We start from the raw sequence: 60,586 nt of genomic DNA on the forward strand, positions 1-60,586 counted from the left end.
TCCTATGTTACATTTCCGTCCCCCTTTCCCTAATCGGCCTCTGTTGGTTTATTTGACTTTATTTCACTTTTCTTTACTTTAAATAGCTTCCTTTTAACTCATAAAAAAACAAAAAACAAAAAAAAATTTCATAAAAGACACAAAAATTCAGAAAAATTTTCAAAGAAAATTCAAAAATTTTTAAAGCTTTGAAACTTATTTACCTTTGAAAATTTTTGAAGAAAATCCAAGAAAGTTTCTAACATGTTTGGCAAAGGTTAGATTTGTTTCCCTACATTCAAGATTTTCAAAAATACATTCTAAACGCATATCTTTAAAACCATGACTTTCGTGATTGTTGTCTAAAATTCTGTTGTATTCGGAAGGACATTGGAAAATTCCGGAAAATCATTGGTCTCGACCAAGACCTTAAACTGGTTTTTCCCCCCATACTGGTCAACGTTTGACCAGCTCACCATTCCCAAACTGGTTCACCCCAGTCTTCTCCATTTCGCTTGTATATTATTGTTGTATCCATAAAATTCACAAAAATCATGAAATTTTCAAAAATTCCAAAAGTATTTTCACATTTTGGTTTCAATTGATTTCATTTGTGTTATTTTGAAAGTTCGGGAAAAATCACAAAAATCATTTTCACACTTAGGAAAAATCACAAAATATCTTTTTAGGCACAAGAAAATTCATTCCAATCTCGAACCAATCTCAAAAACCTCCCGAAATAGTATTTTTGATACTTAAAAAAAACCTATAGATTTCAAAATCCCCGGGAGCGTATTTTGTATCCTATTTTCGATTTTCCTTCCCGATGATTGCAAACGAGAACATTGACTCTTCGGAGTACTAGATTGCCCCGGTTCTGATGGAAATACCTATATAGTATTTTCATTTTTTTTCTTTTTTTCTTTTTTTTTTTTTTGACTTTTGAAAAGGAGTAATCTTTAAAGGCTTATTACATTTATTTCGGGGAAAACTCTTTATTAATCTGGTACCGTTCGTAAGAACGGGCGTGTAGGGGGTGCTAATACCTTCCCCTTGCGTAACCATACTCCCGAGCCCGACTTTGGTGATGCAGACCGATTCTACCCCTAACGGGGTAGCAATCAAGTGTTCTAACCACACTTCAAAAGGTTAGTGGCGACTCCACCATACATCGTTTTCCACAAAAATTCACATTTTCAAAATACACATTCATTTTTTCCAGTTCGCAAGCCGAACCCATTTTTAAACCAGAGATTGGTTCTCTGGGCCGGGTTCGGGACGTCGCGACAGCTTGGCGACTCCGCTGGGGATCGTTGAGAGTTAAGCCAGTGATTAATTAAGAATTATCCCGATCTCAAATCTAAATAAGCCTTTTTGATTACTCCCTTTCATTTTTGTACAAATTTGGTTACATATGCATGAATGTTCTGAATAATGGATGGATGTGGGGTAGGGGGTGTAGGTTGAAATGGTTAAACTCACACACTCTCACAGCTCTACACCCGGGCTTTCCCAGTTAGGATTAGAAAGGAGTGTAATAGTGCCAGTTCCCATGTGGCATGGCCTATGGGAACCCGCGAACCACTCCGCTCAGTGCAAGCTTTTTCCGGACCTCTGTGAGGGAGGATGAAGTTTCAATCTGGGGACCTTTTTCAATAAGGGTTATAGCTTAACCACACATGATTTTCCATAATCCCTTGCCTAGGGTAGAGCCTCGGAGGACCTTATGTACATAATTACCCCGGGATTAAGACAGAGGCTCCATCCTTCTCCCTATGATTTAATATGATTATAACTTGAGATTTAAAACATGTTGCATCCTGCATTTCATTCTAGGCATTCCCATCTGCTTGGCCAAGGTTCTGTTTAAAATCCGACTCATGGGGAGCACAGTAGTCCATCATGAAACCGAACTAGTGGTACAATTGTACTCCGAAAGTCAACAAAAGAAGAGGGGCGACAGCACAAGTAAGGAATCGGTGCCTGAGATACCAGACAGGGTTGACATCAACGCTCGATCCAATTCCTTAAAGGAGCTGAGAGACATTTGGAAAGGGTGGACGCCTCAGAGACGATTGACTTTTTCTCAGACGTACGGGCACATCGGTTTTCTATTGCATGTTTCCGTAAACTCCCACATGATTGAAGCATTGGTGGAATTTTGGAATCCGTCATATTGCTGCTTTACTTTGGATGGGGTAGACCTTGCTCCCACCATAGAAGAATACACTTCGCTATTGCATCTGGTCAAACTGCCAACGCCTTACAGAACGTACGCACCCACTCGAACCTCTGTTGTCAAGGATTTGTTCAGGGCCACCGAGCTTAAGGTCCAGAACCGGGGAGACTCAAAGGTCACTTGGGAAAGCCTGAAAGAGTTGATGAAGAAGGAAGGAAAGGAAGAAGTCCAACTGCATCTGCTAGCGTTAGCCATCTACGGCCTACTTATCTTCCCGAAGGAACTAGGAATCATCGATCATGCCACCATTGCCTTCGTAGCACAAGTAAAGGAAGGGGTGAACCCAGTCTACGGTATTCTTGCTGAAACGTTCCGATCTCTTAAAAGATGCCTAATTAGGAGACATGCTCGTTTATGACCTCTGCTGTGTGCCATTGCTTTATGTGTGGATGATTGAGCACATTTGCCATGCATACAGGCATTCTTTCGCGCTGCTTTCTCAACAATCAGAATACCTTTAGCAGAGTTCGAAGTAGCTCGTTGGGAGGAACATGCCAGCAGGACTGAATGGAAAGACAGACTTCACAATCTAGTCAGTAAGGGGATTGTATGGCAGGCACCGTGGATCGACCAACCCAAAGTGATATATAGATGTGGAAACCTTCCTTGGGTCCCACTTCTAGGTCCCTGGGGTGGAATATCCTATGCACCACTCATGTTCCGAAGGCAAGTAGGCGCAACACAGTTTGTGCCCATGACCCATGGACTGGCGGACGCTCGGTTCACATATGAGGATGATGATAGCCAAAGGAAGATCCGGGAATTCTTTGTATCATGGAGGCACGTGTACATAGTCGAAGCAACCAGTCGGAACTCGGGAGTCCAGGAGAGTTATGAACTATGGAAACGTGACAGGGTGGACCCTCGGTTCCTGTGCAAGGAAAAAACTCTGACAGACAAGAAACGGTCGAGAGAAGCTATGTGTCCATCTAAAAGAATGACCTCCAGAGAACAGTTTCCAAAACAGGGTCCAGTAGATCCTCAACTTGAACCAAGCAAGCGACCAAAGATTCAGGGCTCGCCATCAAAGAAAGCATCGGCAGTTTTGAGAAAAGAGAAGCAGAGACTTCAAAAGATGCTTGATCAAAAAGTCCAACAATTGAGGGAGTCAAGAGCAGAAATGGAGGAAAAATCTCAGTACATACGAGACCTAGAGAAGCAGTATGAAAAACAGAGATACTATTTCAACAAAGTACTTGAAAAGATGGAGCCTTGTGTAAACAAGGCCAACTATTGGGAAGCCCAGTACAAAAGCAACTGAAACCGAAGGTGGAAGTGCAGCTCTCACAAAGTCAGAACCAACCACCCAGACGATTCAGGCCTGCCATCGTTAAGTAGCGGACCAGGAAATCAGGATCTGACACCGTGTAGACTAGTTGGAAGTTTTCTATTTTTCTCACTAAAAGTTGTATGAAAATTTGAAAGAAATGATAAGATTTTTTTCAAAACCTTGGCTAAAGCACATGGACTGCATGATTGCCCTTTTTCATACATACTCATAAACATACATTACATGCATTTATTCTGAGAGGATGCGGGTTTTTCATGAACAGGGAGCGGAAACAAGTTGGAGACGTGACTGAGATCCAGCAAGATTGAGGCAAGTACGCACCCATACAACACCCGCGGAAAAGCTAAGGCCATGGCAGAACAGTTAGAGAGCCGTGTTCCTGGGGAGCGCAGGGGCAGGAAGAGCTGAGCAATCAAGTAAAGAAGATATTGGACCTATTGCGCTGAACAAAGGGAAGACAGGCCAAGATCGGGATCATGAAGAAGAAAGACCCTATCCACCCGCCCCGGTTTTACGCCAATTCAGGGGCAATCCTTCTGGTCCGCCCCCATTCACCTTAGAGAAACCGCGCATGGCACGCCACCTTTTATCCCAGCAGTGACAGGAATAGGGAGTGCCCTCATCAGCGGTATTGCGGGGTGTAGGGACAAGCAAGACTGCGACGGAATAAAACCGTTGTGACGATTGGAAGAACGGCTAAGGGCCTAGAAGGAGAACTTTTTCGACCATCTTCGGACCACCAGTACCAAAGCCAGACCCTCATAATTACTATTACTCTACTCCTCTTACTTATTACTATTACGGCCTAGCCCAATGTAGTTTCATATTCCTATTCCTCTGCCAAAGTTTGAAAATGCCAGACTTCGAGAAGTTTGACGGGACCACAATGCCTCAAAACATGGCCCTCAGACCCACCACCTCCTATGTATTGTGTCAAGTCGATGGGCCGCCTCTCCCGCTCAATGCGCCAGTTGAGCTGCCTTTGCTTCCCCCGCCGTTTTCTTTACCGGGGACAGGCGGCGATATGGTATGTCCAACAGAGATAAGGATAAGGGCCCAGATAGATCCGCCTTGGGGTGGACTTGGCCCTATGCTTTGAAAGCGCCATATCGTCATATCGTTGGAATGGCTCCAGACAGGACTGTTTCTTTCTTCCTTTCTGAAATGGACAAGCGATCGATTGATCCTTTTCCTACCGGTAACCGGGTCACTACTCTCCATTTGAAAGGTGACTCTCTCCCTTGTGCCTCGAGTCGTAACTCAGAACACCCTCGGGAAGGTGCCTGTATACTAACCTTGCGGATTCACAGACAGGAAAGAAGATTTGAAGGAAGAAAAAACGATAGGTAAGACCATGAACTTTCTCTTCTATGTTACATTTCCCTTCCCCCTTTTCCCTATCTGCCTCTGTTGGTTTAGTTTGACTTTTATTTCACTTTTCTGTACTTTAATATCTTCCTTTTAAACTCATAAAAAAACAAAAACAAAAAAACATTTCATAAAAGACACAAAAATTCAGAAAAATTTTTCAAGAAGTCAAAAAATTTTTAAAAAAGCTTTGAAACTTATTTACCTTGAAAATTTTTGAAGAAATCCAATAGTTATCTAAAACATGTTTTGGCAAAGGTTAGATTTGTTTCCTACATTCAAGATTTTCAAAAATACATTCTACGCATATCTTTAAAACCATGACTTTCGTGATTGTTGTCTAAAATTCTGTTGTATTCGGAAGGACATTGGAAAATTCCGGAAAATCATTGGTCTCGACCAAGACCTTAAACTGGTTTTTCCCCCCATACTGGTCAACGTTTGACCAGCTCACCATTCCCAAACTGGTTCACCCCAGTCTTCTCCATTTCGCTTGTATATTATTGTTGTATCCATAAAATTCACAAAAATCATGAAATTTTCAAAAATTCCAAAAGTATTTTCACATTTTGGTTTCAATTGATTTCATTTGTGTTATTTTGAAAGTTCGGGAAAAATCACAAAAATCATTTTCACACTTAGGAAAAATCACAAAATATCTTTTAGGCACAAGAAAATTCATTCCAATCTCGAACCAATCTCAAAAACCTCCCGAAATAGTATTTTTGATACTTAAAAAAAACCTATAGATTTCAAAATCCCCGGGAGCGTATTTTGTATCCTATTTTCGATTTTCCTTCCCGATGATTGCAAACGAGAACATTGACTCTTCGGAGTACTAGATTGCCCCGGTTCTGAGGGAATACCTATATAGTATTTTCATTTTTTTTCTTTTTTTCTTTTTTTTTTTTTGACTTTTGAAAAGGAGTAATCTTTAAAGGCTTATTACATTTATTTCGGGGAAAACTCTTTATTAATCTGGTACCGTTCGTAAGAACGGGCGTGTAGGGGGTGCTAATACCTTCCCCTTGCGTAACCATACTCCCGAGCCCGACTTTGGTGATGCAGACCGATTCTACCCCTAACGGGGTAGCAATCAAGTGTTCTAACCACACTTCAAAAGGTTAGTGGCGACTCCACCATACATCGTTTTCCACAAAAATTCACATTTTCAAAATACACATTCATTTTTCCCAGTTCGCAAGCCGAACCCATTTTTAAACCAGAGATTGGTTCTCTGGGCCGGGTTCGGGACGTCGCGACATATAGAAACACCTCAACAAAATTCTATAGTTGAAAGAAAACATCAACATTTATTAAATGTAGCAAGAGCTTTAAAATTTCAATCAAACATTCCTTTAATTTTTTGGGGAGAATGTATACTGATTGCAACATATATTATCAATAGAATTCCATCATTGATTTTGCAAAACAAGTCTCCACATGAAGTTTTGTATAATTCAGCTCCAGCATATAAACATTTAAAAGTCTTTGGTTGTTTATGCTATGCATCACCCCTTCTTCAACACAGATCAAAATTTTCACCAAGAGCAAGAAAATGTATGTTTATAGGTTATCCATTTGGTATAAAGGGCTACAAGCTTTATGATTTGGAACAGAAAACTTTCTTTGTTTCTAGAGATGTTGTCACGACCTGCTCATTTTTCACATATATATATATATATCAATAACACAAATTCCACATCCAACTCAGCAGGTCACCATTTACCTGTACCTATGGGTACCAGGGATAAAACACAACATACAGCAGAAGCCTACGCAGTAGAAAATATAAAATCATATACGACTCATCATAATGTGCATAACACATACCAGAGTTACTACTATCACTATCTCATAGTATATACATCTCAAAAATGGAATTTAGGGACAATTCCCACAAAACTTAACTGTCCCTACCAAAAACTTACCCTTCGCAGAGGGCAGATAAACAACACTACTTCTGCGAGGCTTTTCCCGCTTTCCTATCCGGAGCTCCTGAAAAGTTAATAAAATTTAGGAGTGAGACACCTCTCAGTAAGGGAAATAAACTAATACTAGTGTGTGACAACATAAGTAATCCGTGTTCTACATATATCATACCTATCATATCCAATACTGTTTAACAAATCTGGGAAAACATACGTATATCAAAATCATGGCAGAACATACTGCATTTCATAACATAACTCATCAGCTGGCTACTGTCATGTATTACCCCCACATGACTGGGTTGTGTGGCCCGAAGGCGGGACCTAACAATGGTTGGCCGACCACTGTCAAGTCGATAGTCTAGTCTTTAGGTCCGATGGGTCTACCCAGACTAGTCCGTACACCAGGGGCAATAACAGCACACTCCTCAAACATAACCACATCAACCATCCAATCTCACACCACTCCGTACAGCGGCGTTAATATAGATATCATGATCACAAGGACCATGGACACATAGCAACGGTATCGTGCAAGTGCTAGCCTAAACCAAGCCAACCAGGTTCTGATATCATATACATATACTAAAATTGTGATACAGAGATATATCATATCTTTCATTTTCACATTAATCATATCATTTTACATATATAAGTGTATCATGAAAATCATCGGCCCGTACGCCGGTATTACACATTATATCGAGCTTGGCCCATACACCAGCTATACATAGCACAGCCCGTACGCTGGCACATCACATCACATAGCTCGGCCCGTACGCCGGCAAATCACATCACATCGCACGGCCCGTACGCCGGCAAATCTCATCACATAGCACGACCCGTACGCCTGTAACTCACATCACATGGCACGGCCCGTACGCTGGCAAATCACATAAAATCTCTTCAATAAAATCTCGGTCCATAAGCCGGTTTTCCCATCATAATAACCATATCACCACATTCCCAGAACAACAGTATGTCACAATCATTACTACTCATGCCACACTAAACCAGTTTTCCACGTATACAACATATCATTATTTTCAACAGGGCTTTCTCAAGTATAAAACATATACATAACATATATATTTTTCCTAAAAACGAGTGTCATAAATATAGACATACATATTACAAAAGAACTAACTTAATTTATCCCCTTACCTGATTCCTGGAAAGCCCCTAATAAAATTATCCCACACCCGCAGGGTTCCTAACTCAACACCCTGAACATGAAAATCCCAGAATTAAAGTTCAGTATTTCGAAGTATATAATATTTTCTTCAACTGCCAAAAACTCAAATATTGGGTAGAAAGTTTTCACCCAAAATCATTCAAGTTTAACACCTGAGGGGTTTCCTGACCAATATTCCGAAACTGAAAACCCCTAGTATTAAATTTCAGTATTTTCATGCGTATGACACTTCTTCTAACTAGTGCAAGATCAAATATGGCATATAAAACCTTACCTCAACTTTGCGATGATTTCTAACTAGTTTTCTCCTATGATCCGCTCCAGCAGATTTGGAGAGAAGTCCGCCAGGAGCGTCGTGGTGACTTCGGATCGTCAATCTGACGACTGGTGAGGCCGAAAATGTAGAGAGAAGGGAGAGAGAACCATAAAGAGAGAGAGAGAGAGAGAGAGAGAGAGAGAGAGAGAGAGAGAGGAAAGAGAGAGTTTTCTTAAAAACATGATATTTCTCCCAGATTTTTCACTCTTATAAAACAGGATTTCGTCGACGAGCCCGACCTTCATCGACGAGTCCTTCACAAATTTAGTCGACGAGACCCTGTATTTGTCGACAAAATTCAGGCTGCCTCTGAACCTCTCTAGGTATTTTCTCGTCGACGAAGCCCTGTGTTCGTCGACGAATACAGGGGATTTGTCGACAAAGCCCTGAAACTCCCCCTTTTTGTTTTTTTTCCCTTCCAAAATGCAATGTCATCAATAAACGCAGAGCGTTCGTCAACGAAGTCTACGGCTTCCTTCTGTTTCCGATTTTCATTTCCCTTTCCTTATTATTTAAATTTCATTTTTAAATTCGGGTCGTCACAGATGTCATATTTCATGAATCCATATTTCCTTTTTCATCTGATTTCAATATGATTTCTACACATGAACATTCATTTCAGTCCATCACACCTTCAGAAAGTTCTATTACAGTTTTCCCCAATCCAGCTTCAGATTCTAATGAGAATATAATTTTCTCTGAACCATTGACATCAGCACTTCCTACTCCAGTTTCTGTTGTTCCATCTAACAATAATTTACCTTTCCATGATATAAATCAATTTCCACCCTTGAGAAAATCAACTCGACAACACAAACAGCCTGGTTATTTACAAGCTTATCATTGCAACTTAGCTACTTTTAAGTCTCAATCATCTACCAGGGATCCTGTTAATATCTCAGGTAATAAACATAGCATTTCTGAAGTACTTTCTTACTCCAGATTATCTGAATCACACAAAGCATTCTCCATTGCTATTTCTTCTGATTTTGAACCTGTCTTTTTTCATCAAGCTGTTCAGCATGCTCCTTGGAGAGCTGCTATGTCTGCAAAATTGTCTGCACTTGAAATGAATAAAACCTGGGTTCTCACAACATTACTACCTAATAAAACTCCCATAGGTTGTAAGTGGGTATATAAAATCAAATACAATTCTGATGGTTCAATAGAAAGACATAAGGCAAGACTTGTTGCTAAAGGTTATACTCAAATGGAAGGCTTGGATTTTTTTGAGACATTTTCACCTGTTGCAAAGATGGTTACTGTGAGGTGTATTTTATCACTTGTTGCAATACATGATTGGCATCTCCATCATTTAGATATTAATAATGCATTCCTATATGGGGAATTAGATGAGGAAGTTTATATGAAGCCTCCCCCAGGCTATCTTAGTAAGGGAGACAAAAGAGTATGTAAATTGCAAAGATCTTTATATGGTTTAAAGCAAGCTTCAAGACAATGGAATTCAAAATTCAAATCCGTGCTGTTTTCAGTGGGTTTTTCTCAGTCCAAAGCTGATTATTCTTTGTTTACTAAGAAGGAAGGAGGATCTTTTGTTGCCTTGTTATTGTATGTTGATGATATCCTCTTAGCTAGTAGTGATTTAGCTGTAAAATCAATAGCTGCTGAGTTTTAAGTTGAAGGATTTGGGGTCTGCGAAATGCTTTCTTGGAATGGAGATAGCTCGGTCGAAAAAAGGTATATCTTTATCTCAAAGAAAATATTGTTTGGAATTAATTTCAGATGTTGGATTACTTACTGCTAAACCAGTCTCATTTCACATGGATCCTCATACAAAATTATCTAAAGATGCTGGTGAACTAGTAGATGATGTTTCAACTTACAGAAGACTTATTAGAAGATTATTGTATTTGACTCATACCAGACCTGACATTACACTTGCTGTACATCATCTTAGTCAATTTTTAGATATTCCTAGAATGCCTCATTTACAAGCTGCTATGAGAATTTTACGATATCTCTTATTTTGAATAAGAGAGAAAGATTTGTTTTCTTGCTTAACTGCTGCTATACTCTGTTACACCTGGGTTGTGGTGGGTGCAGGGATTTCGGTATGTGGCATCAGGCCCCATGGTCAGGTCTTCATACAAGGCTGGTGAATTCTACATCAAGTCCATGATTGATGCAGATCGCGCCTCTTCTTCTTCTTCTTCATCTTCTTCCTCTTCAGTACTCTGAAACCATCACCATCTATTATCTTCTGCTCACTCTGTGTAATTTTGGTAGTAGTGCTCTGTGTTTTCCTTCCTCACTTCCCCCTTTTCCCCACCTTGGGTGACTCAGCAGTGTAACCATATTTAGTCTCAACTCGAAATTTGATTTCAACTTCTTCATTTGGAGACATCACACTGTAATGAGTTTTTGAAATTGGAGTTGAACTTGATGAAGCCTGATTTGGCTATTGAATAATATTAAATATATGAATGCATTAACTGCCATTGATCACATGCAGATGGTCTATAGAAGGCCAGAAGAAGGCTCTCATGCTAGCAAGTCTTTGCATCATGAAGAAGAGGTCTTGCTCCTGTTATCTCATTCAAAATACATGAGCTGTTGAGTTGCAAAAAACATACTTAAAACTGGCCAAAACTATTTTAAGAACGAAAAAACAAAATATTTGTTACTATAACAAATGTATATAATTTTTTAAAAAATTTAAAGAAAAATTATATTGAAACACGATTATCCTGCCAACACATTTTAAGAATAATAAAAAGACAGCAAAACATTTACCATCGTTAAAAGCGATGAATGTAATTTTTAAAAATATAAATAAAAATGCATTTGAAAATAATAAAAAATAATTACTTATTCTATAGATAGATAGGTTTCCAGAAAAGATTACAGGAGAGAGAGAGAGAGAGAGAGAGAGAGAGAGAGAGAGAGAGATTTATAAAGAAATCGTGCCTTACAATTTATTTTGCTAATGTAAAGATTTATATACTTTCCAAAAAATGAAAGTTATCTGGCCAACGACTTAAATAAATGATATTTTATTCTAATGTGTCATTTCTAATTAATTAAGCACTAACAACAAGTGAACTTTAAGAGATAAATAAAATGCAAAAATCCATTCAATTTTTAAAAATAATTATTTTAATTTTAATTTTTTTGTTTTCTAAAGAATTATTTTAAAAATTTATATACTATGGATAGTTGTGGCAATACCACAATTTGAAATAGGGTATGAGATATGAATCATAGGGTCAAAGTCCAAGTTTGATTTGCTAATTATTTGTAATTTTATAATATTTATATCAAATAAATAAACAACGGTGTTTAGGCACTATTTAGTCATGAAAATAGTTTCATTTTTTTATTTATAATTTTTAAATAATCACATAAATGCCACATTATTTTTCAATTTTCTATATCTATATAGAAAAGTGGAAAAGTATTTTTTTATTATTTTTATATTTTTGACTTCTTAAAAATTTACGTACGAGAGTATAAAATTCAAATCTTAGAATTTAATTTGTGTGATTTTTATACATCATAAATGCTAATTTAATTTGTGTGATTTTTATACATCATAAATGCTATCTTATATAATTAAGGAAAAATTGAAAAATGAGTTTCTTTTTTCGTAATTATTTTGAGAACTCTAAATAAAAAATAAGATGATATTTATATATATTTTTTTTTTAAAAAAATCAAGAATCAAGAATTGGAAATGAGAAATGTTTTCCACAACTAAATGTGTTCCAACTTTTGGTACAGGATTAAAGAATAAAACCAAATTTAGAATGTAGAATACAAAGATATACCATTACGATACAATTATTTAATGATATTAACTTTTATTTTAAAAGGCATGAAATTGCAATTGGTTTAATCTGTATATATGGAAAACAATTTGTATTTTTCCTTTTTAGTTCTTACAAATTTTAATAAAAATATCAGTGAATCCTATTTAATATTTATCTTAGTGAAAAGCTTCTCTAATTTGAAAACATGCATGCTCATTAAAGTCTTAAAATAGAAATATTTGATGGCACAAATAAAGGTTGACACGAAATAGGAAAATTGATGGCTAGTTATGGTATGTAATAATTTATAGAAATATTTTTTGTAATATCGATAATAAATGTCGATTCAAAACTTCATGACAACTCTAACTCTATATAAACCACAAGGCTCACACTCAATTTCATACCAAAATTTATTTTAGAAAGAAAGAGTGGGGGAAAAGGAAGAAAATGACTCTTATTGAAGCCTTAAAGTTTATGGCATCCATGGTGAACGGTTCATTGCTCCTAGGAGATTTCAATTCGAAAAAGTTTTGCTTGAAGCTGAAAGATGAGAGGAAGAATTTTGTTCGTGGCAAGTCGCTCAACAGTACTTAGATTGATTATAAACTAATATATTATTTTTCTTGTTTTTGATCTTGAAAATAATGTTTATCATGATGTGCTCTTGAAGTCTATTTAATTTTTAATGTCTCGTGTATGTTTTTATATTTCTATGTTATAGTACTTAAATCTATGTTCCCTACTTGCATAGAGTGCAGGGGCATTCTCGAATAATAATGTTGGTTTGTGTGTTGATGTGAAAAATAATAGTTTTGATTTATATTTTACCAAAATTCATATAAATCAAAATTCATGTTTCATAAAACTCAAAATTCAAGATCTATCCAAACATAGAGGAAGCACTTTTTAGAATGCATAATATTGAGAGACACCAATAAAATGCAATTATTTAATTAATGATATCGACTTTTTATAATCTGATCCATATACAACAAAAATTCCAACAAAATATAAGCATTTGTTTAGACTCAGAATATTTTTTTGTATTCTAATTTTCTTCAACATTAGACGAACATTAAATAAAATTTTAGAATCATTACATCACCAATTAATGAATAAATAATTCCCATATACATTTCATATTTCAATTTCTTTCAAGTATGGTACCTATCTTATTCACGTGAATCATGTTTTAGTTTTTTTTTTTTCTAGATATGAGATTGGGAGGAAGATCAATCATTCTAGTAATTTGCTACCTCATACTTGAGGACCACATTAATTTCTTTTCAATTATTTATCTATTTTACTATGCTTTTATTACAAAATATTTATATGTAAAAAAAACTTTAAATTTGGAGGTGCTTTAGTTAGACCTTGATGAACAAGATTATTCTTCTAAAATGTCATTTGATTATATTAATAGATTTTTGTTGAATAAAGACTATTGGAAAGGCTATATGGAATAATTAGTTGGCCATGTGGTAATGGTTGGTCATAATTAGGTCAAAATTAGAGTTGTATTGGCCAATTAGTAAAATGAAGGTTAATCATTTGACCTGAACTAAACTATAGTATGACAATAATAATAACAACAATAAAATTAAGTCTTAAGTCTTGTTTCTCTTAAGACTTATTTTTTGTCCTATTCTTGTACATGGCATGGTCATATGATTAAAAATCTATATATTTTGAAAAAAATAATGAAATATCGAAGATCAATGAAAATATTAATGGCTAATGAGATTTTGCCGAGAGCCTCTATAGCTATGGGCAAGCAAGAAGATTTTTTTTTTTTTTTAAAGTATGTTGACCAAGGACTCACCTTTTTATTTTAATGTGTTTAGTTTATTTTATTATTTTATAATCTGTCATGTTTATTTCCTTTTTTCTTTTATACAAAAAAAAAAGGAAAAATATATGAAAATTCATTTACAAAAAAGCTACAAATTTTTTTTTCAGAATATAGGGAAAAAAAGGCAAATTTTCATTTTTCCAAAATGACTAAAATGCCCTTAGAAGAGAAAATTAGTCAAAATTGTCAAAAAAAAAATCCCAAAAATATTCTTTAAAATTCTACTTTTAGATTTTTTTGATCACTTGAATGCAAATGATAAAAATAAAGGGAATGAGGTATTTTAAACCACACCTATCTCAAACCTAAGGAGGATTTATCCAACAAAATCCCCTCCTTTGGAGGGCTTGTTAGGTTCTCCTTATTTGTAAGGAATTTTGCTTTAATACATAATATAGTTATTTCATTTGACCTGTCTTTTCCACCTTCTTTCCACCTATTTGGTAAATCTTCAATACTCTTTTCAATATCATCTTTCTCATCTTTAAGCTCTTCTACCAGATGCTTGTCTTTTCTGACCTCTCTATCCAAGAAAGGTCGCCTGGTTCTTGGCTTATCATCATCATTCTCTTCCACATTCTGCTTCTTTTGATCATCAAATTCTGAGATGCCAATCCCAAGAGCAGCCCTTAATGTTTCTATCTGCTTCTCTTTCCTAGCACCAATTTGGTGGGACTGAGTATCTGAACCCAGAAAAAGCCAGAATACTTTAGTCACATAAATGATCATAAAAGGAAAAGAAAAACAAAGATAACTCAGCCAAAATCAAATTCAAAGCAGACGCAGAAAAGATAGCAAATCTTCTCTTCATACGACTAGATATGATTACAGTGAGGAAATCATATTAATCTGCCACAAGAATAGTCACATGAAACCAGATCATTAAGGTAGTAAGAGTAAAAAATAGGGAAAAAGACACCCTACCTCTAGTTTGGAAAAAAGGCATGATGGACCTCCAATGAAGATTCAAAAATCCCACAAACCTCCCCTTACATTTAATCTTTGTGACACTTGTACTCCTCCCCAAGCTTGTCCTTTTGCCAAATAGAAAGCGAAATCTATGTCTTTTTAACAAATTATAGGGGAAGTCAATGAAATTTTGAAACCTCATAAATGTTTGGGATCTAAGAACAATAATCACACACACAAGCAAAATAAGCACACAAAATAAAAACACCAGAATTACGTGGTTCGGTCTAATTTGACCTACGTCCACGGAGCATACCAAATATGCTATAATCTAGGAAAAAAACAAGAGGAGGAGACTGTAACAACCCGAATTTAGAATGGTATTTAAATAATAAAGACAGGGAAATGGAGACTGGACTGTATCTTTCAGAGCACTAACGATTCCTTTTTTGACAGTTCTGCGAGTACGATCTGAAGATCACTCTTCATGGCCTGCGTTGAAGGAAGATGATGCTCCCAATTTTTAATTTGATTAATTATATCTCTTGCATTAATTGCAAATTCTGCTAAATTTGCTTTTTCGAATTTCTGAAGAAACTTTCCTTCAATTGCAATCAGAATTTCATGATCTGAGAAAAATATACAATCTAAAGTCATCCTAACTTCTAGAAGATAAATTCCCCATAAATTCTAGACCAAATCATAGAATTTTCTATGTTTCTGAAAATCCTCCCAATCTGATTCTTCTTCATGAAAATATGAGACTGTTCTGTCTTTCCAATCCTCTGAAAAAAGATTCTAGAACAAAACTTTTCCTGACTTCAATTCAATTGGTTCAATATAGCTAGTCCACCAAATCCGTCCTGGATTAGTAAAATTTAACACATATTTTACCATTGCTGGCAGGAATTCGAAACCTTGTCCTATCTTACTAAACCCAAAAAACTAGACTTCTCTTGTCCTCAAGGCCTTCTGTACTGCAATAAGAAGCTTAGGGTTAATATTTTTGGGAATGTGTAACTTTAAAATACACAATCCACTTTTCATCCAAAACCTATTCAATTCTGGATATTCTGAAATACTGACTATCACTCTGGTAGTAAAACTATATTTCTTTAGCTGAATATCCATTTCCACCTTGAGTTTAATCTACTGGTGAATAAGTTCAGATGTACTCTCCCTGTTAATAATTTTAAAGTATTCTGAAATAATGGATTCAAATTCTTCCAAAATTTCTACTACTTCTCCAAGATTGACTGAAAAAGTTGTATTTGCTGTTGTTGCTAGATTATTAATAATCCCTTCTAGCAAATGTCATTTTCCCCTTATAATTTCTGGAGTCCTTCCCAGAAATTCTTCAAGAACGTAATCAACATCGACTACTTCGACTGTTTCCCTATCCCTCCTGGATCCTAAAGCGTTTTTGTTGATTGCAACTACTTCATTTTTCTGCATCTCTTCTCCTTTCCCCTTCCTGGTTCTAGGATTCTATGTGCATTAAGTGCTGTAGTGACCAAACTGGTTGCACACGAAGCACTGGATATGACTTTTATCGCTGGGATTTTCATCTCTCCTGAATGAACTTCTCTTTTTCATCAGACTCTGTTCCTGAATTGGAACTGGACGTCCTCTTTTCTAAGAAACGTTTCTCTTTCCTTTGCTACTTTATTCTCTCTTTCTAGAGCTGAAAGTTATTTGCCTCTGTTTGTCAACAAATCTGGCAACTGGGCAATCTACCACCTTATGCCTTTCTTGACAAATCGGACATCTAGAATGGCCGCTACTGCTACTGCTTGCCATCTCATCTGCAAGAATTCAAATACCTGGTTAAAGTATCAGTAATAATATTATCTCTTCTCTTAATATGTTCTACATTAAAGGAGTAATATTATAACTCATTTCTCCATCTAACCAATCTTGCTTGGGTGCATCGTTTTAACTTAATTCTCATGAAATGCTTTACATAGGAAATATCTGTTCTAATGATAAATGGTTTACCCAAGAAAAGTTCATTGATCCTAAGTCCTTTAAGAACTGCCAATAATTCTTTTTCATGAACTGGGTAATTAAGCTCTGCTCCATTAAAACATCCACTCTAATATCTGCTGAAATATTCTGTTTTATCGATCTTTCTGATCTTTAAAACGCACCCCAATGTTATATCTGAAGCATCGGTTTCCAAAATTATATCTAATTCTATCATGTCTGGATATTCTAATTTTGACAAATTTTTGACTTCTTTCTTTAAGGCTTTGACAACTTCAGTATCTTTTAAAGTCCAATTCCAAGGGTTCTTTACTGAAACCTTTTTCTGAATTGGCGCTGCCTTTTATGTCATATCCTTTATGAATTTTCTAATGTAATTCAATACTCCTAGAAAGCATTGATACTGCCTTCTATCTTTGAATTCATTAGGGAATTCACGTAGTCTTTCTGCTATGTATGGTTGAAGCTCCTCTTCATTTCCTCGTATTTTTAAACTTAAAAATTCTATCTGAGGTTGCATCCAAATGGTTTTTCTTTCTGAAAGAATCATTCCTTCTTTTCTGAACACTTGTGCCACCTGCCTCAAATGTTCTAAATGATCCTTAGTATTTTTACGAAATACTAAAACATCATCAATGTAAACCGCAACAAATTCAGTCATTTCTTCAAATACTTTATACATTCTTCTCTGGAAAATTCTCCGGGCATTCTTCAATTCAAATGGCATAACTAGCCATTCGAAAAGCCCAATGGGCATAGTGAAGTTTGTAAGAGCTACTGCTCTTTATTTGACATTTATTTGCTAGTACCCTGATTTGAAATCGAATTTAGAATAAACTAAAGGTTTCTCCCTTCTTATTCTATTTCTAAGAGACTCCTAATTAGGTAAATTATACCTATCATCTCTCGTTTCCTTGTTCAGATCTCTATAATCAATAATCATCCTGACTTTTCCTCGTACTTGCTCGACATGATTTGTCACCATGAATGCTGCACTCCTGTGCTCACTCGTGTTGTACCTAATGAGTCCCAAATTTAATAATTTTGGAATTTGCTTCTCAAATTCCTTTATCATTTCATTTGGATAACTGATCCCTTTACTCCTGATGACTGTATCGAGATTTTTAAGCACAATATCAGCTTCTGGCATGACCTTCTGCCATAATGCTTGCGGATTCTCCGACCAATTTTCTGAAAGCATCTTCTTGATTTCTTCAAGACTACTTTCTTCTTCCTCTGACTGATTTACCTTTAGAATACTTCCTGATATCAATTCTTTTCAATTATCAAGTTTCTCTTGATAATTAGATTTCTCTCTCGATTTTTCTTCTTCTACTAACATGTAATTCTTTACAACTATTAGATTAAGCAAATATTAATAGCCCAATACATTATTTATGTTAAGGCATACAGACACATAGCAAATTGGCCTCAAACACGTTTCAATTTCCCCAAACTAATATCTGGTGCTTGAGAAATTTCAATGACACCAGCACTAACACACGTGTGCATTTTTTCTTAAGAAAACATACATTTAAGAAATGAAGCGCGGATTTTGGTTGAAGATGTTAAGATTTAAATACTTTATTTCATATTTATTAATGTTTATTAGAAGCTCTAGTCATTGGTAGGAGTTGTGGTTAGTGCTAGCATATGATCCTATTTTATAAGAGTTGTGGTTAGTGCTAGCATGTGATCTTATTTTATAGGAATTATGGTTAGTGCTAGCATGTGATCCTATTTTATAGGAGTTGTGGTCCTATTTTATAGGAGTTGTGGTTAGTGCTAGCATGTGATCTTATAGGAGTTATAGGAGTTGTGGTTAGTGGTAGCATGTGATCCTATTTTATAGGAGTTTGTGGTTAGTGGTAGGATGAAGTATTCTGATGTAAAGCCTATTTATAGGCCCTTTTCGTATCAATTTTAAATATGAGAGCTTTACCATTTTAACTTGTCTCTTTTGTTTTACTCTTACCTTTGTATCAGTGGTATCAGAGCTAGAGTTCTCAAACAGAATCAATAGCTTTAGATTCAAATTTTGTGCAGGCGGCAATCCCACGTTTTGATGATCACTATGACCATTGGAGTATGCTAATGGAGAACTTTCTACGGTCAAAAAAGTATTGGCCGATCGTTGAATCTGGAATTGAAGAACCAACAACAAATACAGTCCTGACGGATGCCCAGAAAATAGCGTTGGAAGGGAGAAAACTAAAAGATTTGAAGGCAAAAAATTACCTTTTTCAGGCCATTTATCGTCCCATCTTGGAAACAATTCTTAGCAAAGAAACTTCCAAAGATATTTGGGATTCAATGAAGAAAAAATATCAAGGCTCTGCTAGAGTGAAGCGTGCACAGCTTCAAGCTTTGAGAAGAGATTTTGAGACTCTACAAATGAAGCATGGGGAATCTGTCACCAGCTATGGTGCCAAGACAATGGAGATCAGCAACAAAATGCGATTTCATGGTGAAAAGATGGATGATGTCACCATTGTGGAGAAGATATTGCGTTCCTTGACACCAATGTTTGATTATGTTGTGTGTTCAATTGAAGAATCGAAAGACATAGATGCATTCTCTCTTGATGAACTGCAGAACTCCTTGTTGGTCCATGAACAAAAGATGAACCGAAGTCTTCTACCTCTACTCATTTCTCAAACTCTAAAGGAAGGGGTAGAGGTAGAGGTAGAGGAAGGGGAGATCGAGGCAATAGAAATGGCAGCAGGTATTTCAAAGCAAATGATAATCAATTTCAGGGCAAGGTAGAGGACGAGATCAACATTTTGACAAATCCAAGGTAGAGTGCTTTAGATGTCATAAATTTGGCCATTATCGTTCAGAATGTTATACTAGGTTGCCTAATGACAAAGAAAAGGAAGAGCAATCGAATTTTGCCGAAAAGAAGGAAGTGGAAACTTTGTTGATGGCTGTTCAAGCTAATCGGGAACTTGAATATGATGTTTGGTATGTGGATATAGGCTACAGTAACCACATGTGTGGAAGTAAGTCTTCTTTTTCTTATTTAAATGAAGGCTTTCATTCTATAGTAAGTTTGGGAGATTGTTCCACTGTGAGGGTGATGGGAAAAGGTGATATTGAGATAAGAACCAAGAATGGTTTTGTAGAAACAATTTCTAATGTCCTTTATGTTCCTGACTTGAAAAGCAATTTGTTAAGTGCTGGTCAATTGCAAGAAAAGGGATATGTAATCACTATTCAAAAGGGTGTTTGTGAGATTTATGATCCTACTAGAAGAGCTATTGTTGTTGTGCAAATGAGTTCAAACAGGTTGTTTCCATTGAAGATTGAAAGTGTGCAATCTTGTTTGGTAGCTAAAGTAAAAGATCCTTCTTGGTTGTGGCATTTTCATTATGACCACTTGAGTTTTTGAGGATTGAAGACCCTCCAACAGAAAAATATGGTGACTGGTCTTCCCTAGATTAGTATTCGTTCCCAAGTTTGTGAAGAATGTGTTGTTGGCAAACAATATCATTTTCAATTTCCCCAAGGGAAGTCATGGCGAGCAAAAGGTGTTCTGGATCTAATTCATTTCGATATTTGTGGTCCGATAACACCATCTTCTAATGGAGGTAAAAGATACTTAATAGCCTTCATTGATGATTATACTCGAAAAGCCTGGGTTTATTTTTTACAGAAAAAATTAGAAGCTTTTAGTGCATTTAAAAGCTTCAAGGCTCGTGTGGAAAATGAAACAGGAAAGACCATTAAGACCCTCCGAACAAATCGTGGTAGAGAATATTGCTCAACCAAATTTGAAGTTTTTTGTGAAGTTCATGGCATTCGAAGAGCGCTGACAGCTACTTATACACCACAACAAAATGGTGTATCAGAAAGGAAAAACAGAACCATCCTCAATATGGTGAAAAGCTTGTTGGCAAGAGGGAGAATTCCAAAACTGTTTTGGCCTGAAGCAGTAAATTGGAGTATTCACATCTTGAATAGAAGTCCTACATTTTCTATTCAAAATATGACACCAGAGGAGGCTTGGAGTGGAAGGAAACCAGGTGTAGATTATTTTAAAATTTTTGGTTGCATCGCTTATGCACATATCCCGGATGAAAAAATGAAGAAACTTAATGATAAAGGAGAAAAGTGTATCTTTCTTGGTGTTAGTGAAGCATCTAAAGCATATAAATTGTTTAATCCACTAATCAAGAAGATTGTGACCAACCAAGATGTTGTCTTTGATAAGGAAAACACTTGGGATTGGAATAGGCAGCAACCTACTCAAGTTTTTTTTTTTTACAATGATTCTGAAAGAGAGCCAACTCTAACAGCATTTATGCTTGAAAATTCATCAGAAGCAACTCCAACAGCTGCTAAAATTTTGCCAACAGCAGCAGAAGCTATTGATACAGCAGCTCAATCTCTTCGTCGTATTCGAAAAAGGCCTGCATGGATGGAAGACTATGAGGTAACTGAAATTCATGATCCAATTACTCATTTTGCTTTATTTTCAAATTGTAATCCTACAACTTTTGAAAGTACTGTCAAAGAAGCAAAATGGCGGAAGGCAATGGATGATGAACTTGATGCCATTGAAAGAAATGATACTTGGGAGTTGACTGATCTTCCGAAAGGGCACAAAACCATTGGTGTAAAGTGGGTCTTCAAAATAAAACTAAAAGAAAATGGTGAAGTTGATAAGTATAAGGAGCGTTTGGTAGCGAAGGGATATAAGTAGGAATATGGGATCGATTATACAGAAGTTTTTGCTCCCATTGCAAAACATGATACAATCAGATTAATGATCGCATTGGCGGCGCAGAACTCGTGGCCTATTGTCCAGGTGGATGTCAAATCGACATTCTTGCATGGAAACTTAGAGGAACAGGTATTTGTAGAACAACCCCTTTGTTATATTAAGATCGGAAATGAGCATAAGGTATATAGATTAAAGAAAGCTCTTTATGGATTAAAACAAGCTCCACGAGCTTGGTATAGTCGCATTGAGACTCATTTTTTGAAAGAAGGCTTTCACAAATGTCCATATGAGCACACACTTTTTGTTAAAATTGGAGATAAAGGGAAATTGTTCATTGTTTGCTTATATATAGACGATCTTATATTTATTGGAAATGATGGTGTCATGTTTAAAGAATTCAAGAAATCTATGATGGTTGAATTTGAAATGTCTGACCTTGATATGATGCATTACTTCCTTGGCATAGAAGAAGTACAATCAACTAATGGGATTTTATTTCTCAAAAGAAGTATGTGCAAGATATTTAAGACAGGTTTCAGATGAAGGATTGCAATCCTGTAAGCACTCCAACTGAGTTTGGTTTGAAGCTAAACAAAGATCATGAAGGGAAGAAGGTGGACAACACACTTTACAAGCAAATTGTTGGCAGTTTGATGTATTTAACTGCAACAAGACCAGACATAATGTATTCTGTGAGTTTGATAAGTAGATATATGGAGAATCCAACAGAAATGCATTTGTTAGCTGCCAAGAGAATCCTTCGTTATTTGCAAGGAACTAGAGATTTTGGGTTGTTCTACAAGAAGGCTGAAAAGTTAGAGTTGTTCGGATTTACTGATAGTGATTATGCAGGAGACCAAGATGATAGAAGGAGCACTTCGGGCTATGTTTTTATGTTGGGCACAGGGGCTGTTTCATGGTCTCCTAAGAAGCAACCAATTTTCACCTTGTCAACTACAAAAGCTGAATTTATTGCTGCAACCGCTTGTGCTTGTCAAGCTATTTGGTTGAAAAGAATTCTTGAAGAGCTACAATTCAAGCAAGTTGAAGCTACTACAGTTTTTTGTGACAACAACTCAGCAATCAAACTCTCCAAGAATCCTGTGTTACACGAAAGAAGCAAACAGATCGATGTGAAATATTATTTTTTAAGAGATCTCAACAATGATGGAACAATCAAATTGATTTATGGTCGAAGTGAAGACCATGTTGCAGATATACAAACCAAGCCTCTCAAGCTGGCTACATTTGTGAAGTTGTGTGGTCTACTTGGAGTTTGTTCACGTGCTGCTGTAAAGAAGGACTTTGGAGAGGGTTGATTTTCTTTTAAACTGATTTCTGTAGATTTCAGTTTAAGGGAAGGTGTTAAGATTTAAATGTTTAATTTCATATTTATTAATGTTTATTGGAAGCTCTAGTCATTGGTAGGAGTTGTGGTTAGTGCTAGCATATAATCCTATTTTATAGGAGTTGTGGTTAGTGCTAGCATGTGATCTTATTTTAAAGGAGTTGTAGTTAGTTCTAGCATGTGATCCTATTTTATAGGAGTTGTAGTTAGTGCTAGCATGTGATCCTATTTTATAGGAGTTGTGGTTAATGCTAGCATGTGATCCTATTTTATAGGAGTTATAGTTAGTGCTAGCATGTGATCTTATTTTATAAGAGTTTGTGATTAGTGGTAGGATGAAGTGTTCTGATGTAAAGCCTATTTATAGGCCCTTTTCGTATCAATTTTAAATATGAGAGTTTTACCATTTTAACTTGTCTCTTTTGTTTTACTCTTTCCTTTGTATCAGAAGAAATCTATGGTGAACGGAGGGACAGTGAAAGCTCCCTCCCGCTTCAATCACTCAAATTTGTGTGGATCTGTGGAGGCTAAGTCGTATGGCAGTGGACCTGCAGATCGTGCTCAAACCACTCCCCACAGGGAACATGTTGGATTTAATTTGTTGGTTTTCTCTAAGGAAGTGTTCAGCAGCATATGGTTTGGACCTTGAATTTGGATTTGTAGATTATGAAGAAGCTCAATGCAATTTTACACTACCTTTATCCAAAACCCAAAATTGCAACCTCATGCTCTCAGTGGCAGGGTAAGGGGCGTGCAGATTTTGTAGTAACAGTGAAATTTGCATGGATGGTGGATGGGAGTGTTGAATATTGAGTGTGTATGAGTCATAAAGGAGGATTTTGCATGTTATTTGAAGAAATGAGAAAGGGAAATCCCTTTCTAATAGTAGAGATGACAACTATTCTAACTTTATTCTCTCTCTCATGTAAAGCAGTAGTCTATTAAATGGAACCCAAGCAAGCAAATTAGACATCACTATATGTTTTTCACTCGATATGAAACAGAAAAAACGCAGACATCACTACTACTTCTTTAATTGTATTATTATGTATTTAAAAAATTGTTATTTGATTTGAGGACAAAAATAAACATTTATTTAATTAAGCTTTTAATTTGTTTTAATTTTAAAAATACTGACCAAACAAGTTGTTGATTTTTTGTTTTCATTTTCTATTTCTGATTTTTAATTTCTATTCAAATGGCTCCTTAGGTCTTGATTAGCGAAAAAATTGAAATAATGAAAATAGAAACAAGCATAATTTAAGCATGAGTTCCAAAAAACAATTGAATAAGCAACAGATTATATTAATCTCAAATTACTACTGCTTAAATATATACACAAACAATGAACTTGGATTTATATTCAATAAAGCGCATTGGAAAATTTGAATAATGGTTCTTATAATCATAGTTTTTCTTCTAATGGAAAAAAGCATACAAATATACTGAAAAAGCTCACTATTTGTTTTTCACTCAATATGAAATAGAAAAAATGCATATGCAAAAACTGGATTCTTTAATCGAACCTCAATCTTGCCTAAGCTCCATCACAGAAGAGCCAAAGCACACCAATGACACAAACGACCGCAAGGTAGAATGACACCAATGACACAAATATTATCAGTCGAACATATCATTTGGGTAACAAAAAATATTACAAAAAAAAAAGGAGAAAAAATATACCTTGGCTTGCAGTCGATGTTCCCGAGTCGTTATCGGGCCCTAAGCTTGACAATCGAGGCCAAAGGCTTGCTATCTGATGAGACGACGACCGGCGAAGGTTGCAAGGTTGCCAGCCTACGGCAGGTTGGAGGCTTGGAGTTGGAGTCGCGTCGTCGTGGCAACCGGAGACTTGAGAATGGCCGAGTAGGGAGGTAGAGCCGCAGCGCAGAGGCAGAGCCGCAGAGTGTCGAGGACTGCCGGACTGGGGAGTGTCCGAGTGGGGAGGGAGGCAAAGCCGCAGCGGCGTAGCGTAGACGATCGAGGTCGAGGACTCGAGGGGATTAGTTGAGCTTGTGAGGAAAGTAGGAAACCGTAGAATTACTTCTCACTTATATAATGGGAGCTGATCCAGTGGGGTGCAGCCTACTACAACTAGGATAAAGGACCAGTGACCAGGCTATGAGGAAGCAAAGGGAAAGTAGTTGGGGTAAATTTGGGCTTGCTTACAGGCTTGCAAACACCAAAAAGGCCCATAGTGGGCCTTAAAATAAATGACTGGCCCATGTTGGATTGTCACTTCAAACAAAGGCCCACAGTGGCCTTATAGTTAAAAAGCAGCCAACAATATGGGCCATAGTAAGCCCTAATCACGTATTAGCCCAAATTAGACTGCAATTTCAAATTGTTGAACGAACTTTGAAATATGCTAAGTATTGCAAGTGAATGCAACTAAAAGAAGGTTCGATCCAAACAGCCCAATAATGAAACTTGGGAGCATGAATTTCGGACCTTAGAATTGGGTTTGTATGCATTTGGATAAATTTCAATACAACTTTATATTACACCCTATTTAAATATAATACAAATTTAAATTCAAGCTCATACCCAACATTAGGTTAATGCAATTGTAACAGATTGTCAAAATAGACGGCCAAGTAATACAAATAATTTTTTTTTTATATTATATTATTAATTAATGAATATATAATTCCCATATACATTTCACATTCCATTTTTAAAATTAATATTTCTTTGATTAATGTCTCCATATCTATCAATTATGGTACCATCTTACTCACTCGTGTGAATCATGTCTTAACTTTTTTCTTCCTCTTAAAATTTGAGATTAGGAGGAAGTTCAACTGCTCTATTACTTTGCTATCTCGATCATACTTGTGCACCATATTAATTTCTTCTCAAGAATTTTATTATTTTTCTATTTTTTATTATAAAATATTTATGTGTAAAGAAAACTTTGTTTTTGACGATGCTATAATTAAACCTTAGCTCTAAAAAAACATTAATTCTTCTAAAATGTTATTTGATTATATTAATAGATTTTTTTAGGACAAAGACTATTGGAAAGGCTATGTGGAACAACTAGTTGGCCATGTGAAATGGTCCCAATTAGTTGAGAGCCAATTTGTACAATGGAGGTTAATCAACTTTGGTGCATTGACCCCAATATTAATAACATTACTGTAACATTCCGAACCCGAAAACTCGATCCAGTACGTTATTCTACTTAAATCATACTCTGTGGCACCACGAACCCGCTTGTTGGGACTCGGGTGCCACATAATCCATTTTCCTATACCTGTAATTCCATTAACAATTACGTAACAGAAAACATAACTATAATCCTCAACCAATATAATATCAGAGTTTTCTACATCTATTTACATTTCAAAATAAACCATTCATCCACCTCTATCCACATATATACGTATCTCTAAAAACAAAATCCACAACTTCCAGTATTCACAACTCTAAAAATGTTAGGACCAGAGGAGTCCATGGGTGGATTTGATACACATGAGTGAACACCAACTTGACCCAAAAGTTCAAGTCTATTGGGTCCTAGATCCAATCATGTATATAAGCCCCCATCATCCACTCTAATTTTTCAATGTGGGACAAGCACATAAGTGGAATTCTCAACAATCTCCCCCTCACTTGTGAGTTCTAATTGCTCCCCCTTGAACGGAAATTGTCTCTCTTCTGAACAATTCTCCAACAATTGCTCAAGCGGGCCTTACCACTGGCGCTTTACGTGCCTCAGATTGCATTCCATGTGCCTTCGAACCAATCCTACCTCTCACGTCTTAATCCTATTCAGATCCATCTGCGGCCTAAATAATCCTTATTGGCCTCAGTCACACACTTGGTCCTCCAACTGTTCACACGTCAGGAGAATCAACTTTCCCTCTCGACTTTTATGATGTCGCTCACCCAGAGTTACGAATCGTCGGCTTTGATACCACTTGTTAGGAACCTATGAGTAGATCATCGCACCACCACCTCCTACTTCAACTCCGGAGCTTAGGAGATCTACTTTCTCATGTACCAAACAGAAGGTATATTGATTACTTACTGCCTACAAATGGAGGAGAGTCCGAATGCTATGATGAAGCATGTCAGGTGGAAGATACGAACAAGTAGGAGATTGCAATGAAGGATGAGATGAAGTCCCTCACCTCCAACAGAACGTGGGAACTAGCTGAGTTGCCCAAAGGTCTTCACAACAAGTGGATGTACAGAATTAAAGAGGAGCATGACCACTCTAGAAGGTACAAGCCTCGGTTGGTAGTCAAAGGCTTCAAACAGAATGAAGGGATTGACTACATCGACATATTTGCATCAGTTGTGAAGCTGACAGCCATCAAATTAGTCCGTAGGAATTGAGCAGACAAAAAGGTGGTGACTACAGAGAAGTTGAAGTTGTGTTCAATTTCAGTTGGTCTTCATACTTGAAGACATATTTTGAGCACATCACTTATTCATGATACTGGTTAAGGAGGCGTCTCTGTCTCCAAGTGGGATATTGTTGTAGCTAAAGCCAGGAGACAGCCAGGAGCTAGAGCTGAGTTGGAAACACGGTCCATTTATCTCTCCATTCATTTTGATTTTATCTTAATGGATGAAACTCCCAAATTTGTAATTTAATGTATTAATTGTGATTTAAATATCATCCCTAGAAATAGAGAGTTGAGGAATACAAGAGAGACATAAGTGAGAAGCTCAGAGAGCAGAGAGGAGAAAGAGAGGAGGAAGAGAGGGAGAGAGAGAGAGAGAGTAAGAGTTGTAATTTTCTGGCGAATAGTGAATTTGTGGTGTGTGCTCCGTGGACGTATATCGATATTGATCGAACCACGTTAAATTTCTGGTGTCATATTTTCTGGTTGCTCACAGGTTCCTAACAAAAGACTTAAAATATAAAACATAAAACAAAACTTATACATCCCAAAAGTATCATCAAAGTTTATACCATTTTCTTTCTATATCCAAAAATACTATAATAACCCCGAGCTCTCTAAGCTCGATCACGTAGGTTATGCATGGAATTGGGTTTTCCTGGTGCCTATTTGACTATCAAATCAGCTCAAGTAATTGTCATTTAGCGTGGAATCGGGTTTTCCTTATTTGAATTGAGCTCGTTGATCTCTAGTACACGGGTATGTTTTAATATTCATTTCAATGAAAGATTTTGTATTAAAAAAGAAAACTTATGTAAAAAATGATAACTTATTTTATACGATTAATAATTCAGAAAACTCAAATGTTGATCATTTCTAAAATTATATTTTTATGCATTCTTTTGCTATACTTTTTTTTTCCTCAATTTTCTTGATATAAAATATGAAAATTAAATTCTCTTATATTTCTTTTACTTTTTTTCCGCATTTTTCATTTTCTAAATAGAGCCTAAACAGAAGGTTGCTATTATCAATTAATTAGTTTATCTAATTCATTAACAATTTCAATAATTATTATTTTAAATTAATATTTAAATATTTCCTACTCAATAAAATAATAGAAGATTTCCCTATTTAATTAAATATAATTAGTGTATATTTATAATGTATGACTGTTATATTAATTTATAATAAAAAAATATTTTTAACTAAATTATAAAATGTAATTTATTCTATATGAAAATTTAAATTAATAAATTATTCTTCCCTCCAATAATTCAAAAAACAATTTAATTAATCATTATTATAATAAATAAATAATAAACGGGAAAACAAAAAATTCTTCATGCGCAGAAAATCTCGCTACTCCAAGTAGCGAGATTTGCATATGTTTATCTTGACCGTGACACGTGGCAAATCTCGTTACTTGAAGTCATTTGAGAAATACTTCCCAGAATAGGGTATTATTTAATATATTTTATAAAAAAAATATTAAATAGGGAAAAAACTCGTGTTTAGGCACTATTTAGTGGTGAAAATAGTTTCATTTTTTTTATTTATAATTTTTTAATAGTCACATAAATGCCACATTATTTTTCAATTTTCTATATCTATATAGAAAAGTGGAAAAGTATTATTATTATTTTTTTATATTTTTGACTTCTTAAATATTTACGTATGAGAGTATAAAATTCAAATCTTAGAATTTAATTTGTGTGATTTTTATACATTGAATTTCTCTCAAATCTACACAAATCCAAATTCACGTCCCACAATTCATGATCATAAATGCTATCTTATATAATTATGGAAAAATTAAAAAATGAGTTTCTTTTTTTGTAATTATTTTGAGAACTCTAAATAAAAGAAAATAAAAAACCTATTTTGCAACTAAACAAACTCTTCATTTTCTACACTTTTAGTATGAACCTTGCAAAACTAAAAAATAAGATGATATTTATATATATTTAAAAAAAAATCAAGAATCAAGAATTGGAAATGAGAAATATTTTCCACAACTAAATGGGTTCCAACTTTTGGTATAGGATTAAAGAATAAAGACGAATTTAGAATGCAAAATACAAAGATATACCGTTAAGATACAATTATTTAATGATATTAACTTTTATTTTAAAAGGCATGAAATTGCAATTGATTTAATTTGTATATATGGAAAACAATTTGTATTTTTCCTTTTTAGTTCTTAAAAAATGTCATAAAAATATCAGTGAATCCTATTTAATATTTATCTTAGTGAAACGCTTCTCTAATTTGAAAACATGCATGCACATTAGAGTAATATTTGATGACACAAATAAAGGATGAAACGAAGTAGGAAAATTAGAGGCTAGTTATGGTATGTAATAATTTATAGAAATATTTTTCTAATATCGATAATAAATGTCGATTCAAAACTTCATGACAACTCTAACTCTATATAAACCACAAGGCTCACACTCAATTTCATACCAAAATTCATTTTAGAGAGAAAGAGTGGGGGAAAGAAAGAAAATGATTCTTGCCGAAGCCTTGAAATTTATGGCATCCATGGTGAACAGTTCATTGCTCTGGGGAGGTTTCAATTGGAAAAAGTTTTGCTTGAAGCTGAAAGATGAAAGGAAGAATTTTGTTTGTGGCAAGTCCCTCAATATTACTTAGATTCATCATAAACTTAGATATTATTTTTCTTTTTCATAATCTTGAAAATAATGTTGATGGAAATAGTTGTATCTGCTTTATTAACGTGTTCTTACAGTATATTTAATTTTTAATGTCCCATGTATGTTTTATAATCCTATGTTATAGTACTTAAATCTATTTTCCCCAATAAAATGCAATTATTTAATTAATGATATCGACTTTTTATAATTTGATCCATATACAACAAAATATAAGCATTTGTTTAGGCTCAGATTAGATTTGAAATTTGGATTTCAAATCTTTGGTTTTAAGCAAATGGTGATCTGTGATTTTAAACTGGGATAATAATAATAATAATAATAATAATAATAATAATAATAATAAGGTAAATTCCCAATGAGGAATGTTGGGTTGTCTTTAATCCTGATAGCAAGATGGATCATAGAAGCTTAGTGAAAATATGTTTTTCAGATTTTACACATTACTATTCCAAAAGTAAATGACAATGTTGTTGTTTTTTTATTATCTGAAAATATGGAAATAAAAAAATAAATATATAAAAAAAAAAAAACAATTTTTCAGAGATGAATTCAACAAACCCATAATTTTCTTCTTCCTTTTTTGTTTTTTTTTTTATTTGCTGGAAGAATAGGCCCTAATTTACTTAATCCAAGACTCAAGATCTTCCAGAGTCATGCAGCAATTAATTTAAGCAATTCACTAAATTAAAAATAGTTTGGAGTGCACACTTTGTATAGGTCATGTGTTATGCACATACAAGCGCATATAGGCAAAATATTGTAATTAAAATTTAATAATAAGATTTGGGTCATTTTAGGAATAACGAGAAGAAAAACATTGACCAAAAATTAGCTCTCATTCTCTTAATTAATAGTTGAGATAAGTTCGGTGTGAAGCAAATATTTTTGTTATATTATGACCTCGTCACAAACCCTACAAAACTTAAGATATTAAATTTTATATGGAGGATAAGGTTCTTCCTTTTTTTGTTTTTTTGCGGCGTAGAACTCAAATTTTCATTAATATTAATAATAATATAAATTTTGTTTGGATGTAAACATCCTTTACTAATTGAAGTTGAATAAATATTAAGAAAGAGACGAGATTAATTTTTCGTATTCTAATTTTCTTCAACATTACACGCACAATAAATAAAATTTTAGAATCATTACTTCACCAATTAATGAATATAAAATTCCCATATACATTTCATATTTCAATTTTAAAATTAATATTTCTTTTATTGACATTTCCATCCCTTTCAATTATGGTACCTATCTTACTCACACGAATCATGTTTAAGGTTTTTTTTTTTTTCTAGATATGAGATTGGGAGGAAGATCAGTCACTCTAGCACTTTGCTACCTCATCGGCTCATACTTGAGGACCACATTAATTTCTTTCCAATTATTTAATTATTTTACAATGCTTTTATTATAGAATATTTATGCATAAAAAAAACTTTAAATTTGGAGGTGCTTCATTTAGACCTTGTTAGCTTTAGTGTATTTCCAAGAGGGGGCTGAATTGGGTATTTAAAAAATTTTGCCTAGATTAAACCGGATCAACAGTATTACGTAATCTAGGGTCTGTCTATGCAAAAATAAACTCAGTCATTCACAATAAAACATACACGTGCAGTAAATAAATTGCGGAAATATAAATAACACGCACGATATATTATCAGGGTTCGGCCAACTGTGTCTACATCCCTGCCTCTAGCTCGCAAGCCCAAAAATTCCAATAATGCTCACTTAACGAGTGGAGTGGTACCTAATGCAATCAGGTCAATTAGCACATGACTGATCTCAACCTTTACAAATTTTCCTTGCGGGGCGGAAAAGACCCTAACAATTATTACAAGCTGGATTACAGCCTTCTCAGGCCATGCCTGGAATACAACCGAATTACAATACAAACTATGAACAATATAATGTTTCTCCGATAAGCATATATGTACCAATACAAATCAATCAAATGTACATAAACTATATAGGTAAATGTAAGCTCAATGATGTATATTTTTGTGCAAACTACACTCAACAAGATATGATCGCAAGAATGCTCAAGAGTGTTCTAACCAAACTATTTCTTTGAAACAAGTTATATCAAATCTCAATAATGAATTAGAGTTTTAAAGATGATGCAACAATCTTTAAATCAACTTAAAAATATTTTCTTCAATGAACTATGTTCAAGAGTTGTTTGAAAGAATAATATAGCTTGTTAAAAATATTTTCCACAACAAAATCAAGCTATAGGAATCTTTGCAATGACAATGCAAAGATCCTTAAGCTATTAGGTTTTTCCCAACACAAGATTTATTACATAAAATCTATGGGAAAACCTTACTTAACTCCCCAAAATTAATACCAATCAACCAAACAAAGTTATGGGAGTATGAGCAATAATATTAAGCAATAACCTAGGTAAGAACTCTCACAAAACTAAGATTAATCAATAGAATGAAAGTATGAGAGTGTTTTGAAGTATTATAGGCAAAATGAGATTTTGAGTTTGAGAGATTTTGGCTAATGATTTTTCTTAATCTCTCCTTAATCCACACAAATGAGCCTATATTTATAGGCTAGGGTAAAATTATAACCATTTGGGACTTGTTGGGAATTCTTAGAAAAGTTTCAAATTGCTTGAACACAATTAACCCAAATTAACCCTAATTTATCTCAATTAAAAAAATTTTAACCCAGTGAGGTTCGGGTGGCTGAACCGTGGTTCGGTCGCCTGAACAGACACAGTTATAAATGTCCTTTAAATTAGTTCGACAGTCCAAGTCCCAATTTGGTGGCCCAAATCAAAGTTAGAAACATTTCTTCGGATTTTTGGGTGCCCGGTCATAGGTTATGTAGCTCGAACTCATGTGTTTGGTTGCCCGGGCCGTTTTTGAATGTAGTTCCTCGATGGCCCGAGTTGGTGAGGGGTCCTTTTCAAGTGGTTTGGGCGCCCGTGGAAGATATGCACAAAATGGTTCAGTCGCCCAAGAGCCTAAGTCAACTGTTGATTTCTCAATAGTTTGGGCGCCCATGCAGTTTTGAACTCCTGGGGTTCGATCTCCCGAGCTCTCTCAAACTTCCCAATAATATTCAATTTTAATGCATTTTTAACACTCCTCAATTTTGTATGATATATGTGCATAAGTGTTGGAACCTAGTCATACTAGGTATCTTTTTCCCAATCTCTATCACCCATATCCACTGGTTTATCATGCAAAGTAATATCCAATTCTAGCTGATGCAGGATGTCCATCACCTCACATTGCCACAAACCAAAAGTATTGGTACCATCATATTTTTCCACCTCAAACTAAGCATTAGCTATCGTATTTGATGATGATGTCGAAGCCAAAGGGGTTGGAGTTCGTGTGGACAGAGTTTCTTCTACTACTACACAAGTTTTTGTCATCTTCTATTATTCAATAGCAACCCAAAAAGCAAAAGGCCTAGGATGAATAGTACGTACTAACTATGTCTACTCTATTTTATTCTATGAAATTCCACTTTGATCAGGCCGACCTCTAGGGAGCAACTGAACCGCAATGGTCTCTGAGCACTAGCTTAGACAAGGTTTTTCTTAGGCATCAAACGTGGAATCAAGCATCCTAACATAAGAACACCTCCGTATCGACACTATTCAATCTAACTCTGATACAAATTGTTGTGTCGGGTACCCCACCTGTGTCACACACCAATACTACAACTAATGCTATTGGATATATAAAAACTAAGGCAATACAGAAACTAATAATAAAAGACAGTAAAAAAACAAGACAAGAATTTAACAAAGTTCGGTTTAGAATTACCTACGTCCTCAAACGCCGACGATCAATCTACTACTTCTTGATAAAGTATAACTTTGAGGTGTGTTTTACAAATGGAGAGTTAAGTTATTTATATAACTTCAATCTTAAGTCCAAAAAACACTTCTCACCAATGTGGAACAAACAAAAAAAAGTTCAAAACAATTTTTCTACCAATGTGGGACAAAAAAACAAGACATATTAAGGTTAAGAAACATGCATATTACCATGCTACACATCCATACTCGATTTATGCCATTGAGTTTATTAGTGTGGTGACCATTGATGGGTTTAGTTACGAATATGAGTGTAATGAATGCCGCTTTGATCCCATGCTAGTATATGAGATGAACAAGATTGAATTAAGGGGATGTTATAAGGATAATAATCATATTGTGCACACTTAAGGTTTGGGTAATATAATTGTTTTCGATATTTATGTGTCGCCTAAGTGGGCGATTGTTAGGAAATTTTAATTTCCTATTGTGGGCTCACATATTTAAGAATAATTATTTCACTGGACTATTTTAACATTTGTTGGGTATGAGTTTTGCAATATGTAGAAGCCCAATACTAAGTTAATTTTGGATTGATGGGCTTTTAAAATTAACCTAGTATATAAAGAAAGCATAATAGGGTTATGGTCCCCAAGTCAAATCAAAAACAGTTTTTACGTTCTTACTTTACCCATCTAAAGAGAAGAACACAAGTGAGACACTCTGGGATTTGATTGTGGAAGATCAAAACTCTCCGATAAAAGATGTTGGACAATCAAATCAGACACATCTATGGATCCAAGTATTTATTCCGCATTTAGTATGGATTCAGGTATTTATTCTGCGTTTGGTTTTATTAATTGAATAACATGATGATCTTGGGTTGTTTGATTTATGGATTAAAGTTAATTCCAACAAACCATAGATAGATAAAAAATCAAAAACCCACGATGGGTGGTCGATTTCCTCTCCCCTTAACTCTACCAGACCGTAAATTGGCTTAGTGGCCTCCAACTTACCCATATATTCTCAGTTTGGTCGATTTGGGTGGATCATTTTACACAAACCTAATGCTTTGTAAGTATTGTAATTAAAATTTTGATAATAAGATTAGGGTCATTCAAAGATAACGAGAAGAAAAATATTGATAAAAAATTAACGCTCATCCTCTTAATTAATGGCTGAGATGAGTTTGGTGTCAGTAAAATATTTTTATTATATTATGACCTTGTTATAAACCGTATAAAATTTAAGTTATTAATTTTTATATAGAGGGTAAGGTTTTTTTTTTTTTTTTTTCTTGGAACTCAACTTTTCTAATAAAAAATAATAATCTAAAATTTTGTTTGGATGTAAATATCCTTTACTAGCTAATTCAAATTGAACAAATATTAAGAAAGCGACGAGAGATTAATTTTTTGCATTCTAATTTTCTTCAACATTAGATGCACATTAAATAAAATTTTAGAATCTTCACATCACCAATTAATGAAATATAATTCCCATATACATTTCATATTTCAATTTTAAAATTAATATTTCTTTTGTTGACGTTTCTATCCTTTTCAATTATGGTACCTATCTTACTCACGTGAATCATGTTTTATTTATTTATTTATTTCTAAATATGAGATTGGGAGGAAGATCAATCACTCTCACACTTTTGTAACTGATACTTGAGGACCACATTAATTTCTTTTCAATTATTTAATTATTTTATTATGTTTTTAATATAGAATATTTATGCCTAAAGAAAATTTTTTTGGTCAATTAACTAGTAAAAGGAAGGTTATTCATTTGACCTGAACTAAACTATGGTATGACAACAATAACAATAATAACAAAACCAAACCTTAAGTCTTGTTTTCACGTACCATTCTTCCTTTGGGAGCACTATATGACTAGCAACTCGCCCCATTGCACTGGCTTACCCACAAAAATAAATTTTATAAAAAAAAGTTGGTAAATTTCAAGCATAAGTTTTCTCCTAAAAAAATTGATAATTAAATATAGTTAAATTATAATTGCAATACCAAAGGAGCTGAATAATTTAAATCTAATTTATCTATTGCATCATCAAAGAAAAAAAATTGGAAAGAAAAATTAATTATGTTATGTTTGGGAGCATGAATTTCTGACCTTAGATTTTTAGATTTGTATGAATTTAGATAAATTTCAATACAATTTTATATTACATCCTATTTAAATGTAATACAAATTTAAATTTAAGCTCTCACCGAACATTAGGTTAATGCAATTGTAACAAATTGTCAAAATAGACGGCCAAGTACTCACATGAATCATGCCAAGTACTATTTAAATCTAACACAAATAATTTTTTTATATTATATTATCAATTAATGAATAAATAATTCCCATATACATTTTCATATTCCATTTTTAAAGTAAATATTTCTTTGATTAATGCTTCCATCTCTATCAATTATGCTCCACCAATCTTACTCACTCACGTGAATCATGTCTTAGCTTTTTTCTTTCTTTTCTAAAATTTGATATTAGGAGGAAGATCAACTATTCTAGTACTTTGCTACCTTGATCATCACATTAATTTCTTCTCAAGTATTTAATTATTTTTTTTATTTTTTATTATAAAATATTTATATGTAAAGAAAAATTTGTATTTGAAGATGCTACAATTAACCCTGAGCTCTAAAAAGTATTACTCTTCTAAAATTAAGCTTTGAAGAAGGTCTGTATTGTGGCATTGTTGGCCAATGTCATCCAAATTAACCTAACATTACCCTTGAAAAATGTACTACTATTCATGGATTGTTTGGTAATGAAGATTGGAAATGAAATAGAATGAAAAAAAAAAAATAGAATTAATTTTTACATAAAAAACAAAATGAATAACAATAAAAGGTTTAGGCACTATAAAATAGTTGTAAAAATAGTTTTATTTTTTATTTATAATTCTTAAATAATCATAAAAATGCCACCTTATTTTTCATTTTTCTATATCTGTATAGAAAAGTGGAAAAGTATATTTTTTTATTATTTTTATATTTTTGACTTCTTAAAAATTTACATATGAAAGTATAAAATTCAAATCTTAGAATTTAATTTGGATGATTTTTATACATTGAATTTCTCTCAAATCTACACAAATCCAAATCCACATTCCACAATTCATGATCATAAATACTATCTTATATAATTAAGGAAAAATAAAAAAAATGAGTTTTTTTTTTTTTAATCATTTTGAGAACTCTAAATAAAAAACCTATTTTGCAACTAAACAAACTTTTCATTTTCTACACTTTTAGTATGAACCTTGAAAAACTAAAAAATAAGATGATATTTATTTATTTTTAAAAAAAAATAAAAAATCAAGAATTGGAAGTGAGAAATATTTGCCACAACTAAATGTGTTCCAACTTTTGGTATAGGAATAAAGAATAAAAACGAATTTAGAATGCAGAATACAAAGATACACCATTAAGATACAATTATTTAATGATATTAACTTTTCTTTTAAAAGGCATGAGATTGCAATTGGTTTAATCAGTACATATAGAAAACAATTTGTATTTTTCCTTTTTAGTTCTTAAAAAATTTAATAAAAATATCACATGATTGATTTTTTTTAATTGTTGCATTTATATAAGAAACCTGAGATATGTCTTCTTATTGTTTTTAAGTTCTCAATATAAGTTGTTAGGAAAACAAAAAAACAAAAAAAGGTGATATTTTTGTTAATTTTTTGAAGAATTAAAAAGCTTCTAAAATATTTTTCCATAACTGATAAAAACCAATTAATCCAATTTAATATATATCTCAGTGAAAATCTGCTTTAATTTGAAAACATACATGCACATTAAGGTCTAAAAGTAGAAATATTTGATTGCACAAATAAATGATGACAAGAAATAGGAAAAATGGTGGCAAGTTATGGTATGTAATAATATATAGAAATATTTTAGTAATATCCATAATATATGTCAATTCAAGACTTCATGACAACTCTAACTCTATATAAAGCACAAGGCTCACACTCAATCTCGTACCAAATTCACTTTAGAGAGAAAGAGTGGGGAAAAAGAAAGAAAATGATTCTTACTGAAGCTTTGAAGTTTATGGCATCCATGGTGGATGGTTCATTGCTCTTGGGAGATTTCAATTCGAAAAAAATTTGCTTGAAGCTGAAAGATGAAAGGAAGAATTTTGTTTGTGGCAAGTCGTTCAACATTACTTAGATTCGTATTATTTTTCTTGTTTGTGATGTTAAAATCATGATAGATCTATTTACTTTATTAATGTGTTCTTTTGTATTTAACTTTCACTGTTTTGTGTATGTTTTTATAATAATGTTGTTATAGTCCATAAATATATGTCTTGTGCTTGCTTAGAGTGCAAAGGTATGAAAATTAATAGGTTTCATTATTAATTCAAACATCAAATTTTGGTTTGTGTTGATATGAAAAATTACTAGTTTTGATTTATATTTTACCAAAATTCATATAAATCAAAATCCACGTCTCTGTAAATCAACAAATGTGACCAAAAATTAGCTCTCATTCTCTTAATTAATAGTTGAGATAAGTTTGGTGTCAATCAAATATTTTATTATATTATGACCTCGTCACAAACCATATAAAACTTAAGATATTAAATTTTATATGGAGGATAAGGTGTTTTTTTTTTTTTTTTTGCGTGGAACTCAAGTTTTCAGTAAAAAATAATAATATAAATTTTGTTTGGATGTAAACATCCTTTACTAGCTAATTGAAAATGAACAAATATTAAGAAAGAGACGAGAGATTAATTTTTTGCATTCTAATTTTCTTCAACATTAGATGCACATTAAATAAAATTTTAGAATCATGGCATCACCAATTAATGAAATATAATTCCCATATGCATTTCATATTTCAATTTTAAAATTAATATCTCTTTTGTTAATGTTTCGAACCCTTTGATTATGGTACCTATCTTATTCACATGAATCATGTTTTAATTTTATTTTTTTTTCTAAATATGAGATTGGGAGGAAGATCAATCACTCTAGCACTTTGTTATCTCATACTTGAGCCATATAATTTAAAATCTATATATTTTGGGGAAAATATTGATGGCTAAGGAGATATATAGCTATAGGCAAGCAAGAAGAAATTTTGTTTAAAAGTATGTTGACCAAGGATTCTCCTATACATCTCAATCACCTTTTTATTTTACTATGTTTAGTTGATTTTATTATTTTGTTTTCTATCATGATTATTTCCTTTTTTCTTTTATACAAAAAAAAAAAGAGGAAAAAGCCATGAAATTTTTTTTTTGATTATTTCCTTTTTTCTTTTATACAAAAAAAAAAAAGAGGAAAAAGCCATGAAATTTTTTTTTTTTAAAAAAAAAAAAAGACAAATTTTTCTTTTCAGAAAATAGGAAAAAGGCCAATTTTCTTTTTTCCAAAATGACTAAAATGCCCTTTGAAGAGAAAATTCATCAAAATTGTCAAAAGAATCCTAGAATATTCTTTAAAATTCTACTTTTAGACTTTTTTGATCATTTGAATGCATTTGAATGTCCACTTTGCTTGATTAATTGTTGCATGTTCATTTTGCGTGTGTATGTGTGAGTCATTGTGATGAAAATAAAAGGAATGAGGTATTTTAAACCACACCTATCTCAAACCTAAGGAGGGTTTGTGTAACAAAACCCCCTCCTTTGGAGGGCTTGTTAGTTTTTCTTATTTGTAAGGAATTTTGCTTTAATGCATAATATAGTTAATCAATTCAAAGACGAAGCTCGAGAGTGGGGCAATTGCATCCGCTCAAGTTTTCTTGAGGTGAACTTCAAGATGGATATGAAGTTCAAAACCTCTAAGGCTAGTAAAAATCACACATCAGAACTAATTTAAATTTATTTAATTAAATTTAAGATAATCGTAGGTTAATTAGATACCGTTCATAATAGATGTGAAGGGAGTGATAATACCTTTCCCTCACATAACCTAACTCTCAAGCTCAATTTTGATTAAAAAATGTTAGAGATGGAGCCAAAAACACAGCTGGAGACGCGTTAAGCTGAGTCAGAAAACGTGTGAATGTATTCTCCATTTATCTCTTGATTATAAACTTCCAATTTGTGATTAATTTGTATTGATTTGCATTTAATTATAATGTAAAATACAAGCCTATATAAAGAGGCTGTGGAAAGTGATACAACACAACAGCACAGTGTAGAGAGAGCACAGAGAGTGCAGAGAGAGTTGAGAGGAAGAAGGGAGGAAGAGAGAGAGAGAGAGAGAGAATTGTAACATTTTTCGGCGAGTTAGTGAATTTTGGTGTGTGCACCGTGGACGTAGGTCATTTTTTATCGAACCACGTAAATTTCTTGGTGTCACTTTCTTTTGGATGCTCACAAGGTCCTAACAAGTGGTATCAGAGCCTAGTTGGAGCAGAAAAGTCAGAACGGAAGTGATCCCGAAATTTAGAGCTCTGTTCAGTAGATCAAAACTGTGTTTTGAGGCCACCATTGCATTCACCTCGCAGAGACGAAGAGAAGGGTGTCCGTCAGAGCTCGAACGGAGTTCAAAAAAGCTCGCACGCGCCCCCACGCATCTTGACGGAGCAAGACGCCTCTCCACGCGTCGGTGACGCGCCGTATGTGTCTTCCTTGCCTGACCACCTCGACCCAACCCGGTTATCTACCTGGCCCGACCTGAAAAACTCTCAATTCCGGGTGAACCTGAGATCCGATCCACAAATCGGATCCAACCCGCCGCTCAGAACCGGCCACGTCAGCTGACACGCCAGCGAGAGCCATGTCAACTGAAGCCGCCACGTCAACGAGCACTACGTCAGCAGGCCACTGCCACGTCAATGGGTGGACCCCACCGCCACGTCAGTAGGTGCCACGTCAGCAGTTTGACCAAGTTTGACTGAAAACTTTGACTAAGCTTTTCGGGGTCATTTTGGGTCTGTTTTTTAAGCGGCTCGAATCATTTCTAGGGTTTTCGATTGTTCCAGATCCAACCGTGCTATCCATTTGAGCTAATTCCATCTCTAGATTAGCAAATCGAGATGTTAAATGAAAAGAGCTCAAAAATCGAAATGTTCAATGGGAACAATTTCGGTTTCTGGAAGATGTAGATAGAAGACTATTTGTTTGGGAAGGAATTGCACTTGCCGTTGAAGGGTAAGTCAACATCCATGAACGAGGACGAGTGGGAGTTGCTTGATCGAAGAGCCCTCGGAGCCATCAGAATGACGTTGTCAAAATTTATGGCGTCCAATATCAAGCATATAACATCCACCAAGTCTTTGATGAATGCGCTCTCTAATATGTACGAGCAGCCTTCAGCCACAAATAAGGTACATCTCATGAAAAGATTATTTATGATGAACATGTCTGTAGGTGAGAGTTTCAGCAGGTATCTGAATAACTTCAATGAGTTATTTGATCAACTCGCCTCAATTGGGATAACGTTTGATAATGAGATTCGGGCTCTACTAATTCTTAGTCAGTTGCCTGAAAATTGGAATGGTGTCGTCACTGCCATCAAAAGCTCCGCAGGAAAATCGAAGCTTGTATACGATGAGGTCGTCAGCATGATTTTGACAGAGAAAATAAGAATGCAGCCGAACCATAGCTCCAATTTGAGTTCAGCCTTGAACATGGAGAATCGAGGCAGAGGAAACAGGCATGGATGATCAAACAACTGCGGCAGATCTAGGCCCAGGCGGTCTCAATTCGGAAATCTCAGAGGTACTCAGGACACAGGTTCCCAGAGCACTAAAGTTTTTGAGTGCTGGAATTGTAGAAAGACTCGTCATTACAGGAACCAGTGCAGGAGTCAGAAGAAAGAATTCGAGACGAAGGCAAAGACAGAAGAAAATATTGCTTCTGAGAATGATGAGATGTTGATATGCTCTTTGGAAAGCAAGCAAGAGTCTTGGGTCTTAGACTCCGGAGCCTCATTTCATGCCACATGCTGCAAAGATTGCCTAGAGGAGTACACACCAGGTAATTTTGGTAAGGTGTACCTTGGCAACGATCAACCTTGCGACATAACCGGCAAGAGAGTTGTAAAGATCAATATAAACGAGTTAGTATGGAATCTAAAGGATGTCAGGTATATTCTAGACTTAAGAAAGAATTATATCTCAGTTGGTCAGCTGGTAGATGAGGGATACACGATGAAATTCATTGGCGATGAATGGAAAGTCTCAAAGGGTGTACTAACAATTGCGCGAGGTAAGAAAAGCGGAACGCTTTTTTTCTAACCTCCAATGCCTCCATGTCTATTTCAGTTGCTGCAAGAAATGATGACAACAACATCTGGCACCAATGACTTGGTCACATGAGTGAGAAGGAACCCAGGGTGATGCACTCAAAGGAAAAATTGAGTGGTCTACAGTCAGTGCAGGTTGACATGTGTGATCATTGTATAGTCAGGAAACAGAAGAGGGTTAGTTTCCAGATAAACACCCATGCCCCAAAGAAGAAGGGACTAGGACTGGTCCACTCAGAATGTGTTAGGCAGAATACCAAGAATCCTCAAGTGGAGGAACCAGTGGAGCAGATTGTCGCACCACCGTATCCTACTCTAGCTCCGGAGCTTAGGAGAACATCTCGGTCTCATATACCAGACAGAAGGTATATTGATTACTTACTTCCTACAGATGGAGGAGAGCCCAAATGGTATGATGAAGCATGTCAGGTGGCAGATACGAATAAGTGAGAGCTTGCGATGAAGGATGAGATGAAGTCACTCACCTCCAACAGAATGTGGAAGTCGCCCAAAGGCCTTCACAACAAGTGGGTGTACAGAATCGAAGAGGAGCATGACGGCTCTAGAAGGCACAAGCCTCAGTTGGTAGTCAAAGGCTTTGAGTAGAAGGAAGGGATTGACTACACTGGTATTTTTACACCAGTTGTGAAGATGACAGCCATCAGATTAGTCCACAGAAATTGAGCAGATAGGAAAGTGGCGACTACAGAGGAACTGAAGTTGTGTTCAACTTCAGTTGGTCTTCATGCTTGAAGATACATATTATGAGCACATCATTTATACATGATACTCTGGTTGAGGAAGTGTCTCTGTCTCCTTGTGGGATATTGTTAGAGATGGAGCCAAAAACACAGCTGGAGACGCGTTGAGCTGAGTCAGAAAACGTGTGAATTTATTCTCCATTTATCTCTTGATTATAAACTTCCAATTTGTGATTAATTTGTATTGATTCGCATTTAATTATAATGTAAAATCCAAGCCTATATGAAGAGGCTGTGGAAAGTGATACAACACAACAGCACAGTACAGAGTGAGCACAGAGAGTGCAGAGAGAGTTGAGAGGAAGAAGGGAGGAAGAGAGAGAGAGAGAGAGAGAGAGAGAGAGAGAGAGAGAGAGAGAGAGAGAGAGAGAGAGAGAGAGAGAGAGAATTATAACATTTTCCGGCGAGTTAGTGAATTTTGGTGTGTGCTCTGTGGACGTAGGTCGTTTTTGACCGACCAACATAAATTCCTTAGTGTCACTTTCTTCTGGATGCTCACAGGGTCCTAACAAAAAAAAATGGGACCAAGACTACTAATTATTTTGCATTAGGTTAGCTCAGAGACCAACTAATGTGCAATAAATAAGTGAACTAACCACACTTGGGAAAGTAAGAGATTAGTAGTGACTCCAATGAATCTATACAAGATAAATAATATTTAATTTCTCTCCCTTACCAATTCTCGAGTCAAAGCATTGAATATTTTTTATTTTAAAAAATCATGAATTTAGGATTTTTGTTTTTCACTAGAATTGAATTTTTGGGCTTGAGTTTAAGTAGGAGTATGGACAAACCCCAAAGGCACATACAATAGTGCAAGAGTTGAAAGTGTGGGACTGGACCTTGGCTAATTGGACTTATGCAATGCCTAATAAGCATAGGTAAATGAAATCATCTATCAATTTCAACAATATTTGTTAATGAGTTCAGATATCCATGAGAAAACGTGAAATCCACCAACTGACTCTTTTAAAGGCTGATAAAAAAGTGTTAAATCATATTCGACCCATTTAATGTGTGGATTGGTTATGAGTAGATTTAAAGGGGTCAAATTTGTTCGGATTCATGGGTATCTATATGCATTATTCCTTTGTAAATTGCTTCTGAGAAATACTTATAAGGGATAGGGATAGTTCTTTCACATAAATTATAACCACCATTGATAAGATCTTGGATCGAAACCCACATCAGTAAAATCTACACCAAATCATACCTTTTACTTTTATGGATCCAAACACTAACGTGTTATCTTCCAATCAATCGATTGCAAACCCTATGTTAAGGAATCATGCCTTATAAATCTTTCTCATTTCGCTACATATTGAGATTTGTATACTTTCTAGAGTGAAAGTTATCTAACCAACAACTTAATTATAGGACAAAAGACACTAATTTTCATTGAAATTTAGTAAAAGTTACAAGACAAGAACCTCTCCTAAGGTTTTAAAAATCTCATAGAACTCTCCTAAGATTTCAAAAATCTCACATGTCTCCCTTGACATTTGATTTTTGAGGCATTTATACCTCTAAAAAATAACTTTTTTAAAAAAATATGAGGAAAAGATTGTATCTTTTAGCAAACCTCAAGAGCGATTTGTGAAATTTTAAGAAACTTAGGGAAAATTCCTAAGATTTTTGAAATCTCAAGGGATGTCCTTATCTTTTTATCAAATTTTAAGAAAGGTCAATGTCTTTTTACCTTTAATAAAAGGTATCATTCCTAATTAATTAAACATTAGTAGCACAATGATGAACCTATAATCTCAAAGTGAACTTTAAGTGATAAATAAAAGGTAAGGATTTATTCAATTGTGAAAAATAATTTTCATTTCTTTTTTTAAATTTTTGAAAGAATTATAGAAAGATTTTTTTAAAAAAAATAAATACTATGCCACAGTATAACTTCTCTCCTCCCCCGTAGGGACCAAGACATGAACCATGAGATCAAAGCTAGGTTCAATTTGTTAATTTTTTTAAATTTTACAAAAGTCATATAAATAAATAACAATAAGAGTTTTTGACAGTTGTGAAAATAATTTTATTTTTCATTTCAAATTTTTTAAATAATCACAAAAAAGCTACCTTGCTTTTTAGTTTTCTAAATCTACATAGAAAAGTTGAAAGTTTTTTTTAAAATTTTCTAGATTTATGATTTTTTACTTTAGGTATGGAAGCATAGAATTCATGAGTTTCTCTCAAATCTACACAAATCCAAATCCTTAGCCCAAAATTATTATCATAATACAACCTCATATAATTTTTGAAAAATAAAAAATATGTTGTCTTTTTTAATTATTTTTAAAAATGTAAATAAAAATTAAAAACAAATATTTTTGTGCAACTTAAAAACTCTTTCTTTTTTACATTTTTAGTATGAAATGAAAAATAATATGATATTTTTATAATTTTTAAAAATTAAAAAATTGTAAATAGAAAATATTTTCCATAAATAAATAGACTCTAACTTTTGACAAAGGATTAAAGAAATAAAAAAGAAAGAAAAAGAAAAAACCTTTAGAATGCATAATTTTGAGGAACACCAATAAGATACAATTATTTAATGATACTAACTTTTTTTGTAAAAAGGCATGAAACTTCAATTGATTTAATTAGCTTGTGGGGAAAACAATTTTTACTTTTTCCTTTTATTTTTTTAAAAATCTCACATAATTGTTTGTTTTTCTAGCATTTATATAACAAACCTAAGGTATGCCTTTTTCTTATTTTTTATTATTAAGTTCTCTATATAAGGTAAGGAATTAGAAAACTAAAAACAAAGTGATATTTTTATCATTTTTTGAAGAATTTAAAAACTTAAAAAATATTTTTTCATCAATGAATCCTATTTAATATTTATCTTAGTGAAAAGCTTCTCTAATTTGAAAACATGCATGCACATTAAAGTCTTAAAATAGAAATATTTGATGGCGCAAATAAAGGATGACACGAAATAGGAAAAGTGATGGCAAGTTATGGTATGTAATAATATATAGAAATATTTTTGTAATATCGATAATAAATGTCCATTCAAAATTTCATGACAACTCTAACTCTATATAAACTACAAGGCTCACACTCAATTTCATACCAAAATTCATTTTAGAGAGAAAAGAAAGAAAATGATTCTTGCTGAAGCCTTAAAGTTTATGGCATCCATGGTGAACGGTTTATTGCTCCTGGGAAATTTCAATTGGAAAAAGTTTTGTTTAAAGATGAAGGATGAAAGGAAGAATTTTGTTTGTGGCAAGTCCCTCAATATTACTTAGATTCATCATAAACTAAGATATTATTTTTCTTTTTCATATTCTTGAAAATAATGTTGATCAAGATAGTTGTATCTACTTTATTAACGTGTTCTTGCAGTGTATTTAATTTTTAATGTCTCCTATATGTTTTATAATCCTATGTTATAGTACTTAAATCTATGTTCCCCAATAAAATGCAATTATTTAATTAATGATATCGACTTTTTATAATCTGATCCATATACAACAAAAATTCCAACAAAATATAAGCATTTGTTTAGACTCAGATTAGATTTGAAATTTGGATTTCAAATCTTTGGTTTTAAGCAAATGGTGATATGTGATTTTAAACTGGGATAATAATAATAATAATAATAATAATAATAATAATAATAATAATAAGGTAAATTCCCAATAAGGAATGTTGGGTTGTCTTTAATCCTGATAGCAAGATGGATCATAGAAGCTTAGTGAAAATATGTTTTTCAGATTTTACACATTACTATTCCAAAAGTAAATGACAATGTTGTTGTTTTTTTATTATCTGAAAATATGGAAATAAAATAAAGAAATAATAATAATTTTTTAGAGATGAATTCAACAAACTCATAATTTTCTTCTTCCTTTTTTTTTTTTTTTTTTTATTTGCTGGGAAGAACAGGCCCTAAATTACTTAATCCAAGACTCAAGATCTTCCAAAGTCATGCAGCAATTCACTAAATTATAAATTGTTTGGAGTGCACACTTTGTATAGGTCATGTGTTATGCACATACAAGCGCATATAGGCAAAATATTGTAATTAAAATTTTAATAATAAGATTACGGTCATTTTAGGAATAACAAGAAGAAAAATATTGACGAAAAATTAGCTATCATTCTCTTAATTAATAGTTGAGATAAGTTCGGTGTCAATCAAATATTTTTGTTATATTATGACCTCGTCACAAACACTATAAAACTTAAGATATTAAATTTTATACGGAGGATAAGGTTCTTTTTTTTTTCTTTTTTTTTTTGCATAGGACTCAAATTTTCATTAAAAAAAATAATAATATAAATTTTGTTTGGATGTAAACATCCATTACTAATTGAAGTTGAATAAATATTAAGAAAGAGATGAGATTAATTTTTTGTTTTCTAATTTTCTTCAACATTACACGCACATTAAATAAAATTTTAGAATCATTACTTCACCAATTAATGAAAATAAAATTCCCATATACATTTCATATATCAATTTTAAAACTAATATTTCTTTTATTGACATTTCCATCCCTTTCAATTATGGTACTTATCTTACTCACACGAATCATGTTTTAGGGTTTTTTTTTTTTTTTTTTTTTTTTCTAGATATGAGATTAGGAGGAAGATCATTCACTCAAGCACTTTGCTACCTCATACTTGAGGACCACATTAATTTCTTTTCAATTATTTAATTATTTTACTATGTTTTTATTATAGAATATTTATGCGTAAAGAAACTTTAAATTTGGAGGTGCTTCAGTTAGACCTTGTTAGCTTTAGTGTATTTCCAAGAGGGGATTTTGCCTAAGTTAAACCATATCAACTGTATTACGCAACCTAGGGTCTACTTATGCAAAAATAAACCCAATTATTCACAATAAAACATACACGTGCAGTAAATAAATTGCGGAAATGTAAATAACACGCACGATATGTTATCGGGATTCGACCAACTGTACCTACATCCCCGCCTTTAGCTCGCAAGCCCGAAAATTCCAATAATGCTCACTTAACGGATGGAGTGGTACCTAATACAATCAGGTCAATTAGCATAGAGCTGACCTCAACCTTTACAAATTTTCCTTGCAGAGCGGAGAAGGCCCTAACAATCCTTACAGGCTGGATTACTGCCTCCTCAGGCCATGCTTGAAATACAACCGAATTACAATACAAACTGTGTACAATATAATGTTTCTCCGATAAGCAGATGTGTACGAATACAAATCAATCAAATATACATCAACTATATAGGTAAATGTAAGCTCAGTGATGTGTATTTTTGTGCAAACTACACTTAACAAGATATGATCGCAAGAATGCTCAAAAGTGTTCTAATCAAGCTATTTCATTGAAACAAGCTATATCAAATCTCAATAATGAATTAGAGTTTCAAAGATGATGCAACAATCTTTAAGTCAACTCAAAAATATTTTCTTCAATGAAATATGCTCAAAAGTTGTTTGAAAGAATAATATAGCTTGTTAAAAATATTTTGCACAACAAAATCAAGTTATAGGAATCTTTGCAATGACAATACAAAGATCCTTAAGCTACTAGGTTTTTCCCAACACAAGATTTATTAAATAAAATCGGTGGAAAAACCTTGCTTAACTCCCCAAAATTAATACCAATCAACCAAGCAAAGTAATAGAAGTATGAGCAATAATACTAAGCAAAAATCTAGGCAAGAACTCTCACAAAACTAAGATTAATCAATAGAATGAAAGTATGAGAGTGTTTTGAAGTATTATAGGCAAAATGAGATTTTGAGTTTGAGAGAATTTTGGCTAATGATTTTTCTTATTCTCTCCTTAATCCACACAAATGAACCTATATTTATAAGTTAGGGTAAAATTATAACCGTTTGGGACTTGTTGGGAATTCTTAGAAAAGTTTCAAATTGTTTAAACACAATTAACCCGTATTTACCTAAGTTAAAAATTTTTTAACCCAGCGAGGTTCGGGTGGCTAAACCGTGGTTCGGTCGCCCAAACAGACACAGTTATAAATGTCCTTTAAATTAGTTTGACAGTCCAAGTCCCAGTTCGGTGGCCCGAATCAAAGTTAGAAACATTTCATCAAATTTTTGGGTGCCCGGTCATTGGTTCGGTAGCCCAAACTCATGTGTTCGGTTGCCTGTGCCATTTTTGAACGTAGTTCCTCGGTGGCCCGAGTTGGTGAGGAGTCCTTTTCAAGTGGTTTGGGCGCCCATGGAAGATATGCACAAAATGGTTCAGTCGCCCGAGAGCCTATGTCAACTGTTGACTTTTCAATAATTTGAGCGCCCAAGGAGTTTTGAATTCCCGGGGTTCAATCACCTGAGCTCTCTCAAACTCCCCAATTATATTCAACTTTCATGCTTTTTTAACACTCCTCAATAAAATACACATTCATTTTTCCCAGTTCGCAAGCCGAACCCATTTTTAAACTAGAGATTGGTTGTTTGGGCCGGGACCGGGACGTCGCGATGTGTGGTGGAGTCGCCACTAACCTTTTGAAGTGTGGTTAGAACACTTGATTACTACCCCGTTAGGGGTAGAATCGGTCTACGTCACCAAAGTTAGGCTCGGGAGTATGGTTACGCAAGGGGAAGGTATTAGCACCCCCTACACGCCCGTTCTTACGAATGGTACCAGATTAATAAAGAGTTTTCCCGAAATAAATGTAATAAGCCTTTAAAGATCACTCCCTTTCAAAAGTCGAAAACAAAATGAAAATACTATATAGGTATTCCCTCAGAACCGGGGCAATCTAGTACTCCGAAGAGTCAATGTTCTCGTTGGCAATCATCGGGAAGGAAAATCGAAATTAGGATACAAAATACGCTCCCGAGGATTTTGAAATCTATAGGTTTTTTTTTTTTAAAGTATCAAAAATACTATTTCGGGAGGTTTTTGAGATTGGTTCGGGATTAGAATGAATTTTTCTTGTACCTAAAAAGATATTTTTGTGATTTTTCCTAAGTGTGAAAATGATTTTTGATATTTTTCCCGAACTTTCAAAATAACACAAATGAAATCAATTGAAACCAAAATGTGAAAATACTTTTGGAATTTTTGAAAATTTCATGATTTTTGTGAATTTTATGGATACAACAATAATATACAAGCGAAATGGAGAAAACTGGGGTGAACCAGTTTGGGAATGGTGAGCCGGTCAAACGTTGACCAGTGTGGGGGGGAAAAACCAGTTTAAGGTCTTGGTCGAGACCAATGATTTTCCGGAATTTTCCAATGTCCTTCCGAATACAACAGAATTTTAGACAACAATCACGAAAGTCATGGTTTTAAAGATATGCCTTTAGAATGTATTTTTGAAAATCTTGAATGTAGGGAAACAAATCTAACCTTTGCCAAACATGTTAGAAACTTTCTTGGATTTTCTTCAAAAATTTTCAAAGGTAAATAAGTTTCAAAGCTTTAAAAATTTTTGAATTTTCTTTGAAAATTTTTCTGAATTTTTGTGTCTTTTATGAAATTTTTTTTGTTTTTTGTTTTTTTATGAGTTAAAAGGAAGCTATTTAAAGTAAAGAAAAGTGAAATAAAGTCAAATAAACCAACAGAGGCCGATTAGGGAAAGGGGGACGGAAATGTAACATAGGAAGAGAAAGTTCATTGGTCTTACCTATCGTCTTTTTCTCCTTCGGTCTTCTTCTCCTGTCTGTGAATCCGCAAGGTTAGTCTACAGCGCCTTCCCGAGGGTTGTTCTTGAGTTCCGACTCGAGGCACTAGGGAGTACCTTCTTCAAATGGAGTGACCCGGTACCGGTAGGAAAAAGGATCAATCGATCGCTTGGATCTTCTTTCGTTTCCTCTGCTCCGGTCTTCTTTTCCTGTTGATGAGTCTACTAGGGCCGCTCTACAACGTCTTCCCGAGAGTTGTTCTTGAGCTCCTGATTTGAGGCACTACGGGGTGCCTTCTTCAAATGGGGTGACTCAACACCGATAGGAAACGGGATTAGTCGACCTCTTGATTTTGACGCAAAAAAAAGGACAACTTTCACAAACAACTCGTGATAGAAACTCAATATGTGTGAATCTGCTCCTACCCAACCCTAAAGAGCTCGTCCCCTTGTGCCTTGGGGGGGGGGCCCATAAAAAAATGTGTTGTGGGGTCCACGCACCAGGGTGGGGTCCACAAGCCGTTTGGGACGGTTACAAGGGATAATCCCGAGCTAGCAAAGGCATCGGGATATGTGGAAAGAAGCTTAGCGAGGCATCGCATCGGGAATTTGAGGGGGACCGAGCGGCTAGCGTACCAAAGAGGAGGTGGGGCCCACCACAAAAATGTTTGTTGGGGGCCCATGAAGGGATATGTGGGGCCCCACGCAAACCAGTGTGGGGTCCACGAGGCCATGTGGAGGGGTATAGGGAACCCGAGGCTAAGCAGGCGCAAAAAGGGCATGGCCAAAAGATCGGGGTAAAGTGAATCGGGTGTAAGAATCCCAGCTAAGCGTTACCAGAGGGTAAACGTGGCAACATCGGAGTGTAGGGAATCCGAAGCTAGCGTACCAAGGGGTTACAAAACGTGCATCAGAAGGTTAGGAATCCGAGCAAAGGCTCCGTTTACAAAGGGGGGTTAAACGTGCATCGAATGTAGGAATCCGAGCTAGCGTACCAAGGGGTAACGTGCATCGAATGTAGGAATCCGAGCTAGCGTACCAAGGGGTAACGTGCATCGAATGTAGGAATCCGAGCTAGCGTACCAAGAGAGGTGGGGCCCACCCAACATGTGGGGCCCAATGAAGATATGTGGGGCCCACAAGCCACGTGGGGTCCACGAGAATGTGTGGGGTCCACAAGCAGTGTGGGACCTACAAGAATGTGTGGGTTCCACAAGCAGTGTGGGACCTACAAGAATGTGTGGGGTCCACAACCAGCGTGGGACCTACAAGAATGTGTGGGGTCCACAGCCAGTGTGGAAAGGTTTTGACATGAGGTCTCCTCGGAAAGGCCTGGTTAAAATTGGGGTGTCGACACAATTGCCTGAGCTCTCTCAAACTCCCCAATTATATTCAACTTTAATGCTTTTTTAACACTCCTCAATTTTGTATGATATATGTGCATAAGTGTTGGGACCTAGAGTCATACTAGGTATCTTTTTCCCAATCTCTATCACTCATATCCACTGGTTTATCATCCAAAGCAATATCCAATTCTAGCTGATACAGGATGTCCATCACCTCACATTGCCACATACCAAAATTATTGGTACCATCACATTTTTCCACCTCAAACCGAGCATTAACTATCGTATTTGAGGATGATGTCAAAGCCAAAGGGGTTGGAGTTCGTGTGGACAGAGTTTCTTCTACTACTACACAAGTTTCTGTCATCTTCTATATATTCAATAGCAACCCACAAAGCAAAAGGCCTAGGATGAATAGTACCTACTAACTATGTCTACTCTATTTTATTCTATGAAATTCCACTTTGACCAGGCCAACCTCTAGGGAGAGACTGAGCCGCAATGGTCTCTGAGCACTCGCTTAGACAAGGTCTTTCTTAGACATCAAACGTGGAATCAAGCATCCTAACAGAGGAACACCTTCGTATCGACACTATTCAACCTAACTCTAATACAAATTGTTGTGTCGAGCGCCCTACTTGTGTCAAACACCAATACTACAACTAATGCTATTAGATATATAAAAACTAAAGCAGCACAGAAACTAATAATAAAAGACAGTAAAAGAACAAGACAAGAATTTAATAATGTTCGGTACAGAATTACCTACGTCCTCAGGCGCCGACGATCAATCCACTACTTCTTGACAAAGTATAACTTTGAGGTATGTTTTACAAATGGAGAGTTAAGCTATTTATATAGCTTCAACCTCATGTCTGAAAAACACTTCTCACCAATGTTGAACAAACAAAAAAAAGTTCAAAACAACTTTTCTACCCATGTGGGACAAAAAAACAAGACATATTAAGGTTAAGGAGCATGCATATTACCATGCTACACATCGATACTCGATTTATGCCATTGAGTGTATAAATGTGGTGACCATTGATGGGTTTAGTTACGAATATGAGTGTAATGAATGCCACTTTGATCCCATGCTAATATATAAGATGAACAATATTGAATTAAGGGGATGTTATGAGGATATAGTCATATTGTGCACACTTAAGGTTTGGATAATATAATTGTTTTCGATATTTATATGTCGCCTAGGTGGAAGATTGTTAGGAAATTTTAATTTCCTATTGTGGGCTCACATATTTAAGAACAATTATTTTACTGGACTATTTTAACATTTGTTGGGTATAAGTTTTGCAATGCATAGAAGCCCAATACTAAGTTAATTTTGGACTGATGGTCGGGCTTTTAAAATTAACCTAGTATATAAAGAAAGCATAATAGGCTTGTGGTCCCCAAGTCAAATCAGAAATAGTTTTCACGTTTTTGCTTTCCCCATCTAAAGAGAAAAACACAAGTGAGACACTCTGGGATTTGATTGTGGAAGATCAAAACTTTCCGCTAAAAGCTGTTAGATAATCAAATCAGACACATCTATGGATCCAAGTATTTATTTCGCATTTAGTATGGATTCAGGTATTTATTCCGCGTTTAGTTTTATTAATTGAATAACATGATGATCTTGAGTTATTTGATATATGGATTAAAGTTAATTCCAACAAACCATAGATAGATAAAAAAAATCAAAAACCCATGATGGGTGGTCGATTTCCTCTCGCCTTAACTCTATCAGACCGTAAACTGGCTTAGTGGCCTCCAACTTACCCATATATTCTCAGTTTGGGCGATTTGGTTGGATCATTTTACACAAACCTAATGCTTTGTAAGTATTGTAATTAAAATTTTGATAATAAGATTATGGTCATTCAGGGATAACGAGAAGAAAAATATTGATAAAAAATTAACTCTCATCCTCTTAATTAATGGTTGAGACGACTTTGGTGTCAGTAAAATATTTTTATTATATTATGACCTCGTTATAAATCGTATAAAATTTAAGTTATTAATTTTTATACAGAGGGTTAGGTTTTTTTTTTTTTTTTGCATTGAGAAAGAGACGAGAGATTAATTTTTTGCATTCTAATTTTTTTCAAAATTAGATGCACATTAAATAAAATTTTAGAATCTTCACATCACCAATTAATGAAATATAATTTTCATCTACATTTCATATTTCAATTTTAAAATTAATATTTCTTTTGTTGACGTTTCGATCCTTTTCAATTATGGTACCTATCTTACTTACGTGAATCATGTTTTAGTTTTTTTTATTTTTTATTTTATTAATATGAGATTGGGAGGAAGATCAATCACTATGCACTTTTGTAACTGATACTTGAGGGCCACATTAATTTCTTTTCAATTATTTAATTATTTTATTATGTTTTTAATATAGAATATGCATAAAGAAAACTTTGAATTAGAGTTTTTTTTGGTCAATTAACTAGTAAAAGGAAGGTTATTCATTTGACCTGAACTAAACTATGGTATGACGACAATAACAACAATAAAACCAAGCCTTAAGTCTTGTTTTCAAGTACCATTCTTCCTTTGGGAGCACTATATGACTAGCAACTCGCCCCATTGCACTGGCTTACCCTCAAAAATAAATTTTATTAAAAAAGGTTGGTAAATTTCAAGCATAAGTTTTCTCCTAAAAAAATTGATGATTAAATATAGTTTAATTATAATTGCAATACCAAAGGAGCTGAATAATTTAAATCTAATTTATCTATTGCATCATCAAAGAAAAAAATTGGAAAGAAAAATTAATTATGTTATGTTTGGGAGCATGAATTTCGGACCTTAGATTTAGATATATATGGATTTAAATAATCTTCAATACAATTTTATATTACATCCTACTTAAATCTAATACAAATTTAAATTTAAGCTCTCGGCAAATTGCCAAAATAGACAGCCAAGTACTCACATGAATCATGCCAAGTACTATTTAAATCTAGTACAAATAATTTTTTTATATTATATTATCAATTAATGAATAAATAATTCCCCTATACATTTCATATTCCATTTTTAAAATAAATATTTCTTTGATTAATGTTTCCATCTCTATCTATTATGCTTCCTATCTTACTCAAGCCAATCATATGTTAGCCTTTTTCTTCTTTTTTTTTATCTAAAATTCGAGATTAAGAAAAAGATCAACGGCTCTAGTACTTTGCTACCTTGATCATCACATTAATTTCTTCTCAAGAATTTAATTAATTTTTTTATTTTTTATTATAAAATATTTAGATGTAAAGAAAAATTTATATTTGAAGATGCTACAATTAACCCAAAGCTCTAAAAAAGATTATTCTTCTAAAATTAAGCTTTAAAGAAGGTCTGTATTGTGGCATTGTTGACCAATGTCATTCAGCAAATTTTTAAAAATTTACTACTATTAATGGTTTGTTTGGTAATGAAGATTGGAAATGAAATGGAATGAAAAAAATAGAATTAGTTTTTATATTAAAAAAACAAAATGAATAACAATAAAATGTTTAGGCACTATTAAATAGTCGAAAAAATAGTTTTATTTTTCATTTATAATTTTTAAAAAATCACAAAATTGCCACCTTATTTTTCAATTTTCTATATCCATATAGAAAAATAGAAAAGTATTTTTTTTATTATTTTTATATTTTTGATTTCTTAATTTACATATGAGAGCATGGAATTCGGATCATAAAGTTTGATTTGTATGCTTTTTATATATTGAATTTCTCCTAAATGTACACAAATCCAAATCCATGCCCCACAATTCATGATCATAAATGTTATCTTATATAATTATTGAGAAATTGAAAAATGAGTTTCTTTTTTCGTAATTATTTTGAAAACTCTAAATAAAAAAATAAAACTAAACAGACTCTTCATTTTCTACACTTTTAATATGAACCTTGAAAAACTAAAAAATAAGATGATATATATATATATATATATATATATATATATATATATTGAAAAATTGAGAATCTAGAATTGGAAATGAGTAGAAATATTAGCCACAACTAAATGGATTCCAACTTTTGGTATAGAATTAAAGAAAAAAAGTGAATTTAGAATGCAGAATACAAAGATACTCCATTAAGATACAATTATTTAATGATATTAACTTTTCTTTTAAAAGGCATGAAATTGCAATTGGTTTAATCAGTATATATGGAAAATAATTTGTATTTTTCCTTTTTAGTTCTTAAAAAATTTAATAAAAATATCACATGATTGATTTTTTTTTTATTCCACATATATATAAGAAACCTAAGATATGTCTTCTTATTGTTTTTAAGTTCTCCATATACTCTGTTAGGAAAAAAAAAAAAACAAGGTGATATTTTTGTTAATTTTTTGAAGTATTAAAAAGCTTTTATAATATTTTTTATAACTGATAAAAACCTATTAATCTGATTTAATATATATCTCAGTGAAAATCTGCTTTAATTTGAAAACATACATGCACATTAAGGCCTTAAAATAGAAATATTTGATGGCACAATTAAAGGATGACAAGAAATAGGAAAATTGATGGCTAGTTATGGTATGTAATAATTTATAGAAATATTTTAGTAATATCAATAATAAATGTCAATTCAAAATTTCATGACAACTCTAACTCTATATAAAGCACAAGGCTCACACTCAATCTCGTACCAAATTCATTTTAGAGAGAAAGAGTGGGGAAAAAGAAAGAAAATGATTTTTGCTGAAGCTTTGATTGAAGTTTATGGCATCCATGGTGGATGGTTCATTGCTCTTGGGAGATTTCAATTGGAAAAGTTTTTGCTTGAAGCTGAAAGAAGAAAGGAAGAATTTTGTTTGTGGCAAGTCGCTCAACATTACTTAGATTCATGTATCATAAAACTCTTATTCTATATTTGTTTGGTATTTGTATTGTGAATTTGAATATATGGATTTAGATAAAATATTATGTAGAATTATATTGCCCTATCTTTGGAGAAAATTTGAATTTGGAGTTGCATTGGATTTGAATAAGATGTAATAAATATTTGTATTGAAATTTATCTAAATCCACCCAAATCTAAATCTAAATTTAATGACAAAAATTCATATAATATGAATTTTGGACCTTAAACTTGAATTTCCAGAGTCATGCAGCAGTTCCAAACACATTTCATATGTCCACTTTGTATAGCTCGTGTTATGCAATTACAAGCGCATGTAGGTGAAATATTGTAATTAATATTTTAATAATAAGATTACAGTCATTTTAGGAATAATGAGAAGAAAAATATTGACCAAAAATTAGCTCTCATTCTCTTAATTAATAATTGAGATAAGTTCGGCATCAATAAAATATTTTTATTATATTATGACCTCGTCACAAACTCAAGATATTAGGATAAGGAATTTTTTTTTTTTTTTTGGCATGGAACTCAAGTTTTCAGTAAAAAATAATAATATAAAATTACGTTTGGATGTAAACATCCTTTACTAGCTAATTGAAATTGGACAAATATTAAGAAAAAGATTAATTTTTTGCATTCTAATGTTCTTCAACATTAGGTGCACATTAAATAAAATTTTAGAATCATGACATCCCCAATTAATGAAATATAATTCCCATACACGTTTCATATTTCAATTTTTAAATTAATATCTCTTTTGTGGACGTTCCGATCCCTTTCAAGTATGGTACCTATCTTATTTACATGAATCATGTTTTAGTTTTTTTTTTTTTTTCTAAATATGAGATTGGGAGGAAGACCAGTCACTTTAGCGCTCTGCTACTTCACACTGGAACTTGAGCCTAAAAATCTATATATTTTGGGGAAAATAATGAGATACCGAAGATGAAAATATTAATGGCTAAGGAGATATTGCCGAGAGCCTCTTTAGCCATAGGCAAGCAAGAAGAAATTTTGTTTAAAAGTATGTTGACCAAGTACTCTCCTATATGCATGTTTTCAGTTTAGGTGAATAAAATTAGTAGCGAAAAAGAGAATGAAAGAGAGAGGATGCAATTTCATGTTTGATGAAAGACACATATGCATGCCCCTCCCCACATCTCAATCAAGGGGTGAGCATAATTAGGGGAAACTCGAATTAATCGATCGAAATTGGTTAATTTGGTTCGGGTAAAAAAATCGGTTTGGTTGGTTCGGTTAAGCTTCACCAAAATTCGGCGAATCGGGTTTCAATTCGGTGAGCATGAAATATAAATTCGGTTAACCAATTAACCGATTTAATAATTAATTAACTTTCAAATATAAATTAATAGTAATGGTGTAAATTTCACTTTTATAGATTTATAGTGAAATATTTTTTTTTTAATAAAATAAATAGATACAAAATATCTTTTTTTTTTTAATAAAATTAATGAATGGGCTGCAGAATTCGTAAAAAAAAGATCATAATTATATTTAGTTTTTAATAATTAGTTTTAAATAATTTTGATTAAATTCGGTTAACTAAATTACCCAAATAGGTAATTCCGTCGGTTCAGTTAATGAAAATGATTAATTAAAATTTTTGGTTAATTCGGTTAATTAACTGAATTTCACCGAACCGACCATTTGCTCACCCCTATCTCAATCACCTTTTTATTTTACTATGTTTAGTTGATTATATTATTTTATTTTCTATCAGAGACCAATTAATGTGTAGTAAATAAGTGAACTAACCACACTTGGGAAAGTAAGAGATTAGTAGTGATTCCAATGAATCTATACAAGATAAATAATATTTAATTTCTCTCCCTTACCAATTCTCGAGTCAAAGCATTGAATAAATCATGAATTTAGGATTTTGGTTTTTCACAAGAATTGAATTTTTGGGCTTGAGTTTAAGTAGGAGTATGGAGAGACCCCATAGGAACATACAATAGTGCAAGAGTTCGAAGTGTGGGATTGGACCTTCGCTAATTGGACTTATGCTGGCTAGACTAATGCCTAATAAGCATAGGTAAATGAAATCATCTATCAATTTCAACATTAGTTGTTAATGAGTTCATATATCATAAGAAAACGTGAAATCCAACTCTTTTAAAGGCTGATAAAAAAGTGTTAAATCATATTCGACCCATTTAATGTGTGGATCGGTTATGAGTCGATTTAACGGGGTCAAATTTGTTCGGATTCATGATTTCTATATGCATTATTCCTTTGTCAATTGCTTCTGCGAAATACTTATAAGGGATAGGGATAGTTCTTTCACGTAAATTATAACTCACCATCGATAAGATCTTATATTAATATTTGGATCCAAACTCACATCAATAAAATCTACACCAAATTATACCTTTTACTTTTATGGATCCAAACACTAACGTGTTATCTTCCAATCAATCGATTGCAAACCCTATGTTAAGGAATCATGCCTTATAAATCTTTCTCATTTCGCTACATATTGAGATTTGTATACTTTCTAGACCGAAAGTGATCTCACCAACAACTTAATTATAGGGCAAAAGACACTAACTTTCATTGAAATTTGGTAAAAGTTACAAGACAAGAACCTCTCCTAAGGTTTTAAAAATCTCATAGAACTCTCCTAAGATTTCAAAAATCTCACATGCCTCCCTTGACATTTGATTTTTGAGACATTTATACCTCTAAAAAATACTTTTTTAAAAAAAATATAAGGAAAAGTTTGTTTCTTTTAGCAAACCTCAAGAGCGATTTGTGAAATTTTAAGAAACTTAAGGAAAATTCCTAAGATTTTTGAAATCTCAAGAGATGTCCGTATCTTTTTATCAAATTTTAAGAAAGGTCAATGTCTTTTTACCTCTAATTAAATGTGTCATTCCTAATTAATTAAACATTAGCAGCACAATGATGAGCCTATAATCTCAAAGTGAACTTTAAGTGATAAATAAAAGGTAAGGGTTTATCCACTTGTGAAAAATAATTTTCACTTCCTTTTTTTAATTTTTGAAAGAATTATAAAAAGATTTAAAATAAATAAATAAATACTATGGATAGCTCTGGCATGCCACAGTATAACTTCTCTCCTCCCCCATAGGGACCAAGACATGAACCATGAAGTCAAAGCCAGGTTCAATTTGTTAATTTTTTAAATTTTACAATTGTCATATAAATAAATAACAATAAGAGTTTTTGACAGTTGTGAAAATAATTTTATTTTTCATTTCAAAGTTTTTAAATACTCATAAAAAGGCTCCCTTGCTTTTTAGTTTTCTAAATCTACATAGAAAAGTTGAAAAATATTTTTTTATTATTTTCCAGAGTTCTGATTTTTTACTTTAGGTATTGGAAGTGAGTTTCTCTCAAATATACACAAATCCAAATCTTTGCCTCAAAATTATTATCATAAATACTACCTCATATAATTTTTGAAAATTAGAAAATATGTTGTTTTTTTTTTAATTATTTTTAAAATTTTAAATAAAAATTAAAAACAAATATTTTGTGCAACTAAAAAACTCTTTATTTTTGACATTTTTAGTATGAAATAAAAAAATAATACGATATTTTTATAATTTTTTCAAAATTAAAAAAATTTTAAATAGAAAATATTTTCATAAATAAACAAACTCTAACTTTTGACAAATGATTAAAGAAATTAAAAAAAAAAAAAAACTTTAGAATGCATAATTTTGAGGAACACCAATAAGATACAATTATTTAATGATATTAACTTTTTTGTAAAAAGGCATGAAACTTCAATTGATTTAATTAGCTTGTGGGGAAAACAATTTTTCCTTTTTCCTTTTATTTTTTAAAAATCTCACATGATTGTTTGTTTTTCTAGCATTTATATAACAAACCTAAGGTATGCCTTTTTCTTATTTTTTATTATTAAGTTCTCTATATAAGGTAAGGAATTAGAAAACTAAAAACAAAGTGATATTTTTATCATTTTTTGAAGA

The 60,586-nt window shown here is 33.6% G+C and overlaps 1 protein-coding gene across 1 annotated transcript; it reads right to left on the bottom strand.

Annotated features, from left to right (window-relative positions):
* Positions 1 to 14,238: 14,238 nt before the first annotated feature.
* Positions 14,239 to 40,528, bottom strand: LOC131143973 (uncharacterized). Its single transcript, XM_058092325.1, has 3 exons — positions 40,414 to 40,528; positions 24,597 to 24,956; positions 14,239 to 14,627 (listed from the first exon to the last, which is right to left on the bottom strand). Exons 1-3 carry the CDS (start codon positions 40,526 to 40,528, stop codon positions 14,239 to 14,241), a joined length of 864 nt encoding a protein of 287 aa, XP_057948308.1.
* Positions 40,529 to 60,586: the final 20,058 nt, after the last annotated feature.

Source organism: Malania oleifera, chromosome 12 (genome assembly GCF_029873635.1).
Source record: "Malania oleifera isolate guangnan ecotype guangnan chromosome 12, ASM2987363v1, whole genome shotgun sequence".
NCBI lineage: Eukaryota > Viridiplantae > Streptophyta > Magnoliopsida > Santalales > Ximeniaceae > Malania > Malania oleifera.

What these genes read in the sequence shown, in the direction of transcription:
- LOC131143973 (XM_058092325.1), bottom strand. Translation starts at nt 40,528, where the DNA reads ATGGCTCTCGCTGGCGTGTCAGCTGACGTGGCCGGTTCTGAGCGGCGG. An exon ending in AGTTTTTCAGGTCGGGCCAG is followed by an intron (nt 24,957 to 40,413) that starts GTAGATAACCGG and finishes ATAAGTGAGAAG; the next exon opens with TAATTCTACGGTTTCCTACT. An exon ending in AACATCGACTGCAAGCCAAG is followed by an intron (nt 14,628 to 24,596) that starts GTATATTTTTTC and finishes TTCTGGGTTCAG; the next exon opens with ATACTCAGTCCCACCAAATT.